Source organism: Arachis duranensis, chromosome 3, assembly GCF_000817695.3.
Source record: "Arachis duranensis cultivar V14167 chromosome 3, aradu.V14167.gnm2.J7QH, whole genome shotgun sequence".
NCBI classification, from domain to species: Eukaryota; Viridiplantae; Streptophyta; class Magnoliopsida; order Fabales; family Fabaceae; genus Arachis; species Arachis duranensis.
Genome location: NC_029774.3, coordinates 11,251,348 through 11,323,436, shown reverse-complemented (window position 1 = coordinate 11,323,436; position 72,089 = coordinate 11,251,348). Strand labels below are relative to the sequence as shown.

General features: G+C 31.1%; 3 protein-coding genes across 3 annotated transcripts; 1 reads left to right on the top strand and 2 right to left on the bottom strand.

Annotated features, from left to right (window-relative positions):
- The first annotated feature begins 31,338 nt into the window (after positions 1 to 31,338).
- On the top strand, positions 31,339 to 33,569 carry LOC107477630 (protein BEARSKIN2-like). The gene is made up of 3 exons (XM_016097678.3): positions 31,339 to 31,684; positions 32,257 to 32,534; positions 32,616 to 33,569. Exons 1-3 carry the CDS (start codon positions 31,519 to 31,521, stop codon positions 33,324 to 33,326), a joined length of 1,155 nt encoding a protein of 384 aa, XP_015953164.1. The 5' UTR covers positions 31,339 to 31,518; the 3' UTR covers positions 33,327 to 33,569.
- A 5,961-nt stretch (positions 33,570 to 39,530) lies between these two features.
- On the bottom strand, positions 39,531 to 53,178 carry LOC107477619 (monooxygenase 1-like). The gene is made up of 6 exons (XM_016097671.3): positions 53,027 to 53,178; positions 52,800 to 52,946; positions 52,000 to 52,053; positions 51,668 to 51,839; positions 41,066 to 41,300; positions 39,531 to 40,075 (listed from the first exon to the last, which is right to left on the bottom strand). Exons 1-6 carry the CDS (start codon positions 53,107 to 53,109, stop codon positions 39,546 to 39,548), a joined length of 1,221 nt encoding a protein of 406 aa, XP_015953157.2. The 5' UTR covers positions 53,110 to 53,178; the 3' UTR covers positions 39,531 to 39,545.
- Positions 53,179 to 63,509: 10,331 nt separating this feature from the next.
- Positions 63,510 to 67,233, bottom strand: LOC107477574 (protein ORANGE-GREEN, chloroplastic). The gene is made up of 8 exons (XM_016097619.3): positions 66,804 to 67,233; positions 66,431 to 66,545; positions 65,684 to 65,800; positions 65,446 to 65,532; positions 65,150 to 65,226; positions 64,829 to 64,956; positions 64,158 to 64,294; positions 63,510 to 63,984 (listed from the first exon to the last, which is right to left on the bottom strand). Exons 1-8 carry the CDS (start codon positions 67,013 to 67,015, stop codon positions 63,907 to 63,909), a joined length of 951 nt encoding a protein of 316 aa, XP_015953105.1. The 5' UTR covers positions 67,016 to 67,233; the 3' UTR covers positions 63,510 to 63,906.
- Positions 67,234 to 72,089: the final 4,856 nt, after the last annotated feature.

Here is a 72,089-nt window from a genome sequence, read left to right as displayed (position 1 = left end):
ACTTTTTGTGAGCACGTATTTTTCTTAAAAAGGACCTAACAAAAGGGTCATCTTCAGTATCTTCAGCATTTTTCGGATGTTCATGACGTTCTTCATCTCCATTATCTCCAATTTCAATTAGGTGCTCACTTGAATTAGAATTCCTTACATGCTATGTAGCCTCTTGTCGCAGTCTTGAACTCCTCCTCGACTTTTTATATTCTTTCTTCTTTCGACATTTAGAAAATTTGCTAAGTTTAGGACTCTCTTTATTTGTAACTTTTTTTCTTTGGAAGAATGGTTACTGTTTGCAATCTTCTTCTTTTTCATCTTTCTTGCAAGCTCCTCTTGGACATCAGTGTCTGATTCTCCAAAAGCAGGAGGTGGGAAATTTGTACAACTTATCTTCAGTGCTCTCATAACTATCATTATCACTGTCATCATCAGAAATAAGAGGATCACCGGCTTCATCATAGCGAAAATGGATCCTCTCAATTTTTTTTAACAATTGAGAGAGTAAAGTGTGATCTCTCACCATTAATTTTATAAGTGGAACCAAAAATAAATATGAGAGAAAAAGTAATGAAGGGTTAGAGATCACACTTTACACTCTCAATTTTTTTTAACAATTGAGAAGATCCATTTCCCATCATAGCCTATAGCATCTTCACCACTAAGAATATGATGCTCAAAATATATATAGAACTCCTCACTCTTTGTTTTGCATTTTGTACTCCCTTGAAGCATTGATCTCTGACTCTGCAAAAAATAGGATGCAAACCGGCTTCTAAATTAGTAGCATTCGGATCAAACCACATCATTGCTTTATAATCATCGTATCCCAAACTCTTGAACAGTTCCTTTAAGTCAAAAAAGTTGATAAGGTCCAGATCCATCTTTGAAACCTCCCAACTAACCCATCCCGATAACTCAACTCTCCCCGTTTGTTCCTCACAAAATTTTCTCCATGGTTGAACACAAAAATAGCAAATTCTGCTAAGTAGAAACACAATTATCATGTGAATATATTGGGACAACAGTTAACTAAAGAATCAAAAACAGATTTATCTTTTTTTTATTATGACATAAATATTACTAAAAGTGATACTAATATTTGTGTTAATCGCTACTTTCAGTAATCATAAACGAATAAGCAAAAGCCCCACAAAGTAACAACAAATGCATAAACAATTCTTAATGTAGTAAAATGTGTCATACTTAATAAAATAAGCTGAAAACTATGCTTTCCAAAAGATTAAGTAATTTGTTTCAAACAATGGGCCCACCATAAAGGCAACTGACAAAGAAATATACTAACTGACAAAAACATCAATATTTTTTACCTGAGTTAAGAATGTCTTTGCTAACACCGTTTTTTTGACGACGTCTTCTTCTTTGTTGGTACGTTGAAAGAAGAATTGTGATTTTTGTTACTGCACTAAACTAAGATTCTTTGACTTCAACTTTCCCCTTATGGTTAGTGGGTAAAAACAGAGGATAACTGAAGAGGTTAAGAGCCAAAGTGAAGTAAATATAAAGGAAGGGAATTTCAAAACGACATTGTACTACGGATGTGGCAGAAACGAACACATCAATTCACGTAACGGGACAGTAAAGCAACTTCATTATGTTTATTACATGGGTTGACGGAAGGATGTAATGTGTCTAACGTCTGCTTTTTTGGGAGATGTATTTGTCATTTTTTTTTCCAGAAGATAAATTGTCCAAACACAAAATCCTCAAAGACTTAATTGTCACTTATTCTAAAAATTTTATATTTATAATAAAAAATTTATTTATAAATTTAACATGTGTCTTTAGAGTATAAAATAATTAATCTAAATTTGTTTTATTTATTAATTTTTTAAATATTATTTTTATTTATGAATATTTAGAAGACTGACAAATTTAAAAAAAAAAACTAAGTTATACCTATAAAATATCAATTTTAGTTGTAAAACTTTTTAAACACTAAAAAATTATTTTAAATTCTTAAATGATTCCATTTTTCTAACCTAATCTCACTTCCATTTTTAAATCTTGTTTTATTTTTATTATACACAAATTCAATATTCAGATTAAAGAGTCAAATTACAAAAATATATAAAATAACATAAATACTTTTAAACTTCATTCCATTTATCATATTTTTTTTCCATTCTTCATCTCATTTAACAAAATTTTTATTGCTAATCGTTAATTTTTTGGTGACTAAAAAATTAACGAATAGCAATACTGAGAATTTTTAAATAACCTTTTTATCTTTGCACTTGATCATTATTTTCAAATAAGGAAGGTTGAAGAATTCTAATGCCATTGAAGCTGCTGTATGTTGTAACACCTTGAATGTCACTGCTTTCTAGCGGTAGCAGCGATGTGATTTTTTTTGGTATCCTCAATTTCTTTGTCATTGATGTTGTCGAATACTCAAATCCCCCCTTTTTCTTGGTATCTTTCTTTTACCTTTGTGTTTATTAGTTTTAAAATATGAATAAAAAATTGCACAATTAGCTATCTCTTATCAGCATCTCTTTGTGTCTTTAAAATTTTTATTGCAATTCAATTACCTTTTGGTTAAAATTTTCGATTTTGCTCTCGACTTTTACATAACCACAAAAAAAAAAGGAGACTTGATAGGCTTGTTTGGATAAGTTTTTAAGAAATTTTTTTTGAATAATCTTTTTTTAAAAAATTTTATAAAAAAAATAAAAGTTAATTTTATGTTTGAGTATGTATCTCATGTAAAATAATCTTTTTATTCATCAATTATGTTTGGGTATAATAATATAAAAATACTTTTTTGTTTATTTATTATACGAAAATATCTTTTTTTAAGAAAAATGATCTTTTAAAAAAAGATTTAAATTAATAAATTATAGTTTCTCAAAAACGATGTTTTTTTATATTTTTTAGTATTTTCACTTTTATTACTAAAAATTTGTCAACCACGCTAAAAAATGAAAAAAGATATTTTTTTATCAAGATAATAATGGCCAAACAAATACTAGAAATAAAAAGAGAAAAAACAAAAAAAGAAAAAAAACCTAGAGAAAACAAAACTATGTTAGCTGATAAACAAAAACCAGAAGAAAGATGATTTTTTTTTCATGAAAATAAGAAGAAATCAAAAGACATTTGAAAAGAAAATAATTTTGGGTAAAACTAGAACAAATTAAAAAGAACAAATTTTTGGGTGTCAGAGAGAGAAAGAATGGAAGTCAGGTAACAAATAAGGATTAAAAAATAATTTAAAAATTTAAAATGATTTTTTAATATTTAAATAATTTTATTAATTAAAATTAATTTTTTATAGATATAATTTTATTTTTATTTTTTTAAATAAATTTGTTAATGTTCGAATAACCATAATTACAAATAATAATTTACTTTTTTACTATCAAACATGACCCTTAATAAATATAATAATAGGAATATTTATTTTGTACGAGCATCTAATAAGATTGACATCTATATATTTCTAGCATCATTAATTTTCGGTACTCAATAAAAATTGTACTTAACTCTTGCATTGTCACCAGCTACCACTAAGATCAACCGTCTGTCAGTCCTTAACAGTGACAAAGGATCTATGAAATCACTTCTCTTACATATGTTGATGAGCAATGAAAAATTAACTCATTTTTGCTCGATCAGACATGCCAAATTATTGTATAAAAACCAATAACCCATCTGAACTTCCTTTTGCAATAAAATTTTATAGGAATAAAATACACAATTTTTTATTTACATAAATAAGAGAAACAATAATATCTATTCACTACAAATAATAATAACAGTACAATAATATCAAATAACAGTAAAAAAAAATATAAAATCAGAAAATAAAGATAAATATTTATCTTTATTTTTAATTAATTAGCATACCAAAATTTTTAATGTAAAATTTTTTATAAATGTGAGAAATAAAAATCACAAATAACTAAGGTAAAAAAATAGTTTCATATGAAAAAATAGGATATAAAAAAGTCATAAATTATTGCACAAAATGTGTATATAACAAGCTAAATAACTCAAACTTCAAAGCTCATAAACAATAACAAAGATGAAGATACCATAAAAATAGAGTATCTGAGCTTGATTTTTCCAATTATAGACCTCCAATCAAAATCTCTACCATTCAGAAGTAAGAACAAAATGAGTTGAATATGCAGTCCAAATTTTACGCCGATCCAACGGTAAACGAATGAGAAACAAACACTCAAATTATATTGCTTTGCTGAAAAACGTGGACAATGTTCTCTCTTCTCTTTCTCTGTCAATGCTTGTGTGTTTTGACAAAAAGAGACCTCTCCTTATAATCCCAGCACATCCTCGACAACTTCAACTATCTATGGGTCTGGATACTAACATTTTGGTCTTTCTCCACAGAGGAAGAGAGCCCAAAACCCAACAAATCTCCCTCTCACGACTATGTGGAGGTAATCGCCAATCTTCAAACTTCCACCTTGTAATGCCTTGGTCATCACATCAAAACCATTCTCATTAGTGTGAACCTTTTCAAGTTTCAACAACTCGACATCCAAAACATCACGTATCCAATGATATCTCAGATCAATATGTTTGGATCGAGAATGAAAAGTAGAGTTTTTACCAAGATGTATAGTACTTTGACTATCACAAAATAAGACATGTCTCTCTTGAACAAACTTGGGTTCCTTCAAGAATTTCTTTATCAAAAGCATCTCCTTGCACGCTTCGGTAATAACAATAAATTTGACCTCGGTAGTGGATAAAGCAACATATTTTTGTAAACTAGATTGCCAAGATACAGCTCCACCCGCAAAGCTGATCAAGAAGCCTGAATGGACCTTCTAGAATCAATATCTCCTGCCATATCTGAGTTAGTATAACTAACTAGAATAGGCTTCTCACTTCCATAACACAACTTCATTCTAAAAGTATCACGAAGATATCTCATTTTCCATTTTACAGCATTTCAATGCTCACTTTCTGGGTTTGAAACAAATGGCTAACACAACCAATAACATGAACTATATTTGGTCTTGTGCACACCATAGCATGTATTAAACTACTCACGGCTGATGCATATGGAACTTTTTTCATGTTTTTCTTCTCTTCTTCACTTGATGGACTTTCCTTGCATCTCAATTTGAAGTGTGTGGAGTACTAACGACCTTTGCTTTCTCCATTTGAAACCTGTGAAATATTGTGTCAATGTATTTCTCCTGTGACAGCCAAAGTTTCTTCTCCTTTCTATCACGCTTGATTCTTATACCAAGAATCTCCTTTGCTGACCCAAGGTTCTTTATTGCAAATGACATCACAAGTTGCTTCTTCAACATGTCAATTCTAGAAGCATTCTGACCAACAATAAGCATGTCATCAACATATATCAAAAGGATAATAAAATCATTACTAACAAACTATTTAATAAATACACAATGATTAGAAGTAGTCTTCTTGTAAAAGTAAGAAAATGCTAAGATATATACAGACCAAATAAGAAAGTGCAAGCGCAATAGCTAAAAGTGTCACAGCCCACATGAGCCATGACTGGTGCTCAAGGAAATAGTCCCCTAACAAGCCTAATAGATTCGAATATAAGATAAATAAAAAGGATACAAATATTTTTGATAAATTTACAGTTTCTAGAATGAATAACTACATATTTTTAACAAAAATAAATAAATAAATATGGAAGGATCCTGCCTATGAAATATGGAGCAGATGACGTCTAAGAACTCAACAAAGAATAGGTACCCATTGCAGATCATTACTCTTGAATAAAAAGGCTCACATAATCAAAAAATATTTTTAGAAAAAACGGAGCGAGTTTTGCAATGACTAGACAATATATCTATAATTCACATGAGACCATATAAACATTATTATAAAAATAATTTTAGTTAGAAACTAATAATTGATATAAATGAGTGAATCAATAAGAAAGTTCTCACACAGAAATCAAATAAAATAGTCCATACTTGGGTGGCTCCACCTCTAAGGGTAGCCCTTTTCTCTCGTGTGTTCGTACGAAATAATAGATCCAACGTGTGGCCTACACATTAGGCTAGCAACTCCCCTGCTAGCTGAGGTCTGAGTCAGATGCATTTAGGTTAATGTCATAACCGTCGTTAACTACGGTTTTCTAATACGAGCCTCTTAAACCAATCCAAAACATATAATTTCGAATATAACAATTTTTTTGGTCTTTCAAACATGAGGTATCAAATCAAATCAAATAATACTTTCTCATCCAAATCATATTCAATCATGTTTTCTCAATCTTAAGGCATTTCAAATATATTTCACAATTATAAAATAAGTGAGTACCAAAAAATACTTCAATATTTCAAAAATATATATTCGAGTAAAATCTACTTTAAAATAATATAAAATTTCTTCAAATATACATATGGTCTCATAAAAAAATATAGTCTCATGTGCGTATTAAAATGAGCCTAACAAGGATAAATATTTAGTTCTAATAAATCGATTATCAAAATCAATTTAAAATCATGTGATAGTAATCTTTGTAAGTATAACTAAGTTCAAAGCACCCCATATATTATAGACGTAAAGTCATACAATTATAATTATAAATATAAAGTCTACTCACAAATTGGTCCCAAGGGACCGAAGAGACCAAACTCGGAGTGCCAAGATAAAAGGTGAGGAAGATTGAAGTAGAATGGAATGAAAGTACACGAAATTTGGACCGGGGCAGCAGAAAGTTGCGGCTGCAACAACATAAGCTTCATGCCTACCAATATACGAACGAATCAACGGAGCAATGACAACATCATCATTGGCAGATTTAGTAGCAACAACATGGGGCGACTACAGTAAAAATGGCAGTGAATCCAACAACCTACGATGGTTTAAAACTGAGCAAAGGCAGAAAGGGAATTAAGACAGGACAGAGTCAATAATAGAGCTTTACGGCAAGACAAGGCAGAACAAGATTAGTTTTACCAAAGAAAATAAGGGGATGGAGCATGAGCAGCTTCGATGATCCTCTCCAGCATCGACGGTAAAGGACACAGCAGAACAGGGGTGGCGGCAGTTCTTCTCTTCTAGCAGTGACTCCTGTAGCAGTACTACAAGTTTTGATGAACAACAGAGAGACAAGGGTCAGCCCCCGGTGGAGCAGAGCAAGGGCAGAATGCGAAGCAAGCAGGCAGGGGTTCTAGCAGCCTTAATGGCGAACTCCAACGGTGGCAGTTGCTCGACGGTGACAGCGGTTTGTGTGTGTGTGTGCGCGCGCGCGCGTGGGTGCGTGCGTGCGTGCGTGTGTGTCGGCAATGGCAATGGTGGCGGCAGGACCAAGCCTTGTCGTGCGGTCTGTCTTTCTCCTCCCTCCTCTCTTCTTTTCTTCTTCCCATCTTCTTCCATTTTTCCCTCTTTCTTTGTTTCTTTTTCTCTCTTTTCTTTCTTTCCTTGTGGTTCCAGATTGAGAGAGAATGAGAGTGACTGAGTGAGTTAGAAGTGTTAGTGCATATGTGTGAGAGGTGAGGGTGAGTGTGTATTTAAAATTAGGGTTAAGTAAAAAAGAAGAGTAAGGATATTTTAGAAGTTTTAATAAAATTAGATAGTAGAGTAGTAATTAAAAATTAAATGTATTCCAATAAAGTGTTAATTTAACAGAATATTCTCAGCATATGCTGAGAATATTCTGTTAAAATAGAGAATATGTTGAGAATATTCTGTTAAATCAAACATTCTTTGAACGGCAGGGACTAAATTAAAAATTTTAATTTTCTTTAGTGACCCAATTACAAACTTTTAAAGTGTAGAGACCAACTGTATAATTTAACCTATTATTTAGTTATCAACTTGCTAATTAGTTTCTAATAAGTACTATAACATTAAATTAGAGATAATTCAATTAAATTCTTTTTAGTTCATAAGATTAAAGCATTAAATTTCAAATCTCAATTATTCAAATTAAATAATCAAATCTTATTATTTTCAAATTATTAAAACTTTTAAATATTAAATAAGAAAATATCCAATAATTATGAATATTATATATAAGGGTCCTAATAAATTTTTAAACTCAAAATATCATAAAATTTGATTTAATTACTATTAATAAAAATATTTCCTGAAAATAAAATCCTAAACAAAGATAATGAATCATAAATAAATCATTATTTAGTTTGCGAAAATTCAGGTGTTACAAAAAGTTACTAACAGATATCCATAAAAAGCATAATAATAGAAAGCAAAACATAATGCAAGTATTCAGAAGAGAAGTTTTATGCTCCAAAAAGTTGAGAATCATTTCTCACACTTAAGTTCTGCACGGTCCATCGTGCATGCATGATAATCCGGATGGAGAGGGGTTCTATGTATCACCATCTTCAGCTGGCGGATGCAAGGGCTCAGGCTGCTGATATATCACCATGTCAAGCGTCGGCTCAGCATCTCCATCTTCTGCATCATCCTCCTCCACTGGCTCAGGTGAATCCGCAGGGGCAGGTCCCGGATCTCCTCCCTTTAGCTTTGTCGCTATCCATTGGAATCGCCGCACATTGCGGCGTTCGTTCATGCAGACCTCTTAAAGGAGCTCTTGGACCAACCCAAAAAGGTGCCGGTTATGAGGTGCTAGTGCTGATGGTGGTGGTGGTACTGATGATGATGCTGGATCTGACTTCCTCCTCTTGATTCTCCGCTTTGCCGACTCATCCCACTCACCAAAAGGTAGAAATTGATGGCCGCTCGGTGTCCGAAAAATGATGTCGTCTGACCTTCTTTCTACTCTGGCTGCAGTAGCCAATATCATGACAAGGGATGGAAAAAGAATGTTAAATTTCTGCTGCTGGTTCACCTTTCACATGAATTCCCTTATGAACGGTAAGGCAACCATCTTACTTCCCTCAAGAATAGCCTAAACCAGGATGGCGACATGCATGCCGATGTGGGTGGCGTGAGTACCAGGCAACAGATAATCAGAAACTATCTGTTGCCATACCCTTGTGTCGAGAGTCAAGTCCAAGCATGCTATGCTCACTAGTACTGAGTGATCCTCCGAACTATATTCCCATTGAGCATCAAGACGACCAATCTTCTTTAATACCGGATCCAATGGGAGCTTTCCTTTGACATATCTACCTTTATCTTCTTATAAGCATCCTGGTTTAGCGGTATGTGTGAAATCTGCAAGAAAGCCTTGAGTGCTTGAGTGGAAGTATCCACTTGCTTGCCTCAGAGGAAGATTATTTTCACATCTCGGCTTAAGAGGTTCCCATAGAATTCTTCAACAATTGACTCGTTGATCTCTACCGAATTAAGCTCTAGAAATCTTCACTAAAAGAAGGCTATGCGGTCATAGATAGCTGCTGCCAACTTCTCCGGTATGTTCAGTTTTCGCTCTCAATGGATGCCCCTTTTAGTAAGGCGGTCATATTGATCTTCGGCCTTGTCATTGACAAAAGTATCTGGTTGACTACTCTGGCTAATGGAAGAATCGGAGCCAAGGGCCACAGGTGCGGATGATGAGGTGGCCGGCTCTTTTCCTTTGCGGCCTATCCTGAAAAAGGGTAAAAGGATAGAGTTTAGAACATAAGACAAGTAGCGCAAAGAAGATAGAAGAGGAGGAAAACAACAATGTAGTCATGGATGCAAGAGAAATCAAACAAACACTAAATTGAGGAATAGTTTATGGTAGTGTGACATGATAAAAGACAATGTGTGTATGAGAACACATACATTGGCCGGTTAAACGTTAAGCCACATAATCAACAATTAAGCAAAAGTTTCTCAATTTAGTGGCCTAAGATGCATGTCATAGAATGAGCAAAGATCAAAGCACAAACAAGTTTAGGTAAACACAACACAAGTGAAATGGACTTTGAAAGAATGGATATTGAGTGATTGTGCAAATGAATGGTGCAAGGTGATATTGAATCACACAATAAACAATATCGAATCCAAAATTCTCCAAATTACTTATTCATCCCAAAAGAATAAAATGGTCACAAGAACGAAGTACTTGTTGCAAAGAAAGACATGCTTGACGAGAATCAAGTCAAGTCAAGTCAAAACACTAAAAAACAAGTACTTTGTTATGTGACTATATTGATTTCAAAAACTTTGATGAATAAGCAATCTAATTCACTTCACTAAATTTAATGCACTTACTAAAGAGAATTCACCCAAAATATAACAAAATAGGAATGTTTCCAGGGTTATAAGGCAAGGATTGGATTGAAGAAGTGAAGAAAAAGCATGCAAAAATAGAGAATTCAGGAAGAAATGAAGTTTTGAAAATCTGCCATGCGAGGAGTATGCGTGACCTATGCGTATGCGTGACAAGCGTCATGTGACCTCTTAAAGGCAACACGGTTGGGACGATTTCTGAACCATTCAGGCCCAAATCCAACTCATTTCTGAAGCTATTAGATGCAGAATTCAAGAGGGAACAAGAGGGGGAGCAATTAATGTAGTGTAGAAAACATGCTTTAGGTTAGTTATAGAGAAAGAAGCTCCCTCTTCTCTCTAGAAATTAGGGTTTTTAGTTTAATCTCATCTTAGATTTAGGTTTCAATTCTTGTTTTCATCTAGTTTCTTTTACCTTCCTTGTTCTATTGTCTTAATTCCCTTAGTTTATTTTGTTAATTTCTTATTTGAACCACTTTTTAGTTTATGAATACTCTTGTCACTTTTAATTTCATTTAATGCAATTTGATGTTTCATGTTCTTTTCTTGCTTGCTTGAGTTATTATTGTTATTTTCTTGCATTTGGTAGTTTAGATTTTACATTACTTGTAATTTAATATGCTTTTACTTTTATACACACCAAGTGTTTGATAAAATGCTTGGTTTAGGTTTAGAGTAGTTTTTGAGCATTCTTGGCTTGGAAAGAGAAATTAGGCAATTTTGAGTCATTAATACCCAATTTAGATTGGTGATCTAGAGTGATTAGTTAATCTTGTTTCCATTAACATTACTTATGGTTTGGAATTAACTAGGCTTATTTGACTTTCTTCCGATGTTGGAGATAACGTAATAGACTTGACTATTGGTAATTATTGTATTATGATTAATGACTAGGATAGAAAATCTTGATTTTTAATCCTTGTCATGAATGCCTCTTTTTTAGTAATTGTTATCTTTAGTGGTTGATTTACTTTATTGTCTACTTTATCTTTCTTGTCATTTAAATTCCTTGTCTTTTTATCAATCCAACCCCTTGAAACTCATAATCAATAATTGAAAACTTCGATTGTAATTCCTAGGGAGAATAACCCGGGACTAATACTCTCGGTTATTTTTATTAGCTTGAACTTGTGACAACCAAAATTAAACTTTGATTGAGGATTGTTTGTTGGTTTGGAACTATATACTTGCAACGAAGAGATTTCTTTTATTGAGAAGAAATTCTAGACCGACGGTTTCCTTCTTTCAAAAGTCTTCATATGTAAAAGGTGGTTGATATTGATAAGAGTAATGAGGTGGTGTGTATGAGGGTAATTGTTCAAGAGGTTCACGAGAGTATTGGTATTGGAATAGGATAATTCTAAGTTCATAAAGTTGTTCATGAGGCATATAAGGTTGGTAGTATGGTAGATATGAGTTAGGCTCATATGGAGGTGTTTGGTGGTAGAATGGAGCTTGAAAATTTTGTGGTTGAGGGCTATGTTGAGGGTATGGTTCATAGGCATATGGTGGTGGTTGATAACCGTAAGAGGATCCATCATATCTATTGAATTGGTGCATACTATAGGGAGGATTGTGCTCATAGTGAAGTGGAGGAGGTTGTTGCCATGAGGGTGGTGCATAAGCATGCAGCTCCTCCCTCAATTGATTTTCCGTCCCATAATGTGAAACGGCATTGAAGTTACCATTCCTTACAACATAGTAACAACCAAACTCCAAGCCAAAAGGGTGAGAATTCATAAAAAAGAGAGAAAATAAAAACAAAAGATGTCAAGAAATAAGAAAAACACAATCCTAACTACTAACAAAAATAAGCAAACACCTAAAAATTAAGCTATTTTACATATTAATATATTCACAATAGCCAATAATATAACACCATTGCAACTTCCCAGCAACGGTGCCAAAAAACTTGATGCGGGCCAAACATCGCTTTAGAATTTCTCAATAAAAGAATCACGTTACAAGTATAGTTTCAAACCAATAATTGACCCGTATCAAATTTTAATTTGTTTGTCACGAATGCAAACCAATAAAAACCAGGAGTATTAAACCTCGGATTGTCTCTCAAAGGAATTGTAGTTTGGTGTGCATATTATTGATTATGAAAATAACGAGGATTGTAAATAAACAGGTAAGAAATTAAATGACAAGAAAATAAAGCTAACAACTAAAGAATATAAATGCTAAAAGACACTCATGGTAAGGATTGAGAATCAAGGATTCCTAACCAAGTCATTAATCACAAACATAGCGATTACCTATAGTTAATCCCATTTAGTCATCACCAACATCGGGAGAAAGTCAAATAGGCATAGTCAGTCTTAATCCATAGGTCTTACTCGTCAATGAAAACAAGAACAACTAACAACCCTAAATTACCAATGAATATTGGATATCAATGACTCTTGCATCACTATCCACGACATGACAATTATAAGAGCAAACCCAATTAGTCAACCTCGAATGATGAGATAAGTCAACCGGGCTTAATCAACCTCAATCCATCGGTCTTACTCGTCAATGGAAACGAGATTAATTAAGATCTCTAAATTGTCAATCAATTCGGACATTAGTAACTCAATGTCACCTCAATTACTCAATTCCAAGCCAAGAGTATAAAAATCTATCTTAAAACTAAGAGAACCATTTTCACAAATACTTGGAAGACATAAAAATAAAGCATGGTAAAATTACAATAATAATAAAATCTAAAGCTACCAAATGCAAGATAACAATAACAACAATTAAAAGAAGCAAAATCATGAAAATATAAATTGCATTAAAGAGAATCAAAATTAACAAAAGAGTTCGTAAACATAAAGTAATAAAATAGAGGAAATTAATAGTAAACTAAGAGAATTAAGATGCTAGAATAAGAAATTATAAACGAAACTACATTAAAACAAGAATTAAAGCCTAAATTTAGGGAGAGAACTAAACTTAAAATCCTAAATTCTAGAGAGAAGAGAGAGCTTCTCTCTCTAGAAATCTAACCTAAAACATGCTAAAACTATCCTAATTGTCCCCCATGTGTTCTTGTGTTTTTCCCTTTGTTAGAGCTTCAGAACTTCGAATTTGGGCCAAAGAGCCTCCCAAAAACGCGCAGCACATGACTTTCTAAATAAGGTACGCATTCGTACTCGTGCGTACGCATAGCTATGTGTGCATACACACTTGCTGAAATCCTACTTGTGCGTACGCATGTCTATGTGTGCATACGCATACACTAAAATGCTCTACTTGTGTGTACGCACGATACGTGTGTGTACACACACACCAGAGTACTCCTCTCCTTTGTTTCTTTATGAATCCTCCCACTTTGCATGGTTTTCTTCCATTTCTTCAAAGCCATCCTTGCCTATTGGTCCTGAAATTACTCAACAAAATATATCAAGGCATTGAATGGAATAAAAGTGGAATTAAATTGATAATTTGGAGCAAAAAAAGCATATTTTCAACCATTAGGTGTAATTTAGAGAGAATTCACAAAAGCATGCTATTCAAGTGAATAAATGCAATTTATGTGATGAAATCCACTTATTTGAAGCCCAAAATTATCATAAAATGTAGATTCATCAGATACCTTGTTGAAGGTCGTTGTTCTCTAATAGACCTCCTAGGATGGAAACAGTGATGGACCCAAAAAATTTTAGGAGTGGGGACAAAAATATATATACTAAAATAATTATTGTTAAATATTATTAATTATATAGAGATATAAAAATAAAAAAGAGTTAGTGAACACTGTTATTCTTAAAATATTATTCATTATATATAATTTATATAAAAAAATATTTTTTATTTCTAAAACTTAAACTTAAAATATTTTAATTAAATTATAGATAACTTGTTATCCTGAGTAATTTTTTTATACATATTTAATAATAAAAGATTGATTTAATTGGCATATTAGCACCTAATGATATACTAATATTTATAACTTGAAACTAGAATTATATATAATTACTAGAAAAATTAAATATGTATATGAAAAGTATGTTTATATAAAATAATAGAAACATAATTTACAATTTTTTTCTTTATTTCTTTTTAAAATAATTAAATTTGTTATATATTTTTTAATATAATTTTGATATAATGTTAGATGAAAGATTTTATGCATCTGTTTAATTATGTATTGTAATTAAAATATTTTTTCTATTATTATTTCTAAAAATAAAAAATATATTTTAAATTAGTAAATTAATCAATTCATTTTAAAATTTTATATGTAACATAGATACATATAATAGAACAAAAGATAAAAAATAAGTAATAAAGATGAATAAATCGAGAATAAAATAAAATATATAAAGTCATGAAGAAAATAAAACATTAAATTAATACCTAAAGTATAATTGTTTGAATTAAAATTTGTAATTGAAAATATCAAAAAGAGAAACAATGAATTGGAAGATATATAGAGTCATAGAGAGTTATATAAAAAAAATAAAGAATTTAAAATTTATTTTTTGATAAAGAGAAGATGACCACTAGACAAGAAATAAGAAAAAAAATTAAAAATATAAAAATAAGAAGAGTGTTTAAGAGAATAAAAGAATGACGGCACAAAAATTAAATTTGATTAGGTTAAATAATAGTCAAAATGATAAAGAAATAAATAAAATAAATTTAGAACTTTAACTAATTGAATTTAATTTATTTGTAGTTGGATCATTTAAAATTTAAAATGGGGCACATTATATATAACTATATTTTTTAAATAAAATAAAAAAAATACCGTGGGGGCAAGTGCCCCCTCATTCTTGGTCTTGCGTCCGTCCATGATAGAAACCTGGTGGGTCTTCAGGTAGTTCAGGTTGACTATCAATATCATCATCAACTGGAGTATCAGTTAGATCTTCCATCTCCTGGTCATCAGGAACCAAAGTCTCATTTGCTGCATATGCTCCTAATCTTGATTCTCTGCTAATTCTGGTGAAGGGGACGACTGAATTGGATCTACATCAGTCAAGTCACTGTTCTCTTATGATTGACTCTTCTCTGCCTTATTAATGTCTTCAATGGTTTGGTCTTCAATAAATTCTACATCACGACTTCTTACAAGCTTCTTTTTAATTGGATCATAAAACATATAACTAAACTCATCCTGACCATACCCAATAAAAATGTATTATCTTGTCTTCATATCCAATTTGGACCTCTCATCCTTTGAAACATGAAAAAAGCTTTGCATAAAAACACTCTCAAGTGATTATACAAGACATATTTGCCCGACCAAACATGATCCAGAACATCATTGTCCAAACAATTGTATAACTCAAATTAATCACATGAGCCGGTATAAATAATGTTGTACCCCAAAAGACTTTAGGTAGCTTAGCTTCAGTAAGCATACACCTAACCTTTTCAATAAGTGTTTTATTCATCCTTTCCTGCCAAATTTTTCAACTAAGGTATTTTAGGAGGTATCTTTTTATGCCTAATGTCTTGCTTCTTGCCATACTCATCAAATGATCCATGATACTCACCACCATTATCAGTGCAAATACATTTAAAGTTTTTACTTGTTTGCCTTTCAACTAAAGCTTGTGATTGTTTGAACCTTTTAAAAGCTTGGTTCTTTGTTTCAAAGCATAAGTCCAAAGCTTTCTTGAATGATCATCAATAAAAATAATAAAGTAAATAGCTCCACTATAAGACCGTACCTTCAAAGGACCGCAAATATTAGAGTGCACCAATTTTACAAAGTTTAATTTTTTTGAAGGTTGATGCTTTTTGAAGGAAAATTTTCTTTGTTTGCTAGCCATGCAATGAGAACATTTCTCCAACTCTGCATTCTTCAAACTGGAAAGTACATCCTTTCGAGCCAAACAATTAAGTCCTTTTTTACTAATATGACTAAGTCTTTTATGCTACAAGCTACAAATTTCTTTACTTTCAACCATATTCACACTATCTTTTGCAATCATGGCATACATTACATACAAACTTGAAAAACCTATTTTTCTAGCCACCACTAAATTGCCTGTAGTAAGCTTCCATTGTCTAAAGTCAAAAATATTTACAAAACATTCATTATCAATCCTTTTTAACTGAAACTAAATTTAAGCAAACATTTAGAGCGTGTCTAACATCTTTGAGTAACAACTTCATTCTCATAATGGTCTCAAGACAAACATCTCCTATACCAATCACCTTAGTCAAGCCATTATTATCCATCTTAAGCACTCCAAAATTGTCTGGAGTATTAGAAGTGAAGAACTTTTTCTTTGGTGTAACATGTATTGAAGCGCCACTGTCGATTACCCAGTTGAACTCATCGTAAAAAATAAGATTGACCTTGTACTCATAATCAACAATGTTAACAATGAGAAGATCATCTAAAATAGCAGATACACGATCATTACCACCATCATCCTTCTTTTCTTGCTTATCTTTATTCTCCTTTTTTTAAGGAAAGCAATATTTTTTTACGTGACCCATTTTATGACAGTAATGACACTCAACATTCTTGTATCTTGACTTGGATGTACTCTTGCTTTTACCTCTACTTTTTTGACCTCTGCTCTAATTTCTCTCCCTGTTTTCAATTACTAATATTTCGGATTGTGACGAAGAATTATATGTCTTTCTTCTCATCTCTTCATTTAAAATTTTACCTTTAACAAGTTGCATGCTCACTTTACCATTCGGAGCAGAATTAGTAAGAGAGATACGAAATATCTCTCAAGAATCTGGTAGAGTATTTAGAAACCACAATCTTTGAACCTCGTCTTCAAACTTTATTTCATACTTGACAACTGATCAAAAACTCATTAAAATTCATTCAAGTGATCTAATACTTGTACTCCCTCATTGTATCTCAAATTCAGCAACATATTCAACAAGTACAATTTATTATTGCTAGACTTAAAAGCATACAAGGATTCAATTTGATTCTACAAAACACTATCATGAGTCTCATTAGCAATATGATTGTAAACATTATGATTCACCTATTACCTAATAAAATCACAAACTTGTTGTTGTTCAAACTCCCATTGTTCATCTATTTTAGACTCTGATTTTTGTGTAAAAAAATACGAGTAAATGTGAATTTTTGACAAACAACAAGTTCTTCATTTTGTCCTTCCATACATGGTAACTAGTGTATGTTCAAACTTATCTTCCTAGTAAAATTATTTGTCTCCATCTTTCAAGCAAGTTATAACGAAATGCCAAAATTGAACTCTGATACCAAATGATAAGAATAAAACACACAGTTTTTTACTTGCGAGAATAAGAGGAGCAACAATACTCAGTCATTACAAGTAATAACAACAGAACAATAATACCAAATAGTAGTGGAAACATTACATAAACCAGAAAATAGAGGTAAGTTAACACACCAAGATTTTTAACATGAAAAATCTTCTCAACGTGAGAAGTAAAAATCATGAGTCACCAAGACTAGGAAATAGCTTCACTATGATGAAAAATAGGATACAAGAGAGTCACAAATTACTGTGCAAAACGTGCATACAACAAGCCAAACAACCCAAGTTTCAAAGCTCATAAACAAGAACAAAGAAGATGAAGATACCACAAAAATAGAGCCTCTATCCGAGCTCAATTTCTCCAACCATAGGCCTCCAATCAAAATCTTCACCGTTCAGAGTGAAGAACAAGATGAGATAATATACCGTCCAAATTTCATGTCGATCCAACGGTGAACGAGTGAGAAACGAACGTTTGAAGTCTGCTGCTCTGCTGAAAAATGTCAACAGTGTTCTCTTTTTTCATTCTCTCTTAATGCTTGTATTTTTGACAAAATGAGATCTCTCTTTACAATTCTAGCACATCTTCAACAAATTTAACTATCTATAGATCTGGATACCGACATTTGGATCTTTCTCAACATAAAAAGAAAGTCTAAAATCTAACAAAACTATAGTCCAACTGTCAAATCACTCTTTCATATTACCGAACATCACAAAATGAGTTTTATTCTCCATTTTTTTAGTTTGGTGAACGATTTAAAGTGCGTTAGTGCATAGCTGAAACATTTTGTTTATCAGTTTCTTTTAGACCTCCAAAATGGTTAGTTGAAGTAGTTAGGCCAATTGAGCTCAATATTTTAAAAATTAGTCCAAGAATTTAGGGTGAACCCAATGTTTAGTTATACACCAAATCTTAAAAAATATTGTTTAAATATACGCAACAGAAATGGAGGCAAACTAACAAAGACGACCATAAAAGAGGGTGAGGTTGATATCATTCGTAATAACTAAATTTTTTATTTTTACCCTTTATTATTATAAAAAATATAACATAAATAATATAGATCAATTATGTGGTTTAATTTTTAGGAATGTTATGAGACTTCCAATTTTAAATTAATTCGATTTTATATAAATTTCAATTATAATTAGATATTTTTTATTTACCGGAATTAATGGTTCTTGTTTAAATAAAATTCAAAGTTTTAGTAACTGGAGATAAAAGAGAGTTATGTATATAATTTAAATTAAATAATTAGAAGTTTTGATTAATATTATGAACTAAGAAAAATTTATTTATTTATCTATAAATTTAAATTAGAAGTATTTAATTAAAAATAATTTGTAATTTGAAAAATAAAATAGTATTCTTAAAATTAATTATATTGATTAAATTTGATTTTAAATTAAAACTCTACTCAAACCCTAAATTTCTAATTCTAAACCCTAATTCCTAATTCACTAATCCTAACCCCAATTTCTAAAATACACACACGTACCTCCCAACTTGTTAACTCCTCGGTGAGCCACGCTATCCTCTCCTCACCATTCACTCACATTCATTGCTACACCCCCTTTTCCCAAAACCTAACACAGCTTCAGAAAAGACCAAAAGAAGGAAGAAATGGTGAGGGTAGAATAGAAGGTGGAGGGGCTGCTGTCTTACTGCTGCTGCAGTCGCGTCCCACCGCTGTGGATCCCATCATGAGCGTCGCCATCGATTTGTCTTGGAGCCGCTGTCCTACGCGTTGTCGACGAAGAGCAGAGAGAGAGAAAATGCGATGTAAGAGAGGACACCGCCAGCTCTATCGCGCCTGGTCAATGTCGAGCTCACCGTCGAAGATGCCATCGCCATCACTGTCGAACCATAGCAGTTGCAGCCATGCCCGTTGCAGTCGCCGTTGACATTGTAGCAAAGAAGGAGGAAGGATGCACGAACAAAAGAGGAAGAAGGAAGTTACCAGGATCCGTCACCACCGTGTTGGGAATAAGGAGTATGACCACAATCCAATCAATCATGTATCAAATAATTTGTTATTGTTATTATATTAAAATGTTAATATAATTAGGTCCTTGATTAAATTTAGAGATTTATCATTGTGATAGTGATCATAATATTGAGAGATAAATCTTATATATATGTATGTATATAATGGTCTTCATTGGATGAAGATTAATAGATCTCATTTATTAAATTATATATATAGATGGTGCATATAGGGATATGATCATTAAACTGACTCACTCTGAGAATCCTTAATGGTTACAATTACTGCATATTTGTCAATAGGATATTCTCAAGATGAACATAGTAATAGAGTTTTCTTTGATCTGCGACTGTCATAGTAATTAATAATGTATTTATTATACTTTAATTCCGAACACCTAATACCTTAGGGTGCTAGTTGAATGGACATTGGGTATGATTTAAATACTTGTAGAATTAATGATTAGTCAATAAGAAATCCGTCAACTCTCAGTAAAGAGTTTGAACTCTATGATTATAATGACTGAGATGAATAAAACCTTGGTCAAGGAGATTGAATGAATGAAGAAATGAGTTTCTTAGATCATTCACAGTTCATTATAATAATGGTAACAAGTTAGAGTTTGACAATTAAATCATACTCTAAGGGTTAACCAAGAGCTGGAAAGATGAAAGGAATAATACTTTGTTCTTCTGAGGTTCTTAGTAAAAATATATTACTTTATACTATCGGGTCATTGAGGAGTGTTGCTAGACGCCAACCTTGATTAATAAATTTAGTATGGCTAATTACTACCCGCTTAGTATTGAACCTATGGGTAGGGGTGGCAATGGGGCGGGTAGGGGCGGGTTTTTGCTCTCCCCGACCCCGCCCCGCTCAACGAAAACCCGCATCGAACCCGCCCCGCCTATTGAATGAATGAAGAAATGAGTTTCTTAAGTCATTCACAGTTCATTATAATAATGGTAACAAGTTAGAGTTTGACAATTAAACCATACTCTAAGGGTTAACCAAGAGCTAGAAAGATGGAAGGAATTATACTTTGTTCTTCTAAGGTTCTTAGTAAAAATATATTACTTCATACTATCGGGTCGTTGAGAAGTGTTGCTAGACGCCAACCTTAATTAGTAAATTTAGTATGACTAATTTACTACCTGCTTAATATTGAACCTATGGGGTCATCCACTAACGAGTGTTCTAATCTTTGCTATAGAATTATTTAATTATTATTTTGATTTGATCAAATAAATAATTATATTAATTTAAATAGAATATTATTATATTCTTTGCTAGCACTAAGAATATAATAATAGTATGATAATTGAGAATATTAAATGAGATTTGAGAATAATTAGTTATTCTATTTCTAAATTTGAATTCTAAATTTGGATGAGATCCTACATGATTCCGTTTTCAAATTGAGTTATGATATGATTCATAAAATTTGAATGATTCAGATTTGGAATTTCAAGATATGATTTAAATTTGAATTAAGAATCAAATTTAAAATCAATAACAAATCTCATACTATATATATGTATGCGGAGAGTAAATAAAAAGAGAGAATAACAAGAGTTTTATTCCTTTACCTCTACATACATAAATATATGTGAGCCTAATTTTTACAGAAGAATTTTATGGCATGCAAAGAGTTGCAAAAGCTTTCTCAATTTAGATCAGATGTCCATTGGTCAAGGAGTTGACAGCAAAGGTTGGTCTCGGTGTGGATACGCATAGAGTCTTCGTACAATCGAAGAATAAAATTTTTACTAAAGCGTCTAAAGGTATTTAAATCTGATCTATATATTATTGGAATAAAATTTAATCACAAAATAGATCTTTAAGGTTATGAACACATGGTAATCCTTCACGCCGCCATACCCCACGTCATTGCCGTCGCCATTCGCGGAGGGTGAGGAAGCAAGTGCGCCAGAAGAGAGTAAGAGATACCAAAGCTGCGAGAGGGAAGAAGTGACGAACAAAGCTTTTGCAGGAACCGCGAGCCAGAGGAGCCACCGCCATCATCCGAGCTCGCTACTGTTGATGATGGTAAGCCAAACCGTCGTCTTTGATGCCAGAGAAGAACACTGGAGCTGCTGTTCTGGTTTCGATTCCTCCATTTTTTAAATTGTAACACTCCCATCCTTGTTCTGCTTCAAACTTGTTCCTCTGCCATGTTCATGTTCTAATCCTAGTCACATATTCTTATTTTATTTTTGCCACTTTCCTTCTAAAATTTTGTTGCAACTAGTATTGGTATCGATGTCGTTTTGGAACTATTGTAGCTGCTGCTCGTTCTGTGTGAGGCTACTGCTGCTACGAGATAGGAAAAAGGAATTTGACGTGGTTAATGATTTCTTCGAATTTCGGTTAATTGAGGTAGGAGATGTATTTTAAAATTAAATGTTTTAATTCACGAATGCCAATGGGTCTAGTAAGTAACTGTAAATAATTTATAAACATTGTGTGTGATTAATTAATAGAGATAAGCTTGGATTGAGGTTGTAAAATTGTGATTGGTGTGGTATTGAGAATGATTTTGATTTGAGGCTGTGATTCGTGAATAATGATTTAATTATCTAAAAATAACTAATTACTCGAATTCCTGATTTCTTGATTTAGTTGTGAAATTGAGATTTATTTATGGTGATGGATATTGTTGCAAGCTTGTTTGAGAATTATTGGTTGCTGGATACATTAATTTTACTGAATAATATTGTGTTGAGTGTTAAATTGATTTAGGCTTGTGCTCGGTTTGAAATTATTGTGATGATGGTTTGACTGTGATTGTTTCGTGTGTATTGAGAATGAGTGCTTGTAAATTTTGGTTATATTATCAATAACTTTGGTCACTAAACTGAATGGGTTGAGAACCTTGCTGTTTTGATCGTTGTTGGGAAAAAGATTAGTGAACTATGGAGATTAAGGTTTGATGAACCAAAAATAGATTGAGCTTGGATTTCTAAACTGATTTCCTAAAATTGATTCCTTAACTGAAGCAATAATTTTGAGGTTTTATGAATAATTTTAGAATTACCAAAAATTATATGGTGATAAATTAAAATATATTGATTATTAAGAATTCCGCTGATTTGATAATTATTGAGAAAAGGGCTGGTGAATTGTTGAGAAAGGGGAAACCCGTAAGGGTGGCTAAGTCCGAGTTTTAGAGGAAATATTGTCGAAATTTTATAAAATTTGAGACTTTATTTGAAATGCTATTTTTAAAAGATTTGGTTTTGAAAAATTAAATTATTTGAGATTTATTTAGTTAAGAAAAGATATATTCTATTTTGCATTCAATTTATTAAGAAAAGTATAATGTTTTAAATCCAATTTTTTGAGAAGAGATTTCATTTAAATTATGATATGAGTTCGGTTTGATAAGAAAGAAAAGAAGAAGAACGAAAAGTAAAGGAAAGAGAGATAATTAAAGGAATCTCTGCCACAGGAGAGTAGAGAACAAAGATTAAAAGAATGCATTAACTGAAGAAAATCTCTGCCACAGGAGAGCAGAGGGCAAAGATAAAGAACAAGCTTTAAAAGACTATCTGCCACGTGAGAGCAAATGCGACTTTGTTTGGGCATTAGTGCCAAATGTATAGTGGAGACACCCACACACTGGGAACTGTTTTTCAGATGTAAGCACATTGATTTGAAAGTCACACTGTATGCGGCCAAGGCATAAGACTTATAAGCACACTACATGCATCTGGAAAGTCATATCTGGGACTCGTGCCCGGGTAATATCGAGAGCGGCTAGGCAACCGACACATGAGCTCATGGCCTGCGTAGGACTAGATATGCATCATCCTTGTTTGTGCACCTGCATTTGGTTGTGTTTGCTTGTTTCTCTGTGATTGTGCTGTTTGTCTTGTTACAATTTGTTTATGTGTTGATCTGTTTCTTGTGCTATTAGATTGTGATTGAGATTGTTTTAAGTTCGAAAATTTTAAAGTAAGGTAATTAATTATATAAAATAAAAGTAAAAAGTATTTTCAAAGGTTTAACAAAATAGTTTTATTGAGTAAGTTACTTATATGCATTATATTCATTACTTTTACGGCATTCAGATTTCCTACTGAGAACGTGTAGTTTGTTCTCACCCCAAAATCTTCCACCCTTTCAATGATATAGGTTCGAAGACTCAGTATGAAACTGCGGATGATTAGTAGATTTATTTATGATTCCTATCGCTTTTATAGAATTTTCTCACCCTTGTTGCTTTAGTTTCTCTAGACGGATATGTATTGTATTCAAGTTTTATATTAAATTTATTTGTATAGCACTTATTATTAATAGTATTTATGTGATTATTATTATTTGAAGATCTTTGATATGTGATTTTAATTAATAGAAACAAAATTTTGTGAAATTTAGTAACGCCTTAGTTTTGGTACAATCATGACGTGTTAAAAGTTAGGGTGTTACATTTAAAATAAATTAGTAAATAAAATATATAAAAAATTCATACTAATATATAATTTATTTAATATGTTATTATTTTAATATCATGAAAAAATAAATAATATTAAAATAATTTTATTTTTATGTATATTTTTTTTACTATTCAATTAGAATTTGTTATAAAATTTAAATTATTTTTTATAAGATAATAAATTTAAAAGTTAAGGAAAAAAATTAAAAAGACAGAAGAAACAATAAAAAAAATTCATTCAAACAAATGGTTAATGAAAAAAATAAAGAATAGAAAGAACAATTAAAAAAATTTATTGATAAAAATAATTGGCCTAAAAGAATATAATACACTATTAATTCAATTTGAAGTCAAGTCATAGGACAAAGAATATTCTAATTAGCCACTGCTAGACTAATAATTCAATTTTAAAGTTAAATACACCATTATATAATATTAAAAATTTTAAAATTTTTTGGGAGATTATGATTCCCACTGGAGTCCCTCTAACTCTGTCCCTAGGTTGGAGGTTGCAGGTGATGGAGTTGAGGGTGGAGACTAGAGAGTAGGGTATATGCTGGTGTGGTGTACTTAATTTAAAAATTTGAAATTGAGATTGAAATTAAGATTAAAATTTTTAAATTGAGATAACTAAAGAGTAAAATCCAAATAAAAAGTTGATTAATTTTTTACTATATAAAAATAAAAAATAAAAATACTTTTGAAATTTATCAAAAGATTAAGAATAAAACGGTAGAAAATACTACAATAATATAGACTATTTTTTAGGATTATTATGTATCAAAAAAAATTAAAATTCGTCAAAAAAATTTTTGACACTATTTTAACTTTGAAAATATGTTAATAAAAGCTTTGTCAAAAATAGTATTTTTGACATATAAGTAATTGTAAAAAAAATAAATCTTATTTTGATAAATATTGGCCATCAAAAATACTTTGTTAGAAAAATTTGAGAATATATTTTTTGTGATATTTATTAATCGTCAAAAATACTATTTATTTTGACACTTATTGACCATAAAAAGTTCTCAACAAAAATTTTTAACAAAGAATGAGATGAGATCTTGAAACTGAAGAATAAACTGAGATTTTGAAGATGAAAAATGAGTAATATGATCCTAAATTGAGAGTAGTGTGATGCCAAAATTGACTGAACTCAACCAAGAAAAAGAATAATGGAGTAAGTTGAAAATAAATAAGTGTCAAAATTGAGAAGTAATTTTCTACAATCAAATTATTTATCAGAAAAAACATAGAAAATTTGACATTTGTGATATTTGTCAAAAATATATATTAACTTTTACACTTAACTATGGCCGTTAAAAAAAATCATGTTAAAATAACTCTCTTTTCTTGTAGTGAAAATTAAATGTCAGAATTATTTTTTTAACTATTGGTTAATATTATAGGAAAAACATAAAAATTTATCCTATTTTTAAATAGGAAAAAAAAAAGATGATGGGAAGGATAAAAGTTGACTTTGATTATTCTGTTTGTGGTCGAGAAAACTTTAAAGTTTTGTTTGTGATTCATGTTACCTATATATAAAAAATTAGTCAAATATATAGAATATAATATTATTAAACTATAAAATATTTATTAAAATAATGAAAAATATATATTTGTACACAAATTCATAATAGTTATTTTTATGGGTGCATATACCATCTTTTAACTGTATATAGAGGAGAATTAATTGTTATACCACAAAAAAGAGATGAACGACAAATGGTAACTCTACAAAAAAAAAAATCCCATTACAAACGCTCTATTATCAATGAGAAAGAAAAAAAATACTGTAATAGCTAAATTTTTATGGATACTTATTGTGATTGTAATTTTATTATCACCCATCTTCATTATTCTTCCTAAGAGCTAAAACTAGAGGTAAAGCTCAATCTCAGCCTCAAAACTAATATCATATCTCAAACCTCAAACATTTAATTTTCATCCTTAACCAATATGAGATTCTAGAATTTGGGTGGGAGAGAGCGCACGCAACATTTATTATTTCTTATTATTTTTTTTAGTCATTAACCTAATTTTTTTAGCTTAGCAAATCTAATAACATATTTTTATGCATCCCACACTTTTAAACATATATTACTAATTAAATAATACATTCTAATGGTTCTCTGGTATTAGCATTCCTGTTATAATGCTTTAGTAGTTCTCTAATAATCTCCCTTGGACCATTTTCTTCTGGATCTAGTTTTGAGCGGATTCAACCCCATGTGGGAGTTCCCTTCATATGGTGACACTGTTAGTCTATTGATCTTTTAGTTTATTGATCTTTTATTTAATTAAAGACATGTTTAATTAGTTGGGGGATAAAAGTTAAGGTGAACTTTATTTATAAATTTAATTTGAACATAAAATTATTTGAATGGAATTTACTACCCTTACTAATTACCCAATCAAATATATACCCTAACTCTTAGCATTTGTGTGGAGCTTTGGTATTAGAACACGAGGGTTTTTTAATTATTATTATCTATTGAATTAGTGGTTCATTATTGTGGTTTTGCAATGATGCATGTGGCCTAATGCTTCTTGCTATTCATGGGTCACTCCCAATGTAACTCCATATAAGTAAAAGAACTACACCTTTCGGATTAGTCTAGAGAAACATATATTCAAGTATTAGGAAACACTACTACTTCAAAGTGCCATGGAGATGTGCTTTATTTGGATTTTAGAAAGAACACTGAAAATTTATTTTTGTGAAATTTGTCAAGTGAATATATATGAAGCTATTAATCTATGAACCTATGCCACAAGTATCATTACTACCATATACAGCCGGTGTCTAAGAATAAGGGAGTTTGGTAAAATTTTTTGAAGAGGTGTTTGTGTTTTTTAAAAGTATAAGTACCTCATTTTGTATTTAATAAATTAAAAAGTTTAAATACTTGTGTTTGCAGTTTTTAAAAGTTGGAGGTGTTTTTTAAAGCACCTAAGAGTGAGCTTTTTAAAGTTGGCTTGTACTTATCAAAATTAAAAAAAAAATCTAATAAATATTCAAAATTATCATTATTAATTATTAACACCAGATTTTATTTATTTTCTCACACATATTTCCTGTCATTATATTACCATTGAAATACTCATATATTCTAATTTCTCAACCTAACTTTCACAAATTCTAACACAATCTTCATATATTTTTTATTTTTCAACTTAATCTTCACAATTTTAACACAATACATTTCTATCACGTATTAGATATGAACTTCTATCTATTTATATTATTTTTTGTGCGTTATTTTTGTATTTTTTAGTAGATCTATTCTTTAAAACGTGAAGAAAGAGACCTAATTTATGGAAACTAATCATAAAATTTCCGTACACCAACTTTATGAACATTAGTCAAAACTATAATAACAACATATATATATATATGGATGTATCAGTACTAACATTGGATTACATACAATTTTATTATTGACTATTGATAACTCTATTTATATTAATATAGAGAGTAAATCAAATAAATATTTAAATTATTGGTCTTTAAAATTTGAAAAAAAATTATTCTTTGTTATAAATATGTTTATTAATTTTTTTTAATTTTTAAAAGCTGTACAATTACAGTGCTTGTACTTGTTAAAAGCTATTTTTAACGTGATTTTACCAAACATAAGTACTGCAGCTTTTAAAAAATTGTTTTTTAAAAGATAATTTTATAAGCTATTTTTGAAAAGTAAAAACTTTACCTAACCAAACTACTTATATATGTGATCAGTTTTATTTGGATTAGAGAGACAACAAAAATCAATTAATAAAAAATTTACCGAATTAAAAAATTTAAATTTAAATTAATCAGCTAAAATTTATATTGGACTTTTTTTTAATTTTCCGAAATTTATTCGTATGTAAGTTTCACTGACTTGGAATTATAGGACAACTAATTATTAGACTAACTCAAATTGATTAATAATTTAATAATATAATTATTCTTAAACAACGAAAATATTTAACTATGTCCCCACTCCCCCACTAAATGATAATATTCCCTATATTAATACTAATGCATTAATTACGCAAATTAAATTAAACTAAATTTCTAATTTGTTAGTTAGATATATATTTACGTTCGTTCGGATTGGAGGATAAATTATTGAATCATCAAGAACCATCCAGTCTGAACTAATATCTTAAACGGTGAATATATATGGATTCAATAATACATCACACTACTAGTTCAGTTTTAACCAAAGAAGATAACTTCAAAATCAAGATATGGATACCATATATCAGGACAATGTATGAAAACTAGGAATTCATATCTATATATAATATATAAGCTTTTATTGTACAAATTTTCCACTGCACATTTGAGTCAACATGACTGAAAGGCTGTCATCACCAATTAATTATTTGATTCCGTCTACATACAGGAGAAATATGTATGCATGAATGCAAATAGAGAAATGAAGTTTCCATGAATAGAGATGATGACTACTTAATGCACATTACATTATAATACAACCACGTTAACTAATTTCAGCCAATAAATAAATAAATAAATAATTATTGGACTACAATTTGACAAATTCGATCACTCATTATTTTATTTTTTATTATACTTTCAACTTTTTTATTTTTTTAACACCACAATTTCACTTATTATTATCGATCGCCAATCATTCATAGCTACTTCTAGCTACATCTTAAATGTTAAATCTAAATTCTAAATTATCTTTATTTTGCTTCACTTTAAAATATTCTTTTTACTTAAATTTTAAATATTCTTATTATTTTTAATTTTAGGGGTTTCTTTTTAACATTTTTCCCTATCTATTAGCTAAATTTTAAATTAATTAGCTGAATTAAGTTGGATCCCTAGTCAATAAGTTAATGATTGGAACTAATAACTCAATGGTTTGTAGCTTCTAACAGGTTATTACAACTATCATTCTTTTGGTTTTGATATAAAAAGTTTCTAGATATGTACAATTCACCATTCACCAACTATATTCAATTCTATAAAGTATAAACAAACATGAGAAGAGATATATACATATAATTGATTGATGATATTGAAGGATCGCAAAGCTCATAGGGAAGAGGGATAATAAATCAGAAAAAAATAGAGAAAGAAAGCGTGCAAGTGAATCAAACTATAGCAATCTGAAGAGGCCTTAGGTCATACCCACATGTGCATGCCCCAGCTATGGCGACTGCGTCTCCAACTGTTTCTATGGACATTTAAGACTGACCCAAATTTTCTCAAAAGTTTTATGCGATCGTCAATAATTTTGTATAAAAAAATTATAAAGAAGAATTTTGTTAGTATAAAACTTCGGCCGTCCAATGAAATGCGGAAATCCCAAGAAGCTTTAGTAGCTATTTTTCCACACATTGCTTTAACAACAATCAAATAACCTATATTTTTTTTCTCGGGATCGTTTACTGATTTAATTATTTGCTGAAAACTGGTTAACCTATTTTTGTAGCAAGATTTAGTTGACAGCCTTCTGCCACGCGCGTGGATTATACTATATGCAACAATATATATATAGCATCAACATGGTAAATTTTATATTATCCTCCCTAAAATAAAAAGGTAAATTACTCTTTATAATATATATATTAAAAGTGATTCACCAAAATGAGTTTTATAATATAAAAGAGATTTTTACAGATGCAATTGATGCACTTAAAGGTAAAAGAAAACTTATGATCTGTGATAATAGAAGAAGTCATAAAAATATTTGAAATGATTCTTTATATTTTCAAGTTATAAATATAGTTAAAGACATTGTTGTTGATAATGTCAAATACAATTTTTAAGGGATTGTAGATTTGGATTCTCATGAGATTAAAGACATTGTTGTCGATGAGGTGGAGATAATAGGATTTGCAAGATGAGGTGACAATTATTATGTATAAGAATTTAATCACTTTTATGGGACAAAAATTTTGTATATAGTGAATTTCGAAAGTGTTATCACCATACAGAAGAGAATGGATAGGAGGCACAGTAGAGATTCTTCGTCATAGACTAGTGGTGCTAAATTAAATTTAAATAATCACAAAAGAGGAAAAGAAAAATAAAGAACATATACATAATTATTATGATTAACATTCAATTTAATTATAATTATAGATACTATATAAATTACAGAGAGTAATTTACCTTTTATTTTATAGAAGACATAATAGCATTCACCTATTATTATTCGCTATTATTATTCATAGACTATACATATTCTTTTTCACATTTGATATATATATATACATACCCTATACATTAATACTGGTATGATTGTAAACATATACAATCCGAAGGATTTTTAACCGCCGCTATCTGCCGCTCCGATTTGTAGTGATAGCTAGCATGAAAAATCGTTATAATGTGAATAATAGTGGCCATGGTAATGTTGGTGCTGACCTTTAGATAAAAAATACAATGTCCTTGATTTTGCATGGTAGCTCCCCGTACTATAGTACTATATTCTCCAGTCATTGTTGGGTTTTATTTGGGGCACGAACCCCTCTTCCTTTGAAGTATCGAAAATTATCCTAAAGCAGAGGGTTTTGACCAAGTTAGCTTTAACCACAAATTAAGCATGTTGCTTCTATATACCTTAGGTTCGCATTAACGTAATAATTAGTTCGGACAATCACACGGGTCCCTGATAACATAAATTCCACCATATTAAGTTTAATTTACTGCTAACATAATATCAAGATAGGGAAACGAGACATCATATATCATACCTTTACGCATAAGCACGGTTCTGATAATGGTGCACACGAGCAAATTAAATTTAAGATATTTAAGTTTCATTATTAATTAACGGCTTTGCTGTTAATAATCATATCGTCGTCAAATTATTAGTAGGGCATGCAAATGTATTCATTACCTTTAAGCATAAGCACTGAGATTAACTATAGTCATAGCTGCACCATATATACCCTCCATTATTTGTACTCTAATATTTTGATTTCTGCTAATAAATTAAATATACCACCTATTTTCATCTTTCGCATTATTAATTGTAGATCAAACCAATCAGGTTTGGTTTTTTTTTTTTAACTAAAAACAAAGAGACTCGAATTTGCGACTTCTTAGATGAGTATAAAAAGACTATATTATGTCATTTAAACTATAACTTGTTGATAACCAGTCAGTTTAATTTAATAAAAAATTAGTTATTAGACCGATTCAGTTTAAAATAAATATTAATTGGTAACAAATTAATTAAATTAATAAAAAAGTCGGATTGAAGTAATTGGTTTAAAATAATAAATTATATTTTTGTTAATTATATCCAATTCAACTCCATGCACATGAATTTCTGAATGTTTAATTATTATTATGAAAAATAATAATGTAGACTAATATACGGATAGGGGAGTGTAGCTTACGCTCCTTATACGCTAGTGGGGGAAGAGGTATGATTAAGAAGAGAAAAGAATTAAGAATAGAAAAATAAGAATGATAGAGATATAGGTAAGAGATAGTCACATTCATTTGGGCAAACTTGGTTTTTACGATAAGTAGCTTTAACCATTCCCGTCGGCGTAGTCACCGGCCGTCAACCCTTTCTCTATAGTTACATACAGTGGGTGGCGTTGACAACCATGACGGTATATAAGTCCCATGCCTCAATCACCACCTACAAAATTTATTGCTAGCTTCCATCATCATCTATCACTTTCCTTCCTTCCTTCCAAGTTCAAATTAAATTTCAGCTAAGTAGTAGTAGTAGTAAGTGATTATTCTAGCTTGATGGGTTCTTCTAATAACGGTGGTGTGCCACCGGGGTTTCGATTTCATCCAACTGATGAGGAATTGCTTCATTACTACTTGAAGAAGAAGGTGTCGTTTCAGAAGTTTGACATGGATGTTATTAGAGAGGTCGACCTCAACAAGATGGAGCCTTGGGACTTGCAAGGTAATTAAATTAACTTAATGTAATTTTCTTTAATTCCCTTAAGCTAATAAGTAGGCCTTTTTTCTTTTAAGTTTTGAGCTTAATTCTTGCTTTATCTCCCGTTTTCGTTACTCAATTCATATTATTGATTTTTACTATATAATAAACTAGTATGATAATAAACAAGATGACATAACTTGCATTGATGGATTGTTTTCCAACACCGATCTATCTGCTGAAATTAATCTTGAAACGTAAATTTCTTAATTATTACTACATGGTGGATGAATGACAGGGTTTATTATGAGTTGTTGTAAGCTTATATGTTCGTGAATAAGATAATGGAATTAGTAGCCCATGGTGCATATATTATTTGACTTGTTTTGTTTAATTTGATGCATAACTGCCTCGTAGTATAAGTTGATATGAGGAGAATGTCACTCAAGTACCTAACTTGATGGAAAATCTATGATTTATCATACTCTTGGATTTGTTGGAGGTTCACGAATCGAATCTTGTGCACAATTACTAGGGCGGCATATATGTAGAGACATCATATATTTATATAGAAATACAAATGATGATGTATGCAGAAAGATGCAGAATAGGGTCAACACCACAAAACGAGTGGTATTTCTTCAGCCACAAGGATAGAAAGTACCCAACAGGGTCAAGGACAAACCGAGCAACGAACGCAGGGTTCTGGAAAGCCACGGGAAGAGACAAGTGCATAAGGAACACCTACAAGAAGATTGGGATGAGAAAGACACTAGTGTTCTACAAAGGTAGAGCCCCTCATGGCCAGAAGACTGATTGGATCATGCACGAGTACCGTCTTGAAGATTCCAATGATCCTCAAGCAAATGCCAACGTATGTATATCTAACTCATTTTCTCGTGAATTAAATGACTAGTTAGATATCTAACTATATATTATTGATATTGTTTTGTAGGAAGATGGGTGGGTGGTGTGCAGGGTGTTCAAGAAGAAGAACCTATTCAAGATTGGAAATGAAGGAGGTGGTGGCTCCACACACACCTCATCGGACCAGCAACTCAACAACTCAACGGCCACCAATGCTCGTTCCTTCATGCAAAGGGAAAACCACTACCTACTGCATCACCACCAACAACAGCAAAACCCTAGGAATGGGAACCCATCGTCTTCATCCTCAGGCTTTGATGAGCTCGATAAACCCGAACTCGGTCTCCATCACTATCCTCACATGCAAAACCCACACTATTCACTCTTCCATCACTCCCAACCACTTCTTCATCCCCAGGCCCACAAGCCCATCGTCTATGACTACTCTTATACACCCGCGCTTCCCTCAGACCCTCCTGTCACCGCTAAGCAGCTCATGACTAACCCTAGAGACTGCGATAGCGGTGGCAGCGAGAGTCTGAGGTACCAGCAGGTTTCCGAGCCTGGTATGGAGGTTGGATCATGTGAACAAGCCCAGGAAATGGGCGCCGCCGCGGCCGCAAGAGGAGGAGGAGAAGGAATGAATGAATGGGGTGTGCTTGATAGGCTTGTAACCGGGAACCTTGGAAATGAAGATTCAGCCAACAAAGGGATTAGGTTTGAAGATGCAAATCCACACCAGATTAACCAGCTTTCTTTGAGGGGAGAGATGGATTTCTGGGGCTATGGAAAACAATAACTTCCTCCATGATTGAAGATAAATAAGAGTTCGATCTTTGCCTCTAATTAACCATTTAATTAAATACGGGGAGAAACAAAGAAAGACATTTATATATATTTTGATACAGATTATTGAAGATTGTTATCTCTATGTTTTTATTTTTCGATTCGATATTATTGTTTGTTTAGTACCCATACAGTCAATTGGAAAATGCAGTTGCAATTGCATGCAAGTGCAATACATGGTTATTGATGTTAATTATAGTATTCACTATAAATATGTCCAGTCAAAGATTTAATTGTACTTTATGCAACTTGCATGACTTTTTTCTTAGCTTGGATCAACATTAATAACTTGGTACCAATATTCATTATTATTACAGAAGAAATACAATTAAACTGTATTTACATGAATTATTAAAAAGAAAAAATATATTTAATCATTTTACGTATACACTAAAAATCAATTATCAATTAATCACGAATATAAAAATATATATTTGATCTTTTTTGAAAAAGTTCATTATACTACTACAAATAATTTTAATTATTTTACTATGATATGATTGATCGTTTTAATGGTTGATTATTTAGTTAAAAAATATATAAATTAATATAAATATAAAATAATTAATTTAATTACTAATTTTTACTATATATTGAGAATTTTGTTTCGGTAAAGAGCATGTCAAATCTTTTAACAAAAAATGGTTTTTTCGGATATTAATAAAAAAGCATTTTATGAACAGACAAATTCAATTGAAAATTATTAGAATTGTCTTTAAATGAAAGATGCACGCGCATGTTCAATAAAAGTTTGTTTCTATAGAATGATTTATCTGAATCAAACTAAACCAACCAATTTTTTTTTCTATTACAACAATTGTTCTTTAAAGATAATAAAAATGGCAATTTTTTTGACTGAGTATATATTTGCGGAAATTTATCTGTCAAAAAATAAATATGGAAGGCATTTTGTTCTTGCGGATGATGGGACGAATATCCGTCTAATAATGAATAAGAAAATTACTTGTCTCATTTCTTAAGCTTGATAATCATTTTCCTTTTTGCAGGTTGAAAAGAATTCTAAGAACCCTATTCTGATATCTGGTTGTAAAGTTGCAGATGGCAATGGTCTTATGCTCGTAATGTTTTACTTTCTTTTGCCATGTGTGTGTGTGTCTATATATATATATATATAGATAGATAGATAGAGTTAAAAATTCTAATATTTTATCCTAGATTTTAGTTTCACTTCAAATTCATTCTCTCTCTCACTTAGCAGTCTTACTTTGATTTAGTTACCTCCTTCTTCCTCTGCCTTCAGCTGCTGCTTCTTGTCTCCAACAACAATGTTATTGTCGTTTTCTTCCCGCCTCGTCACCTCGCCAACCACTCCAAAATTTTCTGTTTTTCCACCGCTTACAAGTCTCATCTTTGATCACCGCCTCTCTCATTCATTCACATTGCAAATCACCGCACTCTCACTTATTGTCACCGCCTCATCGTCGCCGTCTCATTTAACAGTGTCACCGCCTCCTGTTTCATGCTCATTTATTATCATTGCAACCTCCTAATCAGTTTTTCTGGTTGTTGTCGCCTCCAACAACATCGTCACCACCATCAGCACAGTTGTAGTCGCCTCCAACATCTTCTTCGCCGCTCATCGTTGCTGCCTCCTGCAGCCTCGTCGTCGCCGCCACATTAATAAGTGCCTTTCTTTAATTAGTTTCTTTTGAGTTTTTTTATTTTCAACATTTGGGGTTTAGGATTTGTTCAATGTTTGAAATTGTTAATCTTTTGAGTTTGTATCTTTATTTGTGCAATTATTGTTGAATTTTTATTTATAAATTTAAAATTTGTTCAATTATTAATTTTCTGTATTTGAAATTGTTTAAAATTGTTAATCTTTCGAGTTTTATCTTTGTTTGGACAATTGTTATTGAATTTTTATTTGGAAATTTAGGATTTATTCAATTATTAATTTTCTGTGTTCAATTATTAATTTGTTAAATTTGTGGATATCTGTGGATATCTAAATTCCCGACAGATATGCGGGTGCCTGTTACCCGTATCAAGGACAGGACAGGAATGGGAGACAGATTATGGAGATGGGACGAGGGGGATATCAGGTATGTTCCCACCTCATTGGGACTCATTGTCATTCCTAAAAGATAAGTCGATTTTTTAGTTGAACCGTAACATAATAGATACCAATATTACCCTTATATTTTCCCATAAAATTTTTTAACTATCTTCATATATATAATTACCTTTTATAAACTCTAAACATCTTGATGAGATAATTTATTTACTTCAAAATAAAAAAATTTAAAATACTTTCTTATAAAAAAAATCTCAAATTCCTTTATCATTATTTTTAAAGGATAAATGACATAAACAAATCAATGGCTTCCAATATTATATTAATGTCTTAAAACAAAATAACTTACATATATGTCTCGTTTTAACAATACAAATATGTAAATTGAAGCTATTTAATTCGACTTACAAGAAGTCTATGTAAATCGAATCCGTCTTATTCGATTTAGCTAGTGTTATAACAAGTCTATATAAATCGAATCCATTTAATTAGATTTACTATATAAGGAGGAGTGTTCGTGACATAATTTAAAACAAGTTGTTTTGATTTACTTCATTTGATGCACCCAAACTAAATCGAATCTAATTGATTCGATTTACTAATACATGACTGCAACTGTATAAATTAAATTAAATTAATTTGATTTACTAAAGAATATATTCTATATAAATATAATTAGAACGTTAGGTGTTTATTAGAGTGGAATTCACCATGACTAGTAAAGATAATTTTTTAGTTTTTGTACACTACAGAGGGACGATTAAGAAAAAAATACGAGAGGAAATAAAATTTACTTAGCTTATAAGGATCCGTTGAGTGTCTTTATCAAATATTATACGAATTTTTTTTTAGTTTCAAAATACTATAAGCCAAAAACTGGGCTGCATGGCATGAGATGGACGGAGATGTTATTTTATAAAATTCTGATTTCTGTTGTTCGAGATGGGATAAAGTACGACTCCTTTGTAATAGACAGTGATGATGATTTGCAAGTTTTGTTTCACTGTTGTCATCAGTTTTTCGAGGTGAGAACCCATGAATTAATTACCAAGTTTGGGGATGTGGTCTCTAATTCAGGAGGATTGAATCGGAATCATCAATCAGTAATAATGACAACAACCTCTAATTCAACCCCTGTTGTTGCTTCTTCATCTGTATCTGTAATTGCACATGCGGCGGTTTTGGTGACATCTCCGTCTTTTGCAACTGATCTAATTAAACCGCGATGAAAATGGAGAAATAGGTGATAATCGATATTTCGGATACCATGAAAGATGTACTAAGTGATGACGATGATGTAGAGCTCGCCATGATTGATGAGGATATCAATGATGCTCTAGGGAGAAGTATTCTAGTCGAAAACTCAGCAATACCCCCGACACTTTTGACTTTAGACTTGGAGGCCATGACACAATGTAGGTTCCTGGATATAGAATCCGAATATGGGGCCTGAGATTCACAGGATAAAGCAAGTCTAGTTGAGTTTCAAGTTGATCAGTAATTTCAGAATAAAGAGAAAGTCGTCTTATGTGTCAAGACTTATAACATCTGTTGTGGGGTTGAGTATAGAATGCTAGAATCAGATCATGTCAAGTACTATGAAAAGTGTAAGGAGTTTGGAAACGGTTGCATATGATTGATTTGGATCACTCTTTGCCAGCAGAAGAATATTTGGGAGGTAAGACAATATAATGGACCTCACACATATTTGACCACGTCGATCTCTAGTGATCACAGGAAGCTTGATTGTCATGTGATATCTGCTTTCATCCTTCCTATAATCAGAGTTGATGCGGTTGTGTCGACCAATGTACTGCAGAATGCGACAGAAGTATATTTTGGATTTAGACCGATTTACAGGAGGGTTTGGTTGGCTAAGCAAAAAACTATTGTGCAGATTTATGGGAATTGAAAAGAGTCCTACAATGAATTGTCAATATGGGTATTTGGTGTCCAGATAACAAGCTAGGTAGTATTGTAATATAAAGACGAGTCCTGTTCGACTTGGAGGCCAGGTTGACGAGTCATCAACTTATTTCCACCAGCTTTTTTAGTTGTTCCCACTGTGTATCGATGTATTTAGACATTGTAAGCTGCTGATTAGTATTGATAGAACCCATTTCTAAGAAAACTTCTAGTCACTAGTCATTTTAACATTTATAATTTAAAAATTCTAACAAAATTTCTAATCACTACTCTAATTCACATTTGTAGTTTCAAAATTCTAACATAATTCTAAGTCATTACTCTAACTAACATTTATACCTAAGTTTAAAAATTTTAACTAACGATTTTAATCAAATACTCTAAGCAACTTAATATTACTAACATTTCTAATCTATCTTGAAGAAAAAAATTTCCTTTACTAACTTTTTCATTGATGCTACCAGCAATATGAACAATTCCATCCAAACAGTAGATACGATCGGAGTCATCTTCCATATCCGCAGTTTTAAATCTTGTCGTGTTGGGACCTCACTTTTCTCTCTCACATGGGTTGTTGGAAGAGGAGAAAATTGTGGTTGTAATTTGAAACAAGCTAATTCAAATTCTATATATATAGTATATGAAGACTAAATCAAATCTACTTAATTCGATTTACCTAAGGCTTCGTCAACTATAAATCGAATTCAATTTATTTGATTTATTATAGTCTATAAATCGAATTCAATTGTTTCAATTTATTATAGGTTGGGCTTCAGAAGAGTATTACTACTAAATCAAATCTACTTATTTCGATTTAGTACTGAGCTTAGTAATTCGAATCTAATTTATTCGATTTACATTGAGAAAGTATAAATCGAATTAATTGAATTCGATTTACATAGATATGGAAATAATAGATACATGTAACCAGCCTCACTTTAAGACATTTATGTAATTTTTTCCCTCAATTGATTTGTCTACGGGAATTACCCACTTTTGAAACTTATTGATAATAAAAAGAAAGAAAAGTATAAGAAACTAAATGTCTAACCAGGCAAAAGTTGAATAATTTAATTAATTATAATTATTAATAATTAATTTTAAATTTTTTAAATTCAAAATTTAAAAAATTTAAAACCGATTAAGTAAACCTAATTAAAACCTATAAAAACTTTCTTTTTTTCTCCCACATTAACTTACCCACCTCCAACAACCACACACACCCCTCTTTCTCACCGTCAGAGCCCTCTCTGCCCTTTTCATAAGAATACGACATTTTCGTCCAATCCAATTACTTGTCCATGGTGGATCTCTAGACACAACATGGTATCCTGCATTTGTGTATAATTTTGCGTACACCAAGATCATTCTTCATAAGCCAGAAGTGCAAGAAACTCATGACTCTACGGAATGGAAAGCTTGTCACACGCTTTCAACAATGCAGTAGCTATTTTCTTCCTCCTGTAGTCACCAGTTAATTAGTTTCAGAAATACACACCGTCAAATCAGTCAAATCACTATTCTATCACATCCAATCTCCCTTTGAATCGGTCAAATCGCGATTCCATCACATTCAATCGGTCTCTGCTTTGCACTTGATTCAGCTTCAGGAATTATTTAAGGAAGGAGTGGTGGAGCACGAATTGTTCTTGAATAGAGTACGAATTGTTCTTGAACAATTACAGAAATATAAAAAAATTCATTTAATATGAAAAAATATTCTAATACTTAACAAAAGAAATATTCAGTTATATTTTGACAAAAATAATTAGATATCTATAAAATTTAAAAAAAACTATGAAATTGTTAAAGAAATAAAAACATTCACATTTGTAATAAAAAAATTCAAAAAATATATAAAAGAACATCCATTTAGTATGAAAAGAAACATTCTGATCCTTAGCAGAAGAAACATCCATGTATATTAACTTATTTTTATTAAGATGAGTTTTGAGATCCAGCCCATTAAAAAATTGGCAGGTTGGATGAACCCCCTCTTGATTCCCTAATAGAATTGTAAAAAGAAATCATTTATTTTAAACTTGTCATGTATATCTCATTCACTTAATTATCTTGTTATACATATATACAAACAAAACATTTTAAAATTACATATAATTAAATTATGAAAATGTAATTATATAACATTCCAAATGCTTTAAAATTTTAAAATACTCTAACCAAACACAACCTTAAATCTTCTTCTTGTCATAGAGTTCCACACTGATAGTGGATATGCCAATCGGGATCTCTAAATAGAACAACAATGAGGGCAAGGATAGTCACTTTCACCATGAGGGATTGCGCATCAAGCTTCTTCCCAATAAGGAAAGAATTTAAAGAGAGCCAAAAAATTCTCATCCTCCTTTCTTTCACATATTCATCAAATGCTTCCTCTATGAGAGTATTATCTTCTACTTGCACTCTCTTATTAGCATCATTATTGTGCATCTTTTTTGCCAGGCATCTAGCTAGAACAATTGCATCTTCTATGGATGCTGCGCCACCCTGTGCAATGAATGGCCCTGTGCCGTGCATGGCGTCGCCGGCCACCGTCACTGTCCCTCTCCTGAAGTTGTCAAGAAGTAAGTCCCATGGGGGACGGTACTTCAAGTCCGTGAGATGCAACATGTTCATATCACAATTTCTTATCATCTCCGTTGTGTGTGCCGGGAAATCCTTCAGTGAATCCATTAAAGATTGTCTCATAAGAACTGGGTTTTTTGAAATGGTTGAATCTGTTTTTATGGGATCAAACATGATTATTAGTTCTCCTCCGATCCAAAATCGTCAAAATTGTTGTGTTATAACTTATAGGTAGGAGTCTTGAAATAGAAATTACAAAGACATGACAAAAGATAGAGCTAACCTAGAAGAGAAGTGTTGGGCGAGGAAGTTTTATAATTTGTAGTTATTAATTAGTTATTATTAGTATTTTTAATGGTGTAAGATTATATCTAATAGTATAAGATTGTTTACTTTTTTTTGTTTGTTAAGTGTCGGACAAATTTTAATAAAACTGTTAATTTCATAGACTTTCTCAACCTAGAAAATAGAAAAGTTATATTTTTGTTGGATAAAAAATTATTTTAGCCTTTATTATTTGGATTAAATTTTAATTATATTTTCAATATTAAAATATTTTATTTTTGTACAAAGAATTTTGAAATAAGATAAAATAAAATACTAAAAAAAATCAATTTCAATTATTAAAAATAAAATTAGAATTTAATCAAAATATTAAGACTAAAATAATTTTTTATTTTAAGTTTAATTCAATTATTTGTGTAGACCGAAAATTATTAGGTAAATATTATTATTCTTATAATAAGTACATTCTTATAATATATCTTTATTTTTGTTTTAATCGAATAATTAAATTGAGAAATAAAGGTTAATTGTTTTAAGAAAATATACAAAATAAACTTTTCAACTAATATTTCTCATATTTTTGAAATTCTTTTTTTCTTCTCTTAATTTTTACTCATTCACCTAATATTTGAAGCTTTCTTAAACAAACAAATGAAAAAAATTTAGTTATTTTGTATTCTAAAACATATTTAAATAATATAATAATAAAAATTATTTAGATTTTTATATAAAAAATATTTTTATATAAATTACTTTGATAAAATATTTTTTATAATACTCTTAAAATGAGTTCTTAAAATACATTAATAAGATCCAATAAAAAAATAGGGGCAGGGTGATTAGATGAAAGTAATGACCTTGATTAGTCCAGGGCCTTGTGACGAACCAGTAAACGAGGTTATAAGACACTGGAACCCTTCCAAGTCGAACTTGATCTTTGATTATCATAACAAACTCAGCACCAAATTGATGACCATCAGGATAATATGTGAAGCCTCGTGCAACGCAAGTTGAGAGGAGCAAGAACCTCACTGGCCGCAAACCAATCATGCTTGCAACTATAGAATTCACCCCGTCGCATCCAATAACAGCCTCCATGTAAAAACAGAGATACAATATAATGTTACTAATTGTAGTCACATAAATTTGTTACTTGTCAATTATCCTATTACACTTCTATTAGATATTAAGTAGATTGTAATTAAACCTTCATTTAGTCATGAGTTTAGAGAACTAAATTATAATTAAAATGATGATTAAATATTATTAAATTAATATTAAATTATTTGTGTAATTAATTTTATTGAAACTGACCAAGAAATAATAATTTAAGCCATATAATATGGCTCACACACACACTCAAGGTCCAATGTTCATTTGTTTTCACCTCAGATGCTTCTCATCTAAAACAAAAACGGGCCCTTAACAAGATAAAAGTATAAAAACAAATTGGCTCATAATCAAACAAAAGCCTATACAATGATCTATAACTAAAACTCACACTCATGAACTTGGTTTTCATTTCATTTAAATTCATTTCATTCGAACACTGTCACTCATCGAATCAAAATTCTCTCTTTTCTCTCATCTCATTCTTTTACATCACATCACTCTGAAACAAAAAAGAAAGATTGGGAAATTTTTGAAGTTAGGACACAATAAAGAACAAAAAACTAGTTTCTAAGAAGAAAAAGAAAACGGGCTATAACAAGAGGGAAGATCTCATCCAAGCAGAGAATCACAAAAAAAGATTTCTCCATTTGTGCTTCATCAAGAAATGTTAAAAAAATTCTCTGAGTTACAAGCACTGTTTTAAAAAATGAAGAAAATGAAGTCAATAGTATTCTACTGCTTATCAACAGTAAAGAAACAAATTTGGGGTTAAAGAAAAGATGCACGGCCCAGATTTAAGAAGCATGAAGAAAAAGGATGAAAGAGAAAGGTATGGTTGTATGTCACTCCTTCTGCTCTCTCTCTCTCTCTCTCACTTCTGTGAACGTCGCTGCTGATTCTGATCTTGGGAGAAGAAAAACCAACATGTGCTGAAGCAAGGTTTCAAGCCTAGGAAACTTCACTCTTCTATAATAAGGGTGAACGGCCAAAGATTGGGGCAAAGAGTGAGAGAACTAATTTCGGTTCCCATAGCTCACTGGGCTATTAATTTTTTTCCTTCATGGTTTCTATTTTGTAATTCTTTTTCTCAATTTAGTCTGTCTGAGTTTCATTGGTAAAAGATAAAATAGTGAGATTTGTAAGAAAAATAAATGAGTGAAAAAAGATAATGAGCTAGACTTAGAGAAAAAGTCTAAGTTATTTCAAAAATATTTTGTATGTATTTTTGTTTTGTGGTAATGATCTTGAAGAAATTCCCTTACAAGTTATTTCAAGTTCAAGTTAGGCTAGAATCTAGACTTATCCCAAATTGTATTGGGTAGATCCTAGGGAGAATTGGTGATTGTAATCTGTTGAAAAGATAGTGAAATTTCATCATTGTTGTGATGGAGACTGGATGTAGACTACATTGTATTGGATAGCTGAACTACGATATATTTGTGTGTTATTCTCTACTCTATTCTCTATTTTTGGTTCTACACTAAAGGAGACAAAAATAAAATATCTCTTGATTTTTCTATAAAACTTCACTTTTTTACAACTCTCCTTGCAAATAATTCTATTCTGCTTCTACTGCATTTGATTAAGCACCACAATGCAGAACTGATTTTTTTCCAAATTAAGCAAATACAGTTGCTAATATGATATCAGAAGAATATTCAAACTTTCTCTTTGTCCTTCTTTGATCTTTTCAATCCTTCTCCTCATTTCTTCTAATTCTTTCTTTAATCTTCTTTCTTCTCCATTCTCTTCTCTCCCACAGAGATTATTCTATTTCTTGCGTGTTCTTTATTTAATGGCGGCAATTGATGAAATCGATCCTTTCCTTCGATCAGCCGAACCTTGCACTGGTCTCGCAAGTCCTCACTGGAGATAACTTTCTTTCTTGAAAATGATGGATGGAAATGGCTCTCAATAGAAAGAATAAGCTCATATTCGTAGATGGTATGATTCTGCCATCGGAGGAAGATGATACAGCTTCACCGATCAAGGAAGCTAATGTGCAAGTTAAACAAGGGGGAGCAAATTGGGAAGCTAGTGTGCAAGTTAAACAAGTTGATATACAGTTTAAGGCAAGCATCAAGGTAATGGTTCACAAAATTCTCCACTGCACTAGTTGGAGCTAGATTCATCCAATCAAAATTTGATTATTCTTTATTTCATCGAGGCACAATTAAGAAACTTGTAATGGTATTGGTTTATGTTGATGACATCATAGTGGCAAGCAAAGATGAAGAAGCCATTACTCAAATACATCAAATACTGCAAAATCTAGTCAAACTCAAGGTACTAGGTCCTCTTAAGTATTTTCTTAGTTAAGAAATTGCAAGATCTAAAGAAGATATATCTCTTTCTCAAAGAAATTATGTCCGGTCCCTATTGGACGATATTGAATTCTCATATTGCAAACCTGTTTCATTGCCATTTGACCCTAATGTAAAATTGAATGCCTCAAATGGTGAATTGTTTGAGGATACAAGACATTATAGAAGGCTGATTATTGGTAGGCTGCTTTATCTCACTATATCTAGATCAAAGTGAATAAGCTCAGCCAATACATATCTACTCCAAAAACTACACATTTGGATGCGGTACACCATGTATTGCGCTACTTGAAAGCTGTTCTGGGCCAAAGATTGTTATTTTCATCATTATCATCTTTGACCATCAAGACTTATGGTAATGTTGATTGGGGAAGTTGTGGTGAAACAAAAAGGTCCACAACCAGTTATTGCGTTAGGTGATTTTTTGAAAATCTAAGAAACAGTCTCTCTCTCGAGAGGGAATTGGGGAAACACCGGGCGGGGTAGGACTCGTCAACTACAACCTCAAACCAAGTATCCTAGGGTTTGGAACCGAGAAGAGTATGTTAGATTGGAACAAGATTCTTTCACCGTCTTTGTGGATAGGCTACCGGGAGATATATCGAAGTAGGAATTGTTTCAATTGTTTTCATGGATGGGGAGGATCAATGACATCTATCTCTCAAGGAAAATGAGAAATGGTGATGTATACCTTTTTGCGCTCATCAGGTACACTACGAAGGGAGGGGCGGTCTCAGAAATGAATTCCATGCGGCTACGACGGAAAGGAGATTTTTGTAAGGGAGGCTAAGTACAGGAGGGATACCTCCAAGGGAAAGACTGCGGTAGACACCAGAGGTACGAGGAGGAATGCGATGGACAGTAGGGCTGATGATGGAAAATCCCCCGGACAGGATGAAGAGTAAGTATATGAAAGGAGGCGCGCAGATATTGGGAGGCTACTTGTGGGATTATTGGTAGCAAACCTTATTATCTTGTGGACGACGCATAGGCTTGTAATCATGTAGGGGACTCATCGGTAAAGAAAATCCGGGTCTCTGCGGATACCAGTAATTTGGATTGGCTAAATAGGAGTATTATTGGGATGACAACTTCTACTATAGATTTTTATTTGTTGACTGCAGCAGCTCGGACGAATTGGTCTAATGTGGTAAAGATTTGCGAGATGGAGACGTATAAAGCTTTATTAGTTTTTGATAGCCTTCGTAGTGTGGAATATGCTCTTGCTCTGAAACTGGATAGTCTTTTAACGTTCTTCAATAGTGTTAGACGGTGGAATGAGGCTGAACGATGTGATAAGAGAAGAGTTTTGCTGAAATGCGTTAGGGTCCCTTTACATGTTTGGTCAGATACTACATTCCGTATGATTGGTGAACAGTGGGGTGATGTGGTGTCATGTGATACTGCGATAATTTCTCTTATGTCATTTCGCGTGGGGCGTATGCTAATTGATACGTTTCGGCTTGACACCATTAGTGAAAGAATCCATCTCGTTGTAGGCACGGCTGGGTTCGATGTGGTGGTTAAGGAGGCGGGAAGTAATGCTTGGGCCTTACTGGGTTGTACGTTGAAGGAGGTCGTGGCCAGCAATCGTAGGCCCATGCTCGGCAGCGCCTATGATGTTGGGGAATGTAGTCACGTGCAGGTAGTGGGACGGGAAGCAGAGGCGGAGATGGTTGTCATGGTGGCAAGGGATGAAGAACAGCAGAAGGGCAGAATGGTAATACACCCAGAGATTTTGAATGAATGGAGTACCAAATTTTTGAATTCTAAAATGGCAACGACAACAATCAAGGGATTTAAAGAGACAACGGCTGACGGTGTAGGATTGCTACCTAATATTACGGAAGAAGATTCAGGTCGAACCTTATCCTGGGACTATGGAAGTTATTGTAGGGCTCCTGGGGCTGAGATCAACAGTACGTACAGGGAAAGTACAGCTGCGAGTGGGGCGCGGCGCGAATTGAATGACGTAGTAGGGTGCAGTGATGAATCTGGTGGGTCGAGTGCGGCAAAGACGCAGCATATTGATGGTGGCTTGGAGATGGCGAGGCTGAGAGGAGGGTCTCGTATGGGTTGGTGGGTCCTCTTGAGCTCGTCAACATGCAGAAGGGGGAACGGGGTTGTGATTTAGTAGGGGAGGGGATAAAGACAGGTTGCGGTCCGTACAAAAAATATTCGAAAAAGGTTCGACTGATTAAAGGATCGGACGGTTTGGAAGGCCAAGGTCTGGCAGTAATGGCAGAGGTAAAGGAGGATGGTGCAAGGGGAGAGCCAGAGGACCTGAGGGATGCAACACTGGATGCTGACAGTGATACCGGCACGGAAGAGTCTGCAAATAAACATGAGAATGACATGCAAGAGAACAGGAAGGCTTGGGACCTGGCAGTTGAATCTGGAGTGGTTCAGTACAACGAGGAAGATGATATTATGACAGTACTGCAGGCATAGAATGAGGCAATAGCCCGAAAGAAAAGATAAGCAAAGCAAAAGGAGAAAGCTAGAAGAATTCGCCCAAAAAATCGGAGTAAGGTGTGTATAGCTAGTTTTAAATGATTTTTAACTCTTGGAATGTTAGGGGGGTTAGCGGGAGTTGGAAAATTGAGTATGGTGAAAACCTTTAGGCGAAATTTTAATATACATATGCTAGGCCTGGTAGAAACTAAAAGAGAGGTAGTAACTAAATTTGATGTTGTGCAACTGTGGGAAAATGATGCGATAGGATGGGAGTATGTCGGGGTGGAAGGTGCTTCAGGCGGTCTATTGTTGATGTGGGACGAAACGGTTTTTAAGATAGGCAACTGTTATAAAGGGGATAGATGGTTGTGCATGGAGGGGGAGCTAATCAAGCGTAGTTTTCGTTGTGCTATTTGTTTAGTGTATGGTGCGCATACTAGGAATGAAAAGCTGGTTGTGTGGAAAGAGTTGAGCTTTTTATCTGGGTTATGTCAAGTCCCTTTTTGCTTTATGGGAGACTTTAATGAGGTTGTTAAAGTGGAAGAGCGAAAAGGGGCTACTACTTTGACGGGGTCAGCAGGGACTTTAAATCTTGGATTCAGGATATGAAACTAGTGGACTTAGACTTATCTGACCGCCTGTTTACCTGGTTCAGGGGCCAATCTTGTATCCGCATTGATAGAATGTTGGTTACTTTGGAATGGCTAGAAGAGTTTCCCGATACAAGGCTACGAGGTGGTCCAAGAGGGTTATCGGATCATTGCCCAGTGGTGATGGAAGCTGCAAGGGTCGGAAGGGGGCCGAGACCTTTTCGAAGTCTTGATTCATGGTTCACTCATGAAGGGTTCTTGAGGATGGTGAAGGAGGAGTGGAGAAGTCTAGGGGAGGTGCGGTTCCTGGACAAGTTAAAGGCCATGACGATTCCTTTGGGCAAATGGCATAGAGAGAATTTTGGGTCTATGAACATGAGGATTAAAAAGTTTAAGGAGGAGATCAAGAAAGTAGACGATATGGTCAGTAATGAAGTGCATGATGGAATCTTGGAAGCAAGAAGGAAGGCACTGGTCAGCTCTTGTAAGAGGTGGTATATCAGGAAGGAGGTACATTGGAAGCAGATGTCAAGATCCAGGCATGCAAAGGAGATGGACAAAAATACTCGGTACTTTCATAATTTAGCTTCAGCTCGAAGGAGGAACAATCGGATTGATGCTTTAATGACTCATGGAAGAGTAGTGAGGAATCAAGCCAGGATTAAGGTGGCTATAAGAGATTTCTACAAGGACTTGTACCAACAGGAGGTGTCACCTAACGTAGGCTTTCGGGATGGGTTAGTAATGCAGATAGATATGGAAGAGGCAACAGAACTGGAGTTGATGCCATCTGTTGAAGAGATAAAGGAGGCAGTATGGGATTGCGAGTCAACAAAAGCACCAGGAAGTGATGGATATAATATGAATTTCATCAAGAAGTGTTGGGAAGAAGTTAGGAAGGAGTTTACTGGAGTAGTCTTGGATTTTTTTCGGTCTTCTAGGTTACCTAGAGATTCGAATATCACTTGGGTGGTGTTGGCGCCGAAGTTTGTTGGGGCTAAAGAAATAAAAGACCTCAGGCAAATTAGTATAGTGGGTTGTGTGTATAAGGTCATATCTAAGGTATTGGTTCGGAGAATGAGGAAGGTCATGCCAGGGTTAGCAGGAGAGACACAAAGTTCATTTGTGAAGGGCAGGAAAATTCATGATGGGGCATTGATAGCCTGTGATACTGTACAGTGGTTGAAGGCTAGGAAGAAGAGAGCTGCGATTATTAAACTTGATTTTCAAAAGGCATACGACGGGGTCAAATGGAGCTTTGTGGATATTGTTTTGTAGAAGATGGGCTTCAGCCATATATGGAGGGGTTGGATTAAGGAGTGTGTCTGCTCTGCATCTATGTCGATTTTGATAAATGGGTCCCCCACTAAGCCTTTCAAGATGGAAAGGGGATTACGACAAGGAGATCCTTTATCGCCGTTTCTGTTTGTGCTAGTTGTTGATGTGCTACATAGGATGATCAGGGAGGCGGTGAGGAATGGCCGCATCTATCCACTTTTTGTTGGAAGGGATAACATTGAGCTGTCGCACTTACAGTTTGCAGATGATACCATTCTCTTCTGTCCTACTGAGGAAGAAACTATCAGGAACTACAAGTGATTGTTACGTTGCTTTAGGTTGATGTCGGGGTTGAGTATCAATTTTGAGAAGTCTAGCTTCATTCCGCTTAACAGTTATCGGCATTGGGCGTGTAAGATGTGTCAGTTGCTGGGATGCAAGGAGGAGTCTCTACCAGTCCGATATCTTGGCATTTCTCTTGGAGCAAACCCGAGGCTTGTGAAGACTTGAAAACTGGTGATTGATAAGGTGGAAAACAAGTTAAGTCTATGAAAAGCAAAGACCCTAAACAAAGCGAGTAAGCTGGTTCTTATTAAGTCTGTTCTGAATAGTTTGCCTATCTACTATCTTAGCCTATACAAGATGCCGAAGGCGGTAGCGGAGAAGTTGATCTCACTCCAAAGGCGCTTCTTGTGGAGTAAAGAGAAGGGGAGAAATGGGATACAACTAGTAAAATGGAAAGTGGTGATGGCTCCAAAAAAGCAGGTGGTTTGGGAATTGGAGACGCAGTAATTCGGAATACAGCTTTGCTCTTTAAGTGGTGGTGGAGGTTCTCGAAAGAGGATTGTCCCCTATGGAAGAAAGTCGTCTGCTCCTGTAATAACTCGAATCCAAATGAGATGCTGTGTGGTCAGCCTGTACCTACAAGGGGGTCTTTGGAAGGATATTTGCCCGTTACAAATCAGTGAGCTACATGTGAGAGAAAAAATGATCAGGGGTTTGTATATGGATGTAGAGAATGGCAAAATAGTACGATTCTGGGAGGATATCTGGTTACCTCACGGTGTTCTTAAAGAATTGTTTCCAAGGCTTTTCTCGGTCTCAAACTTCAAAGGTTTTGTTATTGGGAATTGCGAATTTTGGGATGGGTTAGAGTGGATATGGAATTTTCAATGGAGGAGAGAGCTTTTTCAGTGGGAGTTGGCACTAGTAAACCAATTCTATCAGGTTTTACAATCTATTAAGCTAACATCTGAGAGAGAGGACAGAGTGGTCTGAATTTGATAGATCTGGTATTTATTCGACTAACTCATTTGTGCAGGTGTTGCAGGAAGCGGTTCTCCCGGAGGAAATAACAAGCTATAGCTTCACAAGTGCAATTTGGAAGGGTTTCGTTCCACCAAGGATCGAGTTATTCTCTTGGTTTGTGTTGGTGGGGAGGGTGAATACTAAGGACAGACTGTGTAGACTAGGTGTAATTAACCCAAATGATCGTACATGTGTCTTATGTGGTAAGTCTGTGGAGTCTGCTTTTCATTTGTTTGCTGGTTGTGAGATTTCTTGGCAGGTGTGGTATGCTTGGCTATTCGTTCTTGAAAGGAAATGGATCATACCTGGTACACTCAAATAACACTTTGAAAGCTGGATGAATGCTGCAGCAAGAAAATGTGAGAGGAGGAGGTGAGTGATTGGCTTCTGGACAGTTTGGCTAGAATGGAATGATAGAATCTTCAAGAATCAAAGCTCACATGTGGTGGATATTATTAGTAGATCCTTCTTGCTCTCCGATGAGTGGAGTGGTGGTGAACCTTATGGTTGTTGATGGCAATGTCGAAGATAACTAGGGGTTGTCATGACTAGAGTTGTCGGATTGTTCTTTATTATTTTATATGCTCTACCTTGTTGTGTTGAGCTTTTTCCTTAAAAAAATGTTATTATTGAGGTTGTGTGGGTTACAAGGTTGCTCAAAGAGCTTGAAGTCAAAGTAGAGCTACCCAGTGGCGGAGTTTTGTATGGATAAGGGGCCATGGCCCCAAAGTTTTTGTAAAAATATTAGTAATTCTACTTTAAAGAAAATAAAATTAGCTTGTTTGATTAAATTGATATACTTTTAACTTATGTATCTGAGTTTCATTTTCATCTTCACCATTATTCTTTCAAACTTTTTATCCTATCCTATTTGACATAACAGATAGCATATCTTTAAATCAACAAGTGACATATCTTTAAATCAACGTTACAAATTAAATATCATTATAGAATTAACACTAAATTATATTTAGCTTCTCCTATAGTTTCATGTATTATTTTATTTTTAGAATAATAAAAAATATAATATAACTAGTATTAATATCAGTTATTAATAAAAAGTTATTATTTTATTTTTAAATCAACTTTACAAATTTAATGCCATTATAGTATAACACTGTTTATATTAATAAATTTTGATATTTTTATTTTATTAAAAATTTAAGACTTTGTTTTGTTGTATTATATTATTTAATTTGTAATAAAAATAATTAATCTTGAGACTTTTGAAAGATAAATATTATCAAAAATAAAATTAATTTTTTAATCTAAACAAAACTTTTTATTAATCAAAATCAGAATTATTTTTTATTAATCTTAATCATATATAATTTATTTTAATATAAATATTATTATATAATTTTTTATTAAGATTTTTGGTTTTCCAAACAAATTTTTTAAGCTCCACCACTGGAGCTACTGTTCATTTTTTGTGATAGCAAGGCAGTCATATATATTGCTGAGAATTCTACGTTCTATGAGTGCACAAAATATATCAAAATAGATTGTCACTTCACACGAAAAAGAATTTAGGATGGCACAATAAAATTGATTCATGTGAAATAGGCTCATCAAGTTGCAGATCTTTTAACGAAGTCTGTCCAACCAACTTTATTCAAGTTTTTAATCAACAAGTTGTGAATTATTAATATTTTTTTTTTCAACTTGAGGAGGAGTATTAGATATTAAGTAGATTGTAATTAAACCTTCATTTTGTCATTTAATTTAGTTTTAGTGTTGTTAGCTATATTTAGAAGTTAGTAAATGCTTAGTTGATCAACCAACAATTAGCTGAGTCATCATCCCATTATTTATGTATATATATCAGACTAAGCACGACAATGCAGCACTGATTTTTTTTCCCAAATTGAGTAAGTATAGTTGCTAATAACTTCCATTTTCAACTTCTCCAAATATAAAGTGTAGTTAATTTTGTTAGGTGACTATGACTTTTTTCACTAACGTAATACTTAACGAAGGGGTGGTCAATGATAATTTATGTATGAATACTTTTGGTCAATTTGTATACGCATGCATATGTAGAAATTGATAACACGTCTAAAATTCGAAACCTGCTTAATTTATGTTTTTATTTCAGTGTTTTTTGTTTTTAAAATTTTATAAAAAATATTAAAAATAATAAAATTTTATTTTTTAATTTTATCTTTATTTTATTTTATTCTCTACAGAATTTTAAAATTAAAAATAATAAAAATATAAATCAAACAAATCCAATTTAATATGTTGGTTAATTATTGACAAAAATTTATTAACATGCAATTTTGTATCTTTTATCATTATACATACATACTATGATTTTTAAATTTTAAATAAGGATCGTGAAAAGTCAAAGTTAAAGTCAAAGTCAAAGAAAGTTATAAATATATACCTTGGCTTGAAGGATTGTACCATTGCTAAGCATAAGGTGTTGAAAATGTGTGACAGGATCTAATTTAATGGAAAGCACTTGACAGCTCGTGCGTATAGTTCCTACCGGCAAGTTATTGGCCATGGCTTTGATTAGATCAGCACGCTTTAAACACCGAAATTCTTTACTAGTCCTGTTTATTAACAACAAATTTATTTTGATCTTATTAGATAATTTTATCAACGCGTTTGTAATTTTCATAGGTAAAAATATTGTTTTTTCCCATATATAATCATGTTAATCAAGACTACTCTGCTTTCTGTTACTAATTTTGAGTACACAACTCAACTCACCCCAAAGGTGTTTCCTTTTCCTCTTCTGCCTCGCTAAGCAATATCGTTTTCCCCCTGAAATTATACGTATATATTTAGTGAGTTGATCAATCAGCTGAGTACTAGCACTTTTAGTATATATATGTATAATTTTCTTTGGATTTATTTTGGTACAATTTGAAATCTTCAAAAATAAAAATATATATACTCAGCAATTTGATGGTCGTGGCGATGACCAATAACAAGTTAGACCATTCCTCGTCATTCCAAAATAATCCTGGGTTTGAGTTTAATTTAGCTAAGAATCTTGCTAAGAATATTGATCAAGAAAATCATAAATAAATTTTTAATTACTATAATATTAAATTATTAAAAAATTTCTTTTTATATTCGTTAAATACTATTTCTAAATTCTAAATATTTAAAAAAATAAATTTAAAAATAATTTTATAATAAAATATAACTAATATTAATTAATTAAAAATTAATTATCTAAACTTAGTCATACTTGTCAATTACCCCCAAAAGGCCAAAACGCCTGCTCTTAATATTTATTTTTAGTATAAAATTTGTTGATTGATGATATTTTTTCAAGGCATGCATATAGGACATATGTTTATTCATTTGTATTATAAAGCGATGAATTAGAAAAAATATATACATATTGATGAAAACTCACATGTAGTTATTTTCATGTAAAAATAATAATAAAAAATTATTAAATATTAATTTAATTAAATTTGTTAAAATTATTTAATAATTTTCAACTATCAACGTTATGTAAAAATAATTATACGCGAGTTTTGATTACACATACATACCGTTGTATTGGAATGGCAGTGTGTCTAAGAGATGAAGCAACGCCAAGCTGATCAAGTGCATGCCAGCCATTTGCCTGCATAATTATAGCTGCTCCTGTAGCTCGCAACTTGTCTGATCTCTCTAACACCAAACTCCTGATTCCCTTCCTGCATGTAGTTAATAATAATTAAATTAAAGGTCATGAAATAAAGATCATTTAAGTTTATTATTAGGGGTGGACAATAACCTATGAAGGGCAAGTGCTGTTGCAAGCCCGCATATACCACCTCCTATTATCACAATCTCAGCATCTTCTGCACTATTCTCCATCTTCTTTGCGTTTTTCAAGTTAAGAGAGATAATAGAGCAAGATCGATCTTTTAGATATATATATACTTGTAGAGTAGTTCATATGAGGAATTTGTGTGACTCGTCAACTGTGTACTACATATGTTAACTAAGGATAACTAAGTTTGGCGATTTCTTTAGTTAAGCGAATTGGTCTCAACAACAACTAACCAATATACTTTGCATGCATCTTGGGCAAATGGGTAAATACAATTTATTTAACATGCTTTAAAGATGGAGAGCAAATAAATTCAACAATGTAGCGGATCATTTTTCCCTCATAATTAATTAAGTCTATCTCATCTCGTTCAATAGGTATTGCTATATAAAAAAGTATAAGTAGATAATAAAAATATTAGATAATATGAATAATGAATATATCATATGTTTAATTCACTAGATGTCTAATATTAAGATTTAGGTGAATAATTTATGGTGTATTGTATTTTTATTTTATTGGGCTAATTTTAAAGCCAACATTCACATTATTTACAAAAGTCATTGTCTATCAAACAAAATTCTTGTTATATACCTACCGCACCGTACCTTTTTGCGGGATTCAGACTTAAAAAAAGAACTACGTGTTAAATTTTGAACATATATTTCTTGTCTTCTTTATCAAAAAATAAAAATTATATAAAAAAATTAACAGATCAAGCCTTAATTATGTTATAAAATTATTTATTCTAAAAAATTAAACAAATAAAAAAAGTACATAAATAGTTATAATTTATATCTCTAATGTATTTTTTTTTTTTTGCATAAGAGAGCCTTTAGAATTTGTATGAATTTTTGCATAAATTTTATTTCTCTTTCTTTGCTTGTGTTATGCTGAATTTTTTTTGTTTGAGATTAATAAGAATCGAATTCTAAATTTTTTGTTTATAGAAACTCTGATACTATATTATAATATTTTTTAAAAAAAAAATTTAAATTAATAAAAGAAGACATATAAATAGTTATATTTTTAATAAATTAAAAATATGTATGAATAAGGGTGTCCCACTAATATTTTTATATAATTTTATTGAAATGTATATATTTAAAATGTATAAAAATAAAAACACATGCAAACTATATTTCTATTGTTTTGACGCAAGAAAGATTTCAGTCATATATATAATTAAAAAACACTTACAAATAGTAGAAACAATATTGAATTTAAATATAAAGAAGAAAATAAATATTCTTTATATATACCAAACTATAGGTTAAAAATGAGTATAAAATTAGATTGCAAAACATCTTAATAAATAAAAATTGAAATAAATCCGAATCTTTTTAATTTTTAGATCTACCAAAATGTGATGCGACATTATGAGATATATTTTTTTTTTTACTCTGAATAGACTTGAACACTTTTTCGATATGAAAATTTTTCATAGATAAATTTTTTTCTCGATGTATTGTCCTCCCAAATTCAAAATATTTATGTCATCATACCTAAGTCACCCATAAAAAAAGTAGAAACACTACAAAAGAAAAGAAATACATAAGAATGTAAGAGAAGTGACACTGTAAAAATAGAAATTAGAGCAAGAATTGAATTGAACTAAAAAAAATTTTCTGATATATCAAGTGTAATTATTTTGAATTGGTGTTATTTACAGAGAAGAGCAGTATATATAAGCACAATCACAACACACATGAAACTAAATATCTTAAACCGTCCTTTTCTCTCTTTTTGGAATCTTGATCTTCTCTATCTCTCATTCCCCCTTCTTCATTCCTTTTAAACAAACTCAAATTTTCTCCCTTTTTTTTAATCTCTTCCTTCATTCTACTCTCTTGGTTCTAAGATTTTCATCCTAACTACAATACCATTAAATTTACTTTTTTCATCTTATTTTCCTTTCCTTTTCTACTCTATTTTTATTTTTTCAAATTTCATTTTTCAAATTTTCAAATCATAGAGTTTCAATTTAATGAGTGAATAAAGCATTCAATTTTTTAGTTTAAGTTATTATTAAAACTTCAAGATAATTCTTTGACTCAATAATTAGCTGTATCTCTAATTTTATCATCCCTATGCTTGGGTATATATACTTAAATCCAAAATTAGGGTTATTAGGTTAAGAAATTTGGGACTTTTGTCAAATTGAGTAAGATTATATTAATTACAAATATTAGTAGCTCACAAATATTATTATTGTCATATTTCTAGAGTTGTAGAATTACTGGACATCATTTGATAGCTCGTTACACGCTCAGAGTTAGTTTTGATTCTGTGAAACCAAGTTGTGAGTAGATATTATGTCTATAATTATTTTTAAGTATATTATTATCAATATTTGAATTGAATCATTATTTTTAGCATTTGAAAATATTTAATTGTTGTGATTTTTGAATTATTGGAATGAATATTGATTTGTGAAAAACTTATAATTTATAAAAATACACACGAAACGATATCCATATTTTTATTTGACTTTGTTAAATTTTAATTAAATTTTAATATGCATTCTTATATATTATGAAAAAGTAATATGTTACAAGCATTAGAGATTTGTTATAAGTGATTTAGTTTAGATTGGTTTGGGAGACTCTACCTAAAAAACCGTAGTTAACGGCGATTATGACGTTAGCTTAGATGCATCTAACAGCTAGCAGAGACATTGCTAGCCTAACGTATAAACCACACATTGGATCTGTTATACCGTACGAGCACACTAGAGGAAAGGACTACCCTTAGAGGTGGAGCCGTCCAACTGTGTGGCATTCAATTTGATTTGACTTCTGGAATAAGAACTCCTATTTCAATTCATTTATTTAATTACTTATTTATTTATTTGCGTATTTACCTAATATGAATTTCTTATAGCCGAAAGGAATTATAACTTTCAAAGTAAAATTTGTATCGTCTTATGTGGATTATAGATATAATGTTTGCTTACTGAGTTGTAAAACTCACCCTATCATAATGTGTCAATTCAGGTTCTATTTCACCCATCGTACAGTAGGTCTTAGTCATTTGATGAGTCTTTCTTCTATCCAAGGGTTATATTTATATATAACGGAACATTTGCACAAAAATCTAGATTATGTCAATGTTTTATATGTCACAGTTAGAGTTCTCATGTGGATTATGTTATTTTGAATCTCTGAGTGTTTAGATAGTAATTATATTTTGGTTACGTAAGATTTATAGGATCAACTATATGTCTTAGTTATCAACTTAATATATATGATGCGACTTTTGACATGTTTAGTTGTGGATATATTTAAAATATATTGTTGTAGTTAGAAATAGATTTTTATTGATACAAGAAAATAATACTCAATTGACAAGGTTTTAGAAATAAAAGAGATTCTGTCAGTTTTTCTATAAATTTATTTAGTTAGCTTGCTGAGGGACTTGTTTTTCAAGCACCAATCATGGCTTGATTCGGGTCATGACAACTGCACTAAGGTTGTCACAGTAGATAGTAGGAGAGAAGGAACAATGCACTGAAAGTTTATGAAAACAGTTTCTGTATCCATAGCAATTCTACTTCTGTATATTAGCTAAGTAGCGATATTCTATTTCTATAGAGGAACGGCTAACTGTTCTTTGTTTGCGGTTAGACAAAAAAAATAGAAACTGTTATCAAAGAACACACAATATTCACTGGCTTGAGCATCTATCATCCAAATCGCTTGCCTAATCCCCATATGAAAAAGCAATAAGCCTAGAGTCAGAATTAAATGTCAAAGATTAAATCATGTGAGGTAGCAGCTGAAAGGTATCTTAAGATCCTTTTGACTACAAGCCAATGTTAAGTCAGGGGTTGTTGCATGAATTGGCAAACTCTATTTACTGCAAAAGCTATTTTTGGATGTGTCAATGTAGCATATTGCAAGTAGGAACAGGTTTACATTGTGGCATATCAACCCTATTAAGTAAGTCATAGATGTGTTTAGCTTGGAAAATATGCAAAGAAGATGATGATAAGAAATTAAACTCAAGTCCTAAAAAATAATGCAAAGTACCAAGGTCTTTAAGAAAAAATAATGCATTAAGTTCAACAATAAGTTTCTCACTTTCACTAGGATTGTCACCCGTAAAGACAATGTCATCAACATAGGCCAAAAGAAAAAGTTTAGAAGTGGATGAAAACCTAATGAAAGGAAAAGGGTCAGCCTTAGTACTTTAAAAACTAAACCTATATATAAAGTCTCACTGAGTTTAGTGAACCAAGTACATGGTACTTGTTTTAATCCATAAATTGCTCTATTCAACCTGTATACATCAACAGAATTAGAACTTACAAATTCTTATGGTTGTTACATTAAAACAGTTTCAATTAATTCACCATTTTAAAAAGTGTTATTAAAGTTAAATTGGTGTAAAATCCATTTATTAGTTAAGGCTATAGATAAAACCATTCGAATAGTGGATGGTTTTATCACAGGGCTAAATATTTGAGAGAATTCAACACCCTCAGTTTGATGACATCCTTTAGCCACAAGCTTGGCTTTGTACTTTTTGATTGAATTATCAGGACCTCTTTTAATGGCAAAGACCCATTTTAATCCAATCACATTGTCATTTAGTTTTGGAGGAACCAAACTCCATGTTTGATTCTGTATTAAGGCAGAATACTCCTCTTTTATAGTTGAAAACCAGTGTGGACAATTTAGAGCTTGTTTCACAATAGTAGAAATGTTAACTATATCAATTTCAGCCACAAAATGAATAAGAAGGAGTTGGTAAAGACTGCAGAGGTTGAGGTGAGGCCTCTGATATAGTAGAATTAGAAATGATGAACATGTAATAAGAGGACAAGGAATGTGAGGTAAAGTAGGAGGGGGTACGGCATTAATAATAGAAGAGTCATATAGAATAGAAGAGGAATATGCTAAAAGAGAATTAGAAAATAAAGAAGTAAAGGAAAAATTATATTCATAAAAGCCAATGTTTCTAACAACGTAAATTTTTCCTTTTGGACTAAGACATTTAAAACCTTTTGATTGAAAAGCATAGCCAAGATAACACAGATTTATAATATTTGTAATCAAACTTAGCAATGTTATAGGGTAAGTGTGGATAACAAGCACAACTAAAGACCCTAAAGGTAGTATAATCTGGCTTTTTATGAGGTGACATTATTTCATAGAGTAATTCACAATTAAATCATTTGAGGATTAAAATTACACCAATATCCTAAAGTGAATTAACTTATATGTATGTTCTAAAATAAATCTATGTAAATCGAATTATCTAAATTTGATTTATGCATTTTTAATGTAAATCGAATCTAATTAATTTGATTTTTTTTTGTGACCTGATTAATTTGATTTAGTATTTGATATAAATTATTGACATTTTTTACTTTTAAGTTAATTGTGTTAACTTTAAAACATAAATGTCAATAAAAAAATATCCTAATTTAAATTCAAATAAAATATCAAAAAAATTAAAACGAATAAAAACAAAAATCTAATTTTTGTATTTTAGTTCAAATTCTAGAAAATCTACATTTTTATAAACTTATAAATGTAAAATGAAACATTAGACAATTTCTAAAAATTCATTAAAAAACATCATTTGACTCATTAGCATCTAAAAAATTATTACCATAACTTTTGATGTTAAAAAAATTAATATAAAGTATAGTCCTCCAAAATGGCATAGGAGTTGAAACTTTAATTTTTTCGAAGGCAGAAGTTACAGATAGTTATACAATATAATGACCAATTATATTTATATAGTATGTAATTTGAAAATTAATTGAAATATTATATCAATTAAATTATCATTTAATTTATAAAATTAAATATAAAACTTATGCTACTATGATTTTATGCTTTGAAAAATTCAAGTTTAAGTTAGAAGTACCGTCATCAAAATAATAAATTCTATACTTAATTTCAAATCTTAAATGATAATTTAATTGATATAGTATTTTAATTATTTTTCATATTATATATTGTATAAATATAGTTAATCATTATATATTGTATAACTATCTGTTACTTCTGATTCTAAAAAAATTTAAATTTTAACTCCTATGCCACTTTAGATAACTAATTTTATGTTATTTTTTAAATACTAATGAGTCAAATGATCATTTTTAATAAATTTTTAAAAATTATTTAATTTTTTGTTTTATATTTACAAGTTTATAAAAATATAAATTTTTAAAAATTTAAACTAAAATACAGAAGTTAAATTTCTATTCTATTTATTTAATTTTTTTATATTTTAGTTGAATCCAAATAGAAAAGTTTATATTTTATTTGGATTCAAATAGGAAGTATTTCCTTAATGACATTTATATTTTTAAGTTAAAAATAAAAATTTTTAATATTAAAATATTACAAATAATTAGTATTTGTCTTAATCAATTTGAGTTTGTTAAGTGATCATCTCACTTGTCAGCTTAAACAACTATTAGGAGTTAGAATCGCGCCTTGTGTATATAGCAATCCATTGGCTAGCGATAAACCCTTAATAAATAGAGTATCAATACGTGGTTAGACTTGGCAGGAATTTTTGAATACGCAGGTACCCGACCCGTCCATACCCGGATGAAAAGGGTAATAACTTGACCCGAGTCGGGGCAGATTTTGCTCAAGACAGGGTATGGACGGGTTTAGAGTGTACACGCCCCGAATATATACATATAAACACTTTTTAGAAATTAGAATTTGCCTCACATCACACATAATTCATAGCTTCGGTCTATACTTTATAGCCATGCAAGATAAACTCAATCATCCTCATCTAAAATCTTCTTCTTTTCGACTTCTTCACAAAAAAACCGCATAACTCCTGTCATGTTATTGCTGAGTCCTTCATCGCTTACCTATTCACAACTCCCATCTTCCTTCACAGCCAAAGACGGACTCACGTTTAATATAGAGAGGGCATTTGCCCCACAAATTTAAAAAAAAAAGTAATACTTATATACATATATACCACTTATTATATTATATTTGTCTCAAAATAAAATATAAATAGTTCTTTTGTATTTTATGTTAAAAAATATTTTGTTAAACTTAACACATAATAATAATTATATTGTTAAATTTGATTTAGTATAAAAAATAAATAAATACATTCAAAAATTAGTGATAATTAATTATATTATATTAGTTAATTAATTAATAACTAAATTAAAATTTAATTTTTTTAATTAAATACAACTTAAATTATTAGTGTTTTTTAAAAATTGTTTAAGATAAAAAATATATTATCTATGTATTAATATACTGTAATTATTTTGGTTAAAAAATTTATTTATACTATAAAAATTATAATAAGTAGATTTGACAATTAAGTAAAATAATTGTTTAAAAATATATATAAAAAAATAATATTTAGTCATGTTAAAAATAAAAAAGTCCTTATAAATATTTTTTTGTTATTTTAAATATTATACTATGTGTATGAAATTATATTTTTATTATTTTAGATATTATAATAATGATTGTGTGTATATTTCTAGTTCTTATCAATATGTATTAGATACTTCTAATTTTAAATTTTGAATATATCTAAACCAATTTAGATTGATCAAGTGATCAACTTAGTCGTCCGCTTAAATAAGTATTGAGGGTTCGAATTCTGTCTCATATGTATAGCAACTCATTGCCGGCCAATTGTAGATTCTTAAATGGAATTCAAATTCATGACGGATTAGTCCTTAACTTGATGAATATCGTGGGAAGCAAAAAAATATCTATACCTAAATTTTATTATATTTTTGTCCCCATTACTAAATTTTTCTGGGTCCGTCACTGTTCACAGCTTATGTCATCATCGCTGCTCATCCCGTTACCGTCATTGTTGAGCCCGTCGCCACCATTCTCCTGCCGAGTTTCTTTTCTCTAGGTAAATTTCTATCTCTCTCTCTCTTTCTCTCTCTCTCATTGTGAGTCTGTTAAGTTCTTCTCTTCTTCTTCTACAGACTCATCACTTAGTCACCTTCGCTATGTCCGGATATTACCGTTGCAGTTTCATCTGAGTCTGTCACCGAATAAAATAGAATTTTTATTCAAGTTAAAAATAGACATGCATGAGATCATTTTTGCATGTAATTTCTGAATTTTCTCATCTAAATTTGATCTATGTGGTTGAGTATTTTAGTATGGGATCATCGTAGTTTTGTTGTGACACTAATGTGATAAAAGTTTCGGTAATTTCATAACTAATATATGAGATAGACCAGATTATTAAAGTAACAAGAGAAATAACATTCAGATTTACGCGTAAAATTTATAAGAGGTTATCTCAGAAAAATATATATTTATAACCCAAGTCGAAGATTGTTAGGAAATTATTATTTCTTAATATATTTATGGATGATACATATATTAATTATAATCGTAAATTAAGTAATTTCACATTAAATGACTTATATAATGGTGATCTCATTTATTGTCATAAATGTTAAATTAAATAAGTCATGATTACTTTTGATTTGGATAAATGAGATTAAAATCATAGATACTATTTTATTTGAATTTTAGGATTTAATGAGTGTCACACTCAAATATAAATAATGACTTTAGAATTTTGGTCTCCAACACATCAAACTCGCCTTCATAGCTCTTTTCCCACAGTAAAATTGTGATTCAGCCCTATAAAAAATACATAAGGTTTTGATTGACGAAAATCAAAGAACCACAAGAGCCAAGCTCTCTGATCTCAATCATACTCTCGAATGAAGAGACGTTTCCGCGCTATTAGTTATATTTTTTAATGATTTAACGTGGATGATCTTGAGGTTGAGAAATCCTAAAATTTTCAGCTAAAATAAAAATTTTATTCAATCAAATGATAATAAATAATTTTATTGAATTAAATTATATTAATGTGATCAATGAATGATAAAGAATGTTAGAAAAATAAATAAATAAATAATATTTTATGAGTATAGAAATATTAAATTTTCATTTCAATTTACTTTTTTAATCGATATTAAATTGTCATTTCAATTTACTTTTTTAATCAACGATAATAAATATTTTGAATTAATTAAATTTTTACAAAAAATTATATACCTAAAATTCTTTCATTTTTTCAAAAATCTTTTGAAAATACAATGGTTCAATGAGAGGTTGACTATTGAGAATTGAATATAATATTTTTAAATTCGTATTTTCAATAAAAAGATGTACTTAGTTCTATCCTTCCTAAATAATTCTATATTCACTATTACTTATCCATCTAAATAATTCTAACATTGATAGAATATTATTTTTAGATGCAAAAAATTTAAAATATATTTATTCTATTTCAAAAATTAATATTCCTATTTAACTTTGAATTCCAACTAATATGACAAAAAATTTATATTTTTTAGTTAAAAAATTAAAGTAAAATATCTATAAGTATATTTTTGTGCTTTAGCTTTAGATTTTTCAAAAAAAATTTGGTAAGTTAATAGAATCAAATCATATTTCTATAACATATATAAGAATGTATATTACACATAAATAAAAAAATTGGTCTCAAAATTCGTCCGAAAAAATCCTATTTCTAAAATAATAAAATAATAATAATCTATCATAATCTTAATCTCTTAATATAATTAATGAATAATAATATAATTAGTCTACCATAATATTAATATAATCTTTTAATATAATTAATTTTAATTAAATAATCAAATGAATTGAATATAAATATGTCTAATCTAATCGTATAAAAAATAATAAATTTTTTACAATTAGACATATTATATATTATTATTATTAGTGACATATAAATATTAAAATTATATTAATACATTAATAGAAATATATTATTATAATAAAAAATTGCAAGAATTAAAATAATTGAAATTTATTAACTTTAATTAATTAAATTAGCATAAAATAAGAAAGAGATGATTAATCAGATTAAATAAATTAAAAAAAATATTACTGAACAAAATAAATATCACAATAATTATATTACTAATTGAACAATAATTTATTTAAGCAATTCAAATTTTTATTAAAAATAAAAAACTAATGATTATCAATGAATAAAAATAAATAGGATATAATACATTAAAGTTAAAAATAAAAATGTCAATAATTTATATCAATACTAAAGCGATTTACATATATATACTACAAAAGTAGTAAATTGAATTAACCATCGATTTATTATTAACGTAGCATATATATTTATTATTAACACAGCATATATAGTAAATCGAATCAAATTGATTTAATTATGAAAAAATATAAATCGAATTTAGTTGATTCGATTTACATAAATATAAAGTCAAACATAAACTATTTTGTTTTAGAATATTTGTATACTATTAATTTTCTTTTTCTTTTTTTTTTTTGAAAAAATAGCTCTAACACCTCAAGTGGAGGTACGAAGACAACAAGCAGGACCAGCAAAAATCATATAGAAAAAGAAAAGAAACTACCCAACACAAAGAACACTAAACTTAAAATTGACCGAGACCCAAACAGTGCATCACATGTCATTGATCAATATATTTATTACTCCATTACACAACTGTGACACGGCGGTCTATGACTACATGCCAGTTAAAACACCTAGGAACTGTTTCAAGTCACTTACCAATATCTTAGGACCATTGAGTTTTGCTTGTCAAAGTTTGCAAAACCATCCCCCTCCTCCTCTCTTTTTCCACTTCCTGCTCGTCTTTCTTTTTCTCTCTTTCTTTTTTCTCCTCTCAATTCAATTAAAACAGACTTCTAATTGTTGATCTCTTTCTTTTGACTTTATACATATTTACAGAAATTCTATCTATTGTTCTGCAACTGAAATATCACAAATTTTACAATTCAAATTGCCTGCGGGGTATAGTTATCGGTATTAAACCTCTAATCAAAAGGGTCAATTCGAGGATCATGTTCGCTTGCCATGGCCATTCCAGTGCAGAGACATGTTGGACACATAACCTGAAACCAGATATTACCGCGACAGTTATCCAACAATTTACAACATGACCAGATATTATCCTTATCAAAATGTACAACATCAATCCTTAGGTATGTAGATTGTGGCAGTTTTTGAATATATCAATGAATGTCATCTAAAAAAAGATGAAGTTCAATGCTTTTAAATGACTAACCTTGCCAGATCCTGAACAATTAGAACATCTCTCAGTTTTTGGTGGCGATAAAGGCTGGTCTCGACTATTGACCGTGGAGACTGGTTCAATCAGAACCAGGGCTCCTGTGCTTGAACAGCGGGCACATGCAAGATATCCTGATAAAGAGCAAATAAATAACAGGTAACGTCAACTACCTCAGCTAATTTCACCATATAAATTAATTTTTAAAATTTTCGCATGACCCATTTTATATCTGATATAGTTCCTCCACTTTCTGCTTTATGTTTTAACAAGGACTTCAAGTGGGCATTTTATACAGTCAAGTGGGCATTTTATACAGCAATAATCCCCTGCAACTGAGTTATGAATGAAAGTATAATGTTCAATTTGACATCTACAAAGTAGACAATCCATCATATAGTCACAAAAACCTATCCAGATTCATTATTTGGGTAGTTTTATAATCCTTTTTGAATTGCAATAGTGATGAAAAGGAGAAAAGATAAGGAGGGTGGAGGAGACATTTGTATCACGATTCACGAATCCAATTGAAACCAGAGGTAGGAAGAATGTGTACATTAAGAAGGGTAAATAAGTTACCAGAAGAATTGAAAGATATCATTCAATTCTACCGTCTGAAAATTCAACCCCTAAAAATGAACATGACAAGCGAGCTTTTGAAATCTTACCGGTACCAAGACAGTATTTGCATCTTTTCTGCTCCTGCTGTTTTACATTATTTATCTCAACAACCATTAAAGCTGAGATCACTCCAACTGCTCCTCCGGAAAATGACGCCACTATCGGATCAACCTGACTAGAATATCCAACAAAATGTGGTTAAGATAGGAAACAACGAACAGACTGCACCAATATTCATTTTAGCAAGGGATAGACACCCATCAAATATCCATAAAAGACAAACAACATGCAGTTCTATTATTAAAAGAGTTCAGTTTCTGGGATTAAAAGAGTAAGTAAGCAACAAGAGACTAGGAACAGGGATCTACCTCAACTGCATAGGCAGATGTACACTTCGAATAAAATCTGCATAAGATGTGCCCCCTAGCCCAAGCTTAAGCTCCAACTGAGAAATGACACAAAAATGACAAAATGAGCATTAAAAATGCCGAAAGTTGAAAAACTAATGGAGTTATTACCAAATGACACATGAGATACATTAAAAAAAGGTGCAGAGTAAGCTAAATATGTTTCTCTTAAATGCGAAGCTTGGCATCTTTCAAAGTAAACATCATTATTTGATACATGCCTGAAAACACAGAAACTAAGTGCAAGAACATCTTACAGTGGGTGCAAGGAGACCGCCAAAAAGAATTATCCCGGCAATGAGAGAAAAACAGGTTGCATAATATTGCTTCAGGTTTGCAGAAGTCTGCAAACAATATACTGTTAATACCATTTGCCAAACCCATGCAACTTAAAAGTAAATTTTTCATATTCATCAAGAATTATGAAAAATCCCTGGGCTTCTTGTTATTAAATACATAGTTGAGATGATTCATAACTAATGCCACAAAACTTACCAAAGGGGGCAAGAATGGAATAAATGATGGGAAGTTAGGAAGTTCGTTCTCCTGCTCTTCTGTTAAAATTCCAAGTTCAGCATTTTTCAGCCTTTGTTGTATCCTAAGCCTACGAACCTATAAATACAAGAGGATGTTGTTCATGTAAAAATGGCTTCCAAAAGATTGAAAATATATAAATAAATAAATGATTGGTTGAACATTAAGCAGTTCCACCTGTTGACTTTAGAAAATTGATAATAATAAAACCAAGATCAACATAACTCAATACAAGAGTATAGAACCATAGCAAAATGGCAAAGCATCTACAAGACCATAATATATTCAACTCTACAACTTCTGAACCCGTCTGCAAAGAACATCCTATTGTAAGACCTTCATTTTGGAACTACGCCACATAGATTGGAATCTGTTAACTACTTAAAGAAGTACCCTTGATATTGTGTGTCTTTAATTTATTTTTCAGAGGTTGATAGTGGAAAATATTTATTTGAAGGGTTATGCAGGACCCACAAAACAAGATAAGCATGGTGCTCGGATGCAATTGCTTGTGAAAGATTCTTCATTTAGACAGATTGGCAACGGCAACAATGGCATGATAAGGGAAATTGACTTCCAACAAGCTCCATTACAGCATTAATAAATAAATTAATCTTCAAAATAGCAATCTCTATTCATTCAGTAAAACTACAACAGAATAGTATAGTAATAATCATTTAGTTGTAGAAAAAGTGAATTCATTCTGACCTCTTCCATATGGAGAAAAATTTTGTTCCTCCGACTCCGAATGTTATCCTGAATCTCTTGGAGTTCCATCTTGGCAAAGTCTTGTACTGTTTCTGGACCTTCTATGATGCAGAATCTGCATTTGGATTGGAACAAATTGAAGTCAACAATAGTGTCACTTTTATTTTTTGGCCCTACCCTAATTAAACAATCTCCAATCTTCAACAGCACTCAACTCAACATAAATACGCCACAACTTCAATTGATTAACTAACAACTTCAAATTGAAAAGAAGGAGCTATAATTAATCTATTTTATCTAAAATATTATTGGATTCTTATTAACCAATTATCAGCGGGAAATAAAAAAGAATATAGAATAATAATAACAATACCCAGGAGCAGAAGCGTTTTTGTCGGAAGTATCAGAATCAATTGCAAAAGAAGAAGATTCAGAGGAAGAGGAATCTTGAGCCATGACGCGCCATCTCCATGTTGATCTGAATTTCAAGTTCACATGGCGATGCTGTACGAATCTGGTGGAATCGCAGAGATGAATTGGATTTATTGAGAATCCAGTGAATTTACCCAAACACAGCATCATCATCTTTGAGTGTTGAGCACAAGAGATCTTAGAATTTTGGTCATGAAGCCGTGAAGGTGAAGGTGAAGGTGGCGGTTGTGGATTTTGTAACTTGTGCCGTTGCCGGAAACGAGTGGGTACACAACACACTACACAGTTACACTTGCACACAACTAAGTTAAACAAATGTAATGGATTTGCCACGTGGAGACTGCGGATTGGTGGGTTTTCATAAATTATAATTAATACGACGGTATTTCTAGTGGAGGCGGTAGCTCCATATTCCACCGCTAAATCCAAATAGCCAAATCTCCACAACTTGAATTTGATATTTGCCTAGTGATTAGTGACATTGACATTCACAATGGCCAATTATAACTATCTGGAAGAAAAACTTAAAATGAAAGACATTCACAAAAACATACTAAAACGATCAAATTTAGGAATTAATTATTATCCAATTTTTAATTTTTTATATATAATTATTAGAGGCCGGCTACACATATAAGCCTTTTTGGCTTATAAGCTATACAAGTTGGTTTAAGTCCAAGAAAAAACACGCGCACCACTCCTTTAAAATCGAGCGTCGTTCATTATGCCGCACTCTTCTGCATTCTTTCTCTTTTTCCTCAATCAAAACGCAAACTGTCAAGATTTGCACTCTTCCACTTCTTCCTCAATCAAAACGTCAAGATTCAAGCGACATTCGAAACAAAAGATACGTTTCAACTCCTCGCGAAGAGTAGAAGAAATCAAGAAAAAAATATACAAATCTCCATCAAAAATCACCAGAAAAAACGAAGAAACATTATTTAATGTACTGTTTTACTGTTCTTCTAGTTTTTTTTAGATTGTCTCTGTCATGTGCCTCGTCCTTAACCAGCAAAACATTAAAAGATTTCAAGAAGAAATATACTGTCTCCTCCATATTTTGGGTGTATTTTTTAAATCCTTTGAATGTATTTCTATAATCTTTGGGTATATTTCTGTAACCGTTTGGGAGTATTTCTGTAATCCTTTCTGTAATCGTTTGGAATATTTTTGAAGTTCCATTATCTTCAAAACAATTTCAAAGCTTGATTTTAGAAACCATGAAAAAAAAAACGAAGCAAGAAGGAGATCCAACAAATTTGACAAGAAATTCGAAAAAAGAAACGAAATCTTTTGAAAAATGGAAATTATATATTGACGCGTTAATTGATTTTTTTTGTGACTTAAAAGAAATAAACAAAAACTAAGAACGAGAAAAAAAAAACAAGAAACTGCTTAAGAAATGCAGTCCTGCTAAATACTACTCTCAAATTCTTTCCAAGGCAACGGAAGCTCCACTTGGGGAGAAAGGGTTCTCATTGCGGTCTTTGTCATGATGTCTGCTACATTATTTGCATCTCTCAAGATCAACCGAAGATCAACACTCCATTTCCAAGACATGATATCTCGAATTTTTAATACCAAAGGATCAATAAACCCAGAACAATCTTGTAAATTTTTTATAATAGTAAAAACCTCCACACAATCTGTCTCACATATAAAAATCTGTTAAAGAGGCACATAACATATTTAGTGAATTTTGTTTTTTTCATACTTATAAAGCTTATAAATGCAAAACACTTATATACAGAGATTAATCCTAATTGTTATTATCTTAATTTTAAAATAATTAAAATATATTTCTCAATTTATCAATATCCTTAATTTTTTTAGACACCAATATTTTTATTTTAAAAAACTTTAATACAAATTATTTTAAAATCATATTATATATATTAAAAATAAATTATTTGTATTAAATATAAAATTTATATTAAACGTATATAAAATATTACACATAAATTTATATAAATACATGACAATTAATTTAGTAATTAATTTTTAACGTGGATATAATATTTATTATTATTTTAGGTATATAAAATGACTTAATAGATATTTTTTTTTGTCTAATCACTTCATAGATATACTAATTGTCCTTTTTTTCGTTTGTCATTGTCAAATATCCAGTGATTATTTTATTATTAACTTGCAAAAACATTTACCGTCAAATAACTTAATTGAGAATGATTAGTGTAGTCTCTGTCTCTCTAAATTATAATCCCCTATTTAGTACTAACAGTAGATTTTTTATTCAAACATTTATATAAAGAGCTATAAATACATAAAACATATATCACGAAGTTTTTTACAACCAATTGTATATTCAATCTATATACATATATAAAAAATAATTAAGTCTGCATATATTAGCTAAGAGTATTATTTAAATTAAATTTTTTTACATCTTTAATATATCTAAATATTTTTCTTTTCTTCTTTTTGGTAATAATATTCATCTTTTCTATTTCCCTAGCCGAAAGCCCCAAAGGCACATCTTGTATTTTTTTTTTTCTTCCTGTTTTTACGTGGAGGAGCGGGCCCAGATGTGGATTAATAAGACCCAGTAACCAACAAAAACCTAGGTAACGTAACACCATATATAAAAATGCTACAATAATGTACAAAAACTCCCCTACAATAACAGATTAACCCTTTACTCAATACAAATCCTAAACTGTTTTAATTTTGAGCTATTTTTCTTTCACTCTTAGGTTGGCTGTTTTCGTGGCGAAGAACCTGCTCAACTTGGTTTAGAGGAACCCCTGGAAGAAGGTTCATACTTCATAAGATCAGGATTACCCTCTATCCCTCTCCTCTAACAATGTCAAATAATTAGGGAAAAATTAGACTAAGCGACCTGTATTTAACCTGATCTAATCGGCCTATTATAAAATAGGTCTAGACTTAAATTATTATAAAAATCTTAATATATTAATAGGTTAAATTTATATTCATTAATTAGTCCTACTAATCTATCAAAAATATTTGAATTTATTAAAACATAAATAAATACATAAATATTTTAAAATTTAAAAGTTTTTGTAAACATTAAATTTAACATATTATATATAAGTAATTTTTATTAAAAAATAGTTTTTATAAATAATATTTTTTTATTTTTTTATTTTTATAAAATAAAAATTGTCAACCTTTTAATAGACTTTAAACCAAGTCATATTTAATTTACATGTCAAGTTTAGCACTTTTAAAAAAGTATATAGTAGATTGTAGACTTAAAAAAGGTATATAGGGCTGTGTTTGTTTATAGACACAGAATCTTGAGATAAAAGCATAGGGATATAAAATTGTGTTTAACAAATGAGATATGAATAAAGATATTGTGTTTAAAGACATTAAATTAGTATATTTTGTGTTCATCCTGATAGAAAAGACACAAAAATACTGACAAGAGACACAAAAATACTGACAAGAGACACAACTTATTTTTTATTTTTTCTTTTATTATTTTTGTTGATTTTTATAATTATATTTTTATTATTATATTTTTCTTTTTAACTTTTTTTAATAAAAAAAGAATAAATTAAACTTTTATAATTTATTTTAGTTTATCATCAAACAGAATGCAAAATCAATAATTTTTGTATCTTTATCCTTTGCGTCTTATTTTTAGTGTTTTGTTTAATCCTATATTTAAAACTAAATGTAGCCTAGTAAATTACATACCAGATTTAAGTTAATTAACTACATGATAAATCTGGCCGGTTAAAAATAAAGCCTAGTTTAATCTATTTCTATCTCTCAAAATATTTTGTTATTATTTAACATATTTTTTAATTAAAAAAATATTATCAAAATATAAAAAATATATTTTTAATTTTAACAAAATTTATATAACTATTTTAACTATGATTAGGTCCCATAAATTCTACCTTTTATATAATTCTCATAATCTAATTTGGTATCATGTCTATAATTTTTTTTTTTTGTGACATATGCATAATAGTTTGTGCTAAATTAAGTTGGGTTAGTCTAGTAACTAGTTTATTAGTCTTTTTAAACAAGTCTTAGAGGTTTAAATTTTACTTTGTGCATGCAAACTCATTAGCCAATAACAAATCTTTAAATTGAGTTCTTCACATAACCACCAGAAAAATCCCATTTGAAAATAGTACTATTTATTTATCACTTTTCAATTAATTACTCATATAATTATCATTATAATTATAATTAAATTAATATTTTTATTCATAATAATATTACGAAATTATAAATTTTTTAAAAATATATTAATTTACCCCTAACATTATAAATTATGTAAGATTATTTATAGAATCGAAAGGTCAATTATTACATATTTGTCCATCATTATCTGCGATTTAGATCAGTTACAAAGGATAGAGATGTCATTAAAAATGTCTCAGGTGTAATGATACACACAGATGATGAGGTACTAATGTAATTGAACTGCAGGCTCCTGACATTACTAAAGATTAAGGATTCTGGTTCGATCCTTCTAAACTACAGACCACATCTCCAAATTTTGCCAATAGCTCATGAGTCCTTATCTCAAAAAACAGACGACGACAATAAAACAAAACTTGTAAATCTTCATCACTGTCTATCACAAATGAGTCATATTTTATACCATCTCGTATAACAGAAATCATAATTCTATAAAATAACTTATCCATCCATTTCATATCATGCAGTCCCAATTTTTGGATTATATTATTTTAAAACTCAACAAAACTCGTAAAAAATTTAATAAAGACACTCAACAAATCTTTATCAGTAAATTTTATTCCTTCTCGTATTTTTTTCTTAATCATCCATCTGTAATGCATAAGAACTAAAAAATTATCCTCACTAACCATTGTGATAACTACTCTAATGAAGATTTAACATTCTGCTCTTATTTATATAACTTATATTCCTTGAAAAATCGAATTAGCTAAATTTGATTTTATAGAATTGCATTATTGTATTAGTAAATCGAAGCTATTAGACTCGATTTACTTGAAGCTTATACATTGGAGTATATCGAGTAGTTTAATAGCTTCGATTTACTAATACACTGATGCAATTCTATAAATGCTCTAATCCTCTGAGCTACAAGCCCTATCTTGTCTTCACTGGATCTATTTTTTGGAGTACCCTAAAACTAAAAAAAGGAAACCTTCCCTCTTTCCAGTCATTTTATTTCGACTTAAGAAGATGTGAAACCGCCTCAAAGCTTAGGACTTGCCCGGAGCGGAGGGGCTTG

What these genes read in the sequence shown, in the direction of transcription:
- LOC107477574 (XM_016097619.3), bottom strand. Translation starts at nt 67,015, where the DNA reads ATGATGATGCTGTGTTTGGGTAAATTCACTGGATTCTCAATAAATCCA. An exon ending in CATCTGCCTATGCAGTTGAG is followed by an intron (nt 64,957 to 65,149) that starts GTAGATCCCTGT and finishes TGGATATTCTAG; the next exon opens with TCAGGTTGATCCGATAGTGG. An exon ending in CAAATACTGTCTTGGTACCG is followed by an intron (nt 64,295 to 64,828) that starts GTAAGATTTCAA and finishes GCTCTTTATCAG; the next exon opens with GATATCTTGCATGTGCCCGC.
- LOC107477630 (XM_016097678.3), top strand. Translation starts at nt 31,519, where the DNA reads ATGGGTTCTTCTAATAACGGTGGTGTGCCACCGGGGTTTCGATTTCAT. An exon ending in GGAGCCTTGGGACTTGCAAG is followed by an intron (nt 31,685 to 32,256) that starts GTAATTAAATTA and finishes TGATGTATGCAG; the next exon opens with AAAGATGCAGAATAGGGTCA. An exon ending in ATCCTCAAGCAAATGCCAAC is followed by an intron (nt 32,535 to 32,615) that starts GTATGTATATCT and finishes ATTGTTTTGTAG; the next exon opens with GAAGATGGGTGGGTGGTGTG.
- LOC107477619 (XM_016097671.3), bottom strand. Translation starts at nt 53,109, where the DNA reads ATGGAGAATAGTGCAGAAGATGCTGAGATTGTGATAATAGGAGGTGGT. An exon ending in ACAGCACTTGCCCTTCATAG is followed by an intron (nt 52,947 to 53,026) that starts GTTATTGTCCAC and finishes AACTACATGCAG; the next exon opens with GAAGGGAATCAGGAGTTTGG. An exon ending in GAAAAGGAAACACCTTTGGG is followed by an intron (nt 51,840 to 51,999) that starts GTGAGTTGAGTT and finishes GTTAATAAACAG; the next exon opens with GACTAGTAAAGAATTTCGGT.